General features: G+C 37.8%; 1 protein-coding gene and 1 pseudogene across 1 annotated transcript; one reads left to right on the top strand and one right to left on the bottom strand.

Moving 5' to 3' along the window:
* The window catches only part of LOC100766456, a 3,565-nt pseudogene extending 816 nt beyond the window's left edge, over positions 1 to 2,749 (top strand).
* A 30,430-nt stretch (positions 2,750 to 33,179) lies between these two features.
* Positions 33,180 to 58,147, bottom strand: LOC100766746 (vomeronasal type-2 receptor 116-like). Its single transcript, XM_027407936.1, has 6 exons — positions 57,951 to 58,147; positions 53,092 to 53,371; positions 51,873 to 52,679; positions 37,526 to 37,753; positions 36,281 to 36,404; positions 33,180 to 34,099 (listed from the first exon to the last, which is right to left on the bottom strand). Exons 1-6 carry the CDS (start codon positions 58,145 to 58,147, stop codon positions 33,180 to 33,182), a joined length of 2,556 nt encoding a protein of 851 aa, XP_027263737.1.
* Between the last annotated feature and the right edge of the window lie 13,942 nt (positions 58,148 to 72,089).

The following is a 72,089-nucleotide window of genomic DNA, read 5'->3' as shown; positions in this document are numbered from 1 at the left end:
TAAATATATCTATAACCCTTCTTGAAATACACATAGTCATCAAAAGTCTCCAAACCAAAAAAAAAAAAAAAAAAAAAAAAAAAAAAAAAAAAAAAGCCCAGGGCCAGATGGCTTCAGTAGAATTCTACCAGAAATTCAAGGAACAGCTAATAACACTTCTCTTCAAAGTGTTCCTCATGAAAGATGCAGAAGGGTCATTGCTGAACTCTTTTATTAGACTTTAAAAACCTTGGTACCCAGGCCACACAAAGACACAACCAAGAAAGAGAACTATAGACCAGTATCTCTCATAAATATTGATGCAAAAGTACACAATAAAATACTAGCAAATCGAATCCAAGAACACATCTGAGAAATCAGCATGATGAATTAGGCTTCATCCCATGGATGCAAAGATGATTGAACATATGACAATCCATCAATGTAGTCCACCATATAAACAGACTGAGAAAGAAAAACCACATAATCTTTACACTAGATTCTGAAAAAGCCTTTGAAAAAATCCAAACCCGTTCATGTTAAAGGTCTTGGAGAGATCAGGGATACCAAGAACATATCTAAACACAATAAACCAACTGCCAACATCAAACTAAATGGAGAGAAAATTATCATGATTCCCCTAAAATCATGAACAAGACAAGGCTGTCCACTCTCTCCATATCTTTTCAATATTGTCCTTGAAACTCTAGCTAGAGCAATAAGACAACCGAAGGAGAGCAAGGGGATAAAAATTGGAAAGGAAGAGGTCACACTTTCACTATTTGAGGATGATATGGAGGTCTATATAAGTGACACAAAAAAATATACCAGGGAACTCCTACAGCTGATAAACACCTTCAGCAAAGTGGCAGGATACAAGATTAACTAAAAAAAAAATTAGTAGCCCTACCATATACAGTTGATAAATGGGCTGAGAAAGAAATCAGAAAAACAACACCCTTTACAAGTGCCACAAACAACATAAAATACCTTGGGATAATGTCAACCAAAAAAAGTGAAAGACTTGTATAATAAGAATTTTATGTCTTTAAAGAAAGAAATTGAAGAAGATACCAGAAAATGGAAGTATCTTCCATGTTCTTGGATAGGTAGGATCAACATAGTAAAAATGGCAATCTTGCCAAAAGCCATCTATAGATTCAGTGCAATCCCCATCAAAATCCCAGCGCAATTCTTCACAGATATTAAAAGAATAATTCTCAACTTTATATGGAAAAACAGAAGACCCAGGATAGCCAAAACAACCCTGTACAATAAAGGAACATCTGGGGAAATCACCATCCCTGATTTCATGCTCTATTATTGAGCTATAGTCCTGAAAACAGCTTTGTATTGGCAAAAAATAGGCAGGTAGACCAAGGGAATAGAGTTGAAAAACCTGATATTAACCCACACATGTATGAACACCTGGTTTTTGACAAAGAAGCTAAAGTTATACAATGGAATAAAGAAAATATGTTCAACAAATCATGCTGGCATAGCTGGATGGTGGCATGTAGAGGACTGCAGATAGATCCATGCCTATCGCTATGCACAAAACTTAAGTCCAAATGAATCAAACACCTCAACATAATCCAGTCACACTGAACATATAAGAAGAGAAAGTGGGGAGTGGAGCCAGGACTTTCCAGGTGGAGCAGACCCCCAAGCCAGGTTAGACACGGAGTGCACCTACACAGCTCTGGGTACTTCATTGCACTGCTTACCTCTGGGTTCATCTGAACCGAGTTGGACTCGCTGCCAGGACCCCTCGCTATTGCTGCCTCCACCTCACCCATGGGGACCTGGAGACTTTAAAAGGATTTTGGGGTTTCGGGAGTAGGGAAACCAGAGATTTCAGTTCCTGGCCCTGGCCTCTCTGTGTCATTGTTGGCCAACCAAGTGGACCGCATCACCCACTCAACTACAGTGAGTTGCTCACTGGAGACCCATAGGGATTGAGAAGGACAAAGCTGCGGGTCGGGGTTGCCTACTTCTTGTTGGATGAGGAGGCGGACCTGGACTAACTCGGGCAGCCGGACAAGTTTGGTGTGAAGGTTCCCCCCACAGTTGCAGCCCCTGCCCAGAGAGCCCCAGCAGCCACCACCACCACCTGCTGCACCAGCTCGTCCTCAACTCAGTTCTCTGCCTTCCGGGCCAGGACTGTATCTTTTCCAAAGTAACCGGCCACCCTCATGTTGCCGACCTGGGTGTCTACGCGGTCACCGTTCTGCCCGCTATCTGCCAGCCAGGAGACCTGCTGGAGCTTCTGTGGTTATAGCCGGTGACCCAGCAGCCCTCGCCCGCCCCGCATTGGGCCGTCTAAGTGGGCGGTGGGCAGATCATCCACCTGCACCAAGGCGAGATCCTCCAGGACAGCCTGTGGCAGGCGGGCGTGGCCCACGTGGGCCGGGGGGCGAATAGCTGGTACCACTACTGCCCGCTGGTGGCCGAGCTGGTGGTACAGAATGCCTGCAGCCATCTGGGCCTCAAGAGCGAGAAGATATGCTGGAATAACTCTGAGAGCTTTGCCACCTGGTTCCGCTTTGGAAAGCGAGAGTTCAAGGCTGGAGGGAGGTTCCCGCAGGCATGCAAACTCCGCAGCAGCAGTATTACCTCAAGGTGCATCTGGAGTCTGGAGGAGAACAAAGTCCACAGGGCCCCCTTCTACAGCCTGGAGGACCTCATCTGCGAGAAGCGCCACATAGACGCCAGTGGCCGCCTGCAAGTGCTGCAGGAGCTTGAGGACTTCGTTGATGACAAGGAGTAGCCCCAGAGCAGCAGCCCTCTGCACCTGTTCTTATGCCCTGAGCTCCTTTCTTGTCCCTGCAGTTCTGCACCCAGGCCTCCTAGCGCGCCCTCCCAGGGTCAGGGGCTGGAAGCTTCAGGAACTCACACCGGCACTGGGTGGGCGCAGCTAAGCTCCCCTAAGACATCCCTGGTATTGGTGACTTTGCAGGGGTCACCCAGCCCGCACATTTCCCCTGGGTTGTTATGGGGAAACGGGGAGTGGACAAAGGGGAGCAAGGACACGACCTTTCCCGTGAGCCAATGGTCAGTGATTCTTCACCAGACAGGGCAAATACCCTTTAGTCACAGGGGACCATCACAACCCCCCAGATGAGCACACAGAGACCAGTGGGAGGCAAGAATTGTTTCTCAGAGCACAGTTCAACTCCTGAGTGGATGTGTCCCCGGATCTCTGAATTCCAATGAAATCGAGCCTGTCTTGTGTACTTGGCAGTGCTGGGGGACTCCAGGTTAACCCGGGGCTCCAGGAACTGTCTTGCAGCTCTCCAGGCCAGGGTCTCCTGACAATACATTCCAGGCTCTGGGCTGAGCTAGATAGGTTTGGCTTCCCTAATTTGCACAGCTGGAAGCAGATGCCACCCTGGGACTGACATAAGCTTGGCAGAAGAAAAGCCTTCTGGGTCCGCGACGAAAATGGCACAACACCTCTTAGAGTGAGGAGGGCCTGCCTGCTCCCGAAAAGGTGCTAATTCACCTGGTACGTGGCCGCTTGAATGTAGAAAGAGTAGGCTTTTTGCTCGGAACCCCTTGCTCTGAGTTTCAGAGAGTCCTGTTTTCCAATGGACTTAAGGAGAAGGCAGGAAGAATGCATGACATTCCAGAAAACTTTCCTGAGAGCCTAGCCAGTGTCTTTAGTTTGGCTTTCCCTAAACAGAAGATCTTAGAAGGCATGCGGGGAGGTGGAGGTTGTTTTTAAAACACAACAGCAGTTTTCCATCGATATTAGCAAAACCTAAGGTGTCGATGCTTCTCTTAATCATAATTACCAACATGCTAATGAAATTTCAAATTGAAATTTTTATTTTCATGGCTTTAATCCATGATAGCTTAACTACCGGGGCTATTAAGAGTTGAATTTAGCTAAGAGTTTAGCTGACCTTGCTTTTCACTCTGGTTTTTCTCAACTCTTATAAGAATTCTGTTTGGGGAATATTGTAATTATTTACTTAATTTTTTCCCTGGCTTTATGAAGTAGCCCTGTTAAGGTTGGAGCTGTTCATTAATGTGTATATTGTACTGAAGTTTTGTCAGTTCAAGGGTCTGCTGCTTTGGTGAAAACTGCTCGCAAGTTCCATGAGGGTTCTTTTCTCTATGTTTTATATCATCATCATTTCATCTTTGCATCTCTTCTCTCCTCACCTCTTGATTCCCTTCAAAAGAAATCTAGAGTTGGTGGGATTTGGTACCTGCTTCTGTAGCCTGGCCTGACCTTTCTTTCTAAGGACAGGGAAGCACTCTTACAGCCATGTTTCAAAACATGGTTCTGCGAAGCTTCTTCTTTGGGCAAGAGTTTGTGGATTTTGTCTAAAGGATACAGCTGCAGCATAACTGGTTGTTACTTGATTCTGTGAACTAGACACACCTGAGAGCATAGCATATACAGTCTCTCGAGGGAGTTTGTCAAATAATGGTATTTAGCTAATGGTTGTGAGCAATTGCATATTGACAGCTCAGAATTAGTTGAACAGCAAATACTATATCCAAAGTCAGTTTCTTGACATTTGAAAATAATTCAATAAAAACTAGTGGAAGCTAGATGACAGGGAAATGCCTTTTCCATGGTAAATGGTTTGTTTGTTTTTGTGGGCATTTTTCTTGTTTTATTTTGTTTTCATGCTGGGTTCACTCCCTGATCTTGAGTCAAAAGGTCAAATAAATGAAATATGAACTAAAGTTTTTTTCTGAAAAAATATAAAGAAGAGAAAGTGGGAAATACTCTTGAACGAATTGGTACAGGAGACTGCTTCCTAAACATTACACCAGTAGCATACACACTGAGATCGACAATAAATGGGACTTCCTGACACTGAGAAGCTTCTGAAAGGCAAATGACACAGTCAGAAAGACAGAAAGGGTAGCCCACAGACTGGGAAAAGATATTCACCAACCCCACATCCTACAGAGGGCTGTAATCCAAAATTTACAAAGAACACAAGAAGCTAGTGTCCAAAACATCAAGTAATCCAATGAAAAAGTGGGTTACAGAACTAAATAGACAGTTTTCAATAGAGGAATCTAAAAAGGCTGAAAGACACATAAGAAAGTGTTCAACATCCTTAGCCATCAGGGAAATGCAAATCAAAACAACTCTGAGATACCATCTTACACCTGTCAGAATGGCTATAATCAAAAACACCAATGACAGTCTATGCTGGAGAAGATGTAGAGAAAAAGGAACACTCCTCCACTGCTTGTGGGAGTGCCAACTCCTACGTCTCTTTAGAAATCAGTATGGCCATTCCTCAGGAAAATAGGAAATTAGTCTACCACAAGATCCTGCAATTCTACTCTTAGGCATATACAAAAAAGAAGCACATTCAAACAACAGTGACATCTGTTCAACTATGTTCATAGCAGCATTATTTGTAATAGCCAGAACCCTCACTCATGATCTACTTAGATTGCCAGTTGGTCTAATCCTTCACATGGGGGAGCAGGAAGGTTCAATCAGGGGAAGAATAGAGGAGAGTAAGATAAGAGATATCATAATGGAGCGAGCTATTATAGGCTTAAAGAGACATCTGGCACTAGGGAGATTTTCTGAGATGTAAAAGGATGACGCCATTATAGATTCAGTCAGAAATCTGGCACTAGGGAAATGTCCAGAGAGCAACAAGCATGACCCCAACTAAGAATCTGAACAATAGTGGAGAGTCTACCTTAAATACCTTTCTACGATAATGAGACTGAGGACTACCTTAAATGCCATAGTAGAGCCTTCATCCAGTAGCTCATGTAATAGAGCAGGCACCCACAGCTAAGCACTGAGCCATTATCCTGGAATCAAGTTTTACAAATGGAGGAGGGATGATCTAAGTGGTCAAGGCCATGCTAGAGAAGCCCACAGAAACAACTGACCTGACCAAGTGAGAACACACAGACCCCAGCTGTAAAGCTGGGGAGCCTGCATTGGACAGAACCAAGCCCTCTGAATGTGGGTTCCAGTAAGGAGGCCTTTACAGTCTGTGGATCCTCTGACAGTGGAACCGTTATTTATCCCTAGTGCACAATTGGACTTTGGGAGCCTATTCTCAATGGAGGGGTAATTTCTTAGCCCAGATACATGGAGGATTGCCTAGACCCTCTCCCAAATGATGTAACAGACTTTGATGATCCTAAATCAAAGACCTCACTCTCCGTTGTAGGGGACACCGTAACCACACCTGCTTGGGGCTAGCTACAGGTGAGCCTGACCACGCCTGTGAGGGTGTGGTCAGGGTGACTTGGGGAAGGTTTAAGAGTGAGGGGAGCACATGTGGAGGTCCCATCTTCCTTTTCATCATCGGCTTGCTGTACTTACTCTGAGCCTTGCCAACTGGCTAGGTTGCTCGGTAAGTAAGGAATCTCTCTAATAAATATCCTTATATCTTTGACTGCCTAATGGTAATTCTTTCATTGTCTGGTTGTCAGGAGTGGTACAGTGCAAGAATAGGCCCCATTTGGGATTGCTAGCGGGTCCCAACGGGACAGTGGACTAGCCTGCCAGGAAAGCCCACTTTCACCACAATTGCCCCCAGCTCTGCAGCCGACCTGCTAGCTGCACCTGTCTGCTGCCTGACACAAGCACTTTTTGCTGCCATGGCACTGCTGCTGGGCCTCTCAGAGAACAGTCTGCCCAGCTGGAAGAATTCTACAGACTTCCTCACGGTTTTAGTGATGTGGGCAGAAAAAACTATCACAGTTTGTAGCTGTGCCTGCACTGAACTGGATAGCACCACAGCCCGCCAGCACCCAGAAGCCCCCTGGGGAATATCTAGACCTGGGTGGTCTACATGGTAACACTCTGTGGTCTCTCATGGCCTTTCTTTCCCAAAATTCTCTTCTTCTCCTAGTCTCGCCTATCCCCTGCCTCTATTAACCAAATGGTGTTTTATTCATCAACCAATAAGAGAAACATATATACAGAAGGACATCCCCCATCATTGCCATTCATTTCATTTAACTTGCTAATGACATGTATTTAGAAAACCTTAAAAATGTAACATATTTATTACATTCAGTAATGATAAAATGGTTAGAAAAAAGGTCAAAAGGAAAAAAAAAAAACAGTGGTTGTCAACTTCCCTAATGCTGTAACTCTTTAGTAAAGTTTCTCATGTTGTGGTGACCTCCAAGCATAAAATCACTTTTGTTGCTACTTCATAACTGTAATTTTGCTATGAATCATAATGCAAATGTCTGTGTTGTCCAATAGTCTTAAGTGATCCCAGTGAAATGATTTGGGGTCATGACCCACAGGATGAGAACAACTGGAATAGTTTAGAAAATAAGATAAAACTTAATAGAAACAAATAATAATGTATTATTCTGATGGGAAGGCTGATATTAGAAAGACGGAATACAACTGGAAGTGGTTTTTACAATTCAATTGAAATTGTAAGATTCAAGGTATTGTAGTGGTAATTCCAAGGGTGGAAGAGTAATCTTGCAAACATCTAGTATTATATGTCATTATTAAGAAATGGAAAACATTCTTGCAGTAGTATTTTCTCAAAATTTTCTGTCATTTGGGTATATTAATGCTCAAATCTAATAAAAAGTATATTGAAAACATGAAGTACTCTAGCCTACTAAAATTCCACACTGAAACATAAAACCAAAAGGGTATTTTAAGATGTAGTGATATTAGGTATTAATTACTTCACAGAGTTTCTGTCTTCCTAAATAATATTTTTAGCACTTTTTAAACAACATTTGGGGGAATATGTATATCCAAGAGAGTGTATGAGAACATCCACATGTGGAATTTACTTTGAGCCTCAGAGGCAGTTCACAACATACATGGTGGCTATTGACTCTATGTCCCTATATTGTCCTTGCTACAGAACAGTGTAAGATATGTATATATGCTTCTGTGAATTACAAAAACCACATGTTTTATTGAGGAATCCTGAGTATTCTGTCAGAGTATATTTTTTGTTTTCATTCAAGATACTAAAAATAAATCATAAATATGTACTATGGATAATAATAATAGTTTTTAAATACGCATAAGTTTGATAAAGATTGGGTTTGTCAAAGAGAGACATAAATAATTTCTATATAACAACCTTATTTGAATTACTATCTACAATAAAAATAATGCCAATTTGGCTAAATATCTCCAATTCATGAATTTAACATATTTCTAAATGACAGAGAAAAATTCAAACTGATATTCCCCTTCATATACTAGACATGAACCAATGTGTGAAGTGTCCACATGACCAGTATGCCAACACAGAACAAACTCAATGCCTCAAAAATGTTGTCACCTTCTTGGCTTATGAAGACCCCCTTGGGAATGGTTCTGGCTTGTTTGGCTCTTTGCTTCTCTGCCCTCACAGCTGTTATACTTGGTGTCTTTTTGAAGCATCAAGATACTCCAATTGTCAAGTCCAATAACCGAGTTCTCAGCTATGTCCTGCTCATCTCCCTAATATTTTGTTTTCTCTGTTCCTTGCTCTTCATTGGCCATCCCCATATGGTCACCTGCATTCTGCAGCAGACCACATTTGCAGTTGTGTTCACTGAGGCTGTTTCTACTATTTTGGCCAAAACAATTACTGTGGTAATGGCCTTCAAGATCACTGATCCAAGAAAAAAGATGAGATGGCTGTTGCTATCAGGGGCACCTAAATATATCATTCTCATCTGCACCATGATACAACCGATTCTTTGTGGAATCTGGCTGGGAACATTTCCTCCATTTGTTGAAATGGATCCACACTTTGAATATGGTCACATCATCATTGTCTGCAACAAGGGTTCAGTTATTGTCTCTGGCTATGTCCTGGGATACTTGGGTTTACTAGCCCTAGGGAGTTTCACTGCAGCTTTCCTGGCCAGGAAACTGCCTGACACATTCAATGAAACCAAGTACCTGACATTCAGCATGCTGGTGTTCTGTAGTTTGTGGGTCACTTTTCTCCCTGTCTACCACAGCACCAAGGGAAAGGCAATGGTGGTTGTGTAGATCTTTTCTATCTTGGCCTCCAGTCCAGGGCTGCTTCTTTGTATCTTTGCCCCAAAGTACTTCACAATTTTGTTAAGACCAGAGATAAATTTTGTAAAGAAATTCAGGGACACACATTTTAAAACAAAGATATGTCTTAAATTTCATTAAGGTCTTAAGTCTACATAACTATGGAAACTTGCTGAAGATTATATTTACCTGTCTTATTGAACACAAAGAAGTCAAGGTCTTCCATAACTAGAGTCTTCACACTTACTAGTATTCATGATACCGAAACTCTATCGGCTAACAGAGGATAAAGTTACCACCAACCCAGCTACAAACCATGCTACCCATAATGGTGACATGATTGCATGATATGTCAATGAAATATTGCCACAAACATTTTGATATAATCAGATTGGATTCAATACCCATTCTATGTGGTGTTACCCATGCATGACACTGTAACGGACACTGTAACCATGCCTGCTAGGAAGGTTTAAGAGTGAGGGGTGAGCACTCCACCTAAGCATCATGACTACTCTTCTAAGGTTGTTCTGCATATACCATTAGTATTCCCAGCAACGATGGTAGAAAAGCCACCTTCTAAGAAATGCCCTCAGGGATAGATGGCTTATGTATGGCAACCTATAAAGCTGAAGGATCTTAATAATATTAAAGAATCAGTTGTCTCATATGGTCTCCATAGCCCATATGTGAAACAGCTATTACATTTGTGGGCAACTTTTAACAGGGTGACTGGGGACATTTGGTGGCAGCTGAACTTGAGAATTCATGCCAAATTCAATGAAGGGCCTTGGTTAGGGAAGGGGTGAAGCTCCTCGAGCATCAAGTCATAAAGGGCAGTTACCAAGCACCTCTAGATAAGATTCTTTTTGAGGATATTTATGCTAACCAACAGGTTAGGCTGAATATGATGAACATATACTGTCCCTATGCAGGAAAGCAGCATGAAATGCCTGGGCTAAGGTTCATGAGCCAGGAGAATGCCTAGAAGCCTATACCAGAATAGAACAGGGACCAACAGAACAGTTCCAGGATCTCTTACAAAGGTTAACTAGTGCAGTAGAATTACAGGTAACAGATATGGAAACAAGACAATAAATTATATATATAATAGCTTATGAAAATGCAAACCCAATATACAAAAGAATACTTTTGCCTTTTAAGATCAGATCAGCTCTGCTAGAAGAATGGGATTTGCATGCAGCCAACCTCTATTATAATGTACTAGATACTGAAACGTGGGTGGGAGAAGCAATATTGAAAGGTTTAAAAAGGCAACAGGAGATTAAAAGATCTAGAGATGAGGACACAAGGTCTTGGGAAGGAGAAGCAAGTTACAGAGGTCAACATAGGTACCAAGAGGTCAGAGGTTATCACTACTATGAACTAGAATCTTGGGCAGGAAAAGCCTTCCCCAGGAGACCACGAAGGCTCCAGGAACCTAGATATTTCAGCTGTGGCATAATGGGACATATTAAGAGAGACTGTATGCAAGGGAATTCTAACAATGCCTCATACAGAAGACCACACCCTTCTGGATTGTGTAGAAGATATGGTAAGGGTGGACAATGGACCAATGAATGTGGATCAACCAGGGATATGCAAGGTAAACTCTTGAGGTCAGAAATCTCTGAGGGGGCCCTCAAGAAGTCCCCACATCGAGAAAGGTCTAGTCATTCCAAGTAGCAGTAGAAGACAATCGCTCACAGGATGAATAGATACTTCTTTGCCTATTGTGAAAAATAATGCTGCTCTAAATGGTAGTTTGGCCAGCGATGAAGATTCAACTGTGACTGGACAAGATGAGAAAAGCATGTTTTGGCAGACCTCTATCAATGATAAAAGTCCCCATTTGAAGGTAAGAATTAATAATAAGATTATTAACAGGATCCTAGACACTGGAGTGGACGAAATGTTATTACACAAAAGTCCTGGCCTCAGAAATGACCTCTTATAGAGATGAATGTACAATTTTTAGGAATCGGAACTTTATCTAGAGTTCGGCAGAGTATTCACTCGGTGTTCTGCATTGGACTGGAAGGACAGAAAGGGAGACTGAAACCATACATGGCAGATATAGCTATAAATCTCTGAGGTCATGATCATTTACAGCAATAGAATACTCAGAATAATATTCCTCTGGTGTTGGATATGAATTATATTCAATCTTGAAAATAATAGAAAAGATCTGGTAAGGCAATAGGAAAAATGGTTATAAACCATCCAGGCTGTACAGAAACTAAGTACAAATTATGGGCCTTCAGAGGAGCCAAAGGCCCTACCGTTGAAGTGGCTTACAAATGAACCTGTTTGTGTAGCACAATGGCCTATGACCTCTGAGAAGCTAGAGGCTTTGGGAAGACTAGTTCAGGAACACCTAGATGCTGGACATATAAAGGATTCTACCAGCCCCTGGAATTCTCCTGTATTTGTTATTAAAAAACTCAGGGTAATGAAGATTGCTTACAGACCTGAGAGCCATTAATAAAGCCATTTAACCTATTGGCTTTCTACAGCCTGGAAAGCCGTTGCCTTCCTTGATTCTTAAGTGATGGCTGATCATAGTCATTGATCTGAAAGACTTTTTTTCACAATACCATTACTAGAAAATTATGGAGAAAAATTTGTACTGTACCAACTCTTAGTAATTCACAGTCAGTTAGGAGATATCAATGGAAGGTTTTGGCACTGTATACAGCAACTTTGGAGTAATTCCTAAGAAAGTTTTACAATCTCTTATTTATCATTGCATTGATGATATTCTTTTATCAGATTCTAATAAGGAAACTTTGGAACATATGTTTGAAATGGTAAAGGAAATTTCCCCTTGTTGGGGGTTACAGAATGCCCCAGAAAAGATACAAAGGGGAGATTCTATTAACTATTTAGGTTACAAGATAGACTTAAAAAGAATCAGGCCACATAAGGTACAAATTAGGAGACATAGTTATCAAACTCAAAATTCTCTTCAGAAATTATTAGGGGAGATCTCTCAATTACAGATGATTATTGGGGTAGAAAGACATGATTTAAAACATTGAAAATGCCCCTTAAAGGTGATAAGGACCTAAACAATCCGTGAATATTATCCACTGATTTGGAAAAAGAATTACAATGGGTAGAAAACAGAATATTGGATGTACATGTAGATTGGATAAACCTTAATTTATACTGTATTCTGGTTATCTTGCCATCCAGAGAATACCCTTCTGGGATTCTGTTTCAGAGGGAAAACACCATATTAGAGTGGATTTTCCACCACATATACAGAATAAAAAGCTAAAGACATATATAGAAAAGATTTCTTATTTGATTCTAAAGGGCAAATTAAGACTCCATCAACTGACTGAAAAACATCCAGCAGAAATTATAATACTTTTAACTAATGTGGAAATTTCCTTCTGTGGAAGGATAATGAATATTGGCAAATGTCTCTTAGTGACTTTTTTGGGAACAATTAGCAACAATTATCTCCAAACTGACAGAATTAAATTCATAAAAAAGACATTCTGGATTCTTCCACATATTGTAAGACAAACTCCCATTTCTGGAGTTCTTACCTTCTACACTGATGTCAGGTTGCTCGATAAGTAAGGCAATTCCCTAATAAATACCCTTATATCTTTACCTGACTCAGTATTGGTAATTCTCTCATTACTCTCTGGGGAGTATATGGGATTTGGGATGGGGGATTGGTGGAGGCATGGAAGGATGAGAGTTCAAGGGAACTGGGATTGATATGTAAAATAAGATTGTATCTATATTAAATAAATACTTTTTAAAAAATGAAAATAAAAAATAGAAAACGCCTTCCTTCCCGTACTACTGACCTGATCCATAACGAGGTGAGGGACACCCTGCTCTTACCCAACTCCTGTCCAATGCCCCATTCACCCCGATCTCTCTGGGCCTGCACCCATATGGAGTAAACCTGCCCAGGTAGGGAGGAACTCCCTGAGTCTGGAAACACCCCACTCCTCCTTCCTGTTCCATCAACCTGACCCCTATGGAGGCCTAACTCCTTCAGAGTGAGGAGACTAACAGGAGAGGCAAGACAATCCAGAGCTGCAGACATTGAATCCCTGGCCCACACATATCACTGGGTCACAAAAGGAGAGAGAGAGACCCCACTTGCACCCACTGGAAGAAGATATGGGAAGAAGACAGAATAAGAACCCACTCAACAACAGAAAGACCAATATGACACCACCAGAATCTAGGGATTCCTCACTAGAAAGATCTGAAAAGCCCAACACAGAGCATGAAGAAGAGATGGACCTCAAAAATTATCATGGCAAGATGATAGAGACCTTTAAAGAGGAAACCATAAAACCCCTTAAAGAAATAATAGAAAAAGCAAGCAAAAAATTACACGAAATGGAAGAAATGACAAAACAAAAAATTCAAGAAGTGAAGGAAGCTCTTGAAACAGTTCAAAGCATGAAAGCTGAATTAGACAAAATAAAGAAAACACAGAATGAGGTGATGCTGGAAATGGAAAGGCTGGATAAATGATCAGGAAATAAGATGTGAGTATAACTAACAGAATTCAAGAGATGGAAGAGAGAATCTCAGTTATTGAAAACTCTCTAGAGGATATGCATTCATCAACCAAAGAAAACCTCAAGTGCAAAAAATCCTTAAGACAAAATATCCAGGAAATATGGGACACCGGGAAAAGAACAAATCTAAGAATAATAGGTATAAAAGAAGGTGAAGAAACACTGCTCAAAGATACAGAAAATATATTCAACAAAATCATAGAAGAAAATTTTCCCAACCTATGGAAGGATATGCCTATGAAAGTACAAGAAGCTTACAGAACACCAAACAGACTGGACCACAAAAAGAAGTCCCCCATAACACATAATAATCAAAACACAAAATCTACAGAATAAAAAGAAAATATTAAGGGCAGAAAAGGAAAAAGGCCAAGTAACACATAAAGGCAAACCAGTCAGAATCACACCAACTTCACAATGGAAACTCTGAAAGCCAGTAGGTCTTGGATAGATACCCTCCAAGCACGAAGGGAGCATGGATGTCAACCCAGTCTACTGTACCCAGCAAAACTTTCATGGAGAAAACAAGATATTCCATGACACAAACAGATTTAAACAATACCTATCCACAAATCCAGCACTACAGAAAGTTCTGGAAGGAAAACTCCAACCAAAATGAACATAACTACACTCACAAATACACAGTCAATAGATAATCTAATTGTACCAAACACAAAAAGAAACAGGAGGGCGAAATCCACACACAATGACAACACCAACAATAAATTTAAAACAAACAAGAACCAACAAACAATGGACATTAACATCCCTAAATATCAATGTTCTTAACTTACCCATAAAAAGATACATGGTAACAGAATGGATACGAAGACAGAATCCATGCTTTTGCTGCTTACAAGAAACACACCTCATCTTCAAAGACAGGTGTTACCTCAGAGTAAAAGGATGGGAAAAGATTTTCCAATCAAATGGGCCCAAGAAACAAGCTGGTGTTGCAATCCTAATATCTAACAAATTACACTTCAAACTAAAATCAATCAAAAGAGATGAAGAAGGGTATCTCATACTCATCACAGTAAAAGTCCATCAAGATGAAGTCTCAAACCTGAACATCTATGCCCCAAATACGAAGGCACCCACATTTGTAAAAGAAACATTACTAAAGCTCAAACCACACATAAAACCACACACACTTATAGTAGATTTCAACACCCCCTTACACCACTGGACAGGACCGCCAGACAGAAACTTAACAAAGAAACAAAGATCCGACAGAAGTTATGACCCAACTGGGTTTAACAGATAGCTATAGAATGTTCCATCCAAACACAAAAGAATATACATTCTTCTCAGTGCCACATGGAACCCTCTCTAAAATTGACCACATAGAAGGCAGCAAAGCAAACCTCCACAGTTACAGAAGAATTGCAATAATCCCCTGTATGTTATCAGATCACCATACATTAAAGATAGAATTCAACAGCAATATGAATTGCAGAAAACCTACATATTCATGGAAATTGAATAACACCCAATTGTACCATTCCTGGGTTGAGGACAAAATAAAAAAGAAATTAAGGACTTCCTAGAATTTAATGAGAATGTAGACACAACATACCCAAACTTATGGGACACTGAAAGCAGTGCTAAGAAGAAATTTCACAGCACTAAGTGCCCACATGAAGAAACTGGAGAAAAGTTACATTAGAGAATCAAAAGAACAACTGAAAGCTTTAGAGCAAAAAGAAGCAAATTCACCAAGGAGGAGTAGATGCCAGGAAATAATCAACCTGAGGGCTGAAATCAATAAAGTAGAAACTAGGACAACAGTACAAAGAATCAATGAAACAAAGAATTGGTTCTTTGAGAAGATCAACAAGATAGACAAACCTCTATCCAAACTCACCAAAAGGCAGAGAGAGAGCATGCTAATTAGAAACGAAAAGGGGAATATAACAACAGAAACCCAAAGTTAAGCCACTGGACACGAAAATCCCCCTGCATTGACTGCTGACAGTATACTGTCCAAAATGGACAAACAGGACACAAAAGAGACTGACTGCAAAACCTTGCCAAGCAAGGCAGTATAGCCCTTCAGATAATCCTGCTTCACAGAAAAGTTTGTCATAAATTCTAGGCCTATAGGCTGAAGATAAAACCCCAATGTTGCAGAGGAGTCTTGGGTGACTGTCCAGGTAGACAGCTATTTTTGTCATTTCTCAAATTTTTTGGAAGTTGGTTGATCACACTTCCTATTATTACTTCCTTCTTGGGTCTCTGAGGGAGCTGAAGACTATATAGTACAGTTACAGTTTTCATTGTTTACTAAATTCAGAAATGTACCTCACTAAATGGTTTGAGAGACATTAAAACATAACTTGATAATGAAATTAGACTTGTAAGTAAATTAGGTCCAAGACTTCAGACTCTAAAAAGATAGGATAGATAATGAAACATTTTCTCTGAATGTATCAAATGCAAATGGACTAGACATTTTTTGAATTTTTCAGATGCAAATGGACTAGACATTTTTGACAAATTTATTGCCTGTTTATATTGTATGTATTTATTGTATATAATTTTTCTTATGTTAGTTGTAGCCTTCTTTTTGTATTAGACAAAAAGGAGGATTGTAATGATATATTATTTATGATTTATTGAATCTTGACTGAGGATTCAGATTTGTAAAGTCAGCCTCAATATATATAGTTCAGGCAATGGTGATACACACCTTTAATTCTAGTGGCAAGAAGGTAGGTCGTACACATTTTTAATCCTAGAATTCAGGATTAAGAGACAGAAGAATCTCTGTGAGTTAAAGACCACCCAGATCTACACAAGAGCGAATCAGTCTAAAAGATAACTATAGCTCACAACTTCAGTACCAGCACTATAGTTGTATGAAAACAGGAGCAAAGATTCAGCAGAGAAATTCTTTCTCCAGCCACACTGAGGAGAGGCAGCAGTTTGAGACATGGAGTAGAGCTCATGGGTGGATCATCCCTTTCAGCCAGAGCTAGAGGTGTGAGCTAGTGGCTGGCTGCTTTGTTTTCCTGATCTTCACATTGAACCCCAATATAAGTTTGTGGGTCACTTATTTATTTTTGTTACAGTACACACTTACAGAAATTTCATGGCTGGATCTATTACGTATTTGGGCTGTGAAATCCCACAGTTCACATATCCTGGTCACAATCCATTGTAGATCCTGAGAAGGAATGCTACTGATGATTTCACTGCATGGCAAAGTAAAAGCTGGAGAAAGGACATTCTGGGATTATGTAATGAACAGTGTACCAGAGGGAAAGTGGAACTTTTTCATCAGATACTGACTAGAACAAATTGTGGGAAATAAATAAGGATCCTAGAGAATTATGCTGTATTTTTGTCTTAAAAGTATTGAAAGCATGTCCAAATGCACTATGGGACACATATATTATGGAAGAGCTAGTTGTTTTGGCTGTCCATTTCACAGGACCATCCTCCTTGATATTGGAATTTCAAACAGTAATTTAAGGACATCACACTCCAATTAACACCTTTTTAGACAAATGTTAAGCACTTTAATAAGAAACTTATTACAGTAGATCTGCCAGAAACTTCCTGGCAATGAATCCTGCAGAGGGATCTAGAGACGGCCATTCCTGCCTTGCCCATCCACCCTCCAGTAGAGCTGTGAGAGTCAGGGTCTCCTCCAGCTGAACTCTACACTTTGAAGTCCCCTGTCCTGTGGCTACCAGACCCTTCCTGCCACTGAATCTGCAGAGGGATATGGAGACAGTCCAAAGCAGCCAGCATCAGCTGCCATTCATTCCTTGCACCTCCTCCCCTAGAGTGAGAGAGCTAGAGAGAGAGAAAGCAAGTGAGCAAGACAGAGAGGGGGGGACCTGAAGGCAGAACAAAACATCCAACACACTCCACCATTCCTGTCTTGCCCTTTACCATCTGGGAGAGAGGAGAGAATAGAGCCTTGAACCCATGAACCCATACCCACAAGAAGATGGAGAGACCCCATCTATACCTACTGGAAGAAGCGATGGGAAGACAACAGTGTATGAACACATGCAGCAACAGAAAGACTTATATGACACTACCATAGTCTAGTGAATCTACAACACCATGACCTGAACATCCCATTGCAGATGAAACTAAAGAGAATGACCATAAAATTAACTTCATGAAAATGATAGAGGCCCTCAAAGAGGATATGAGAAAATCCATTAAATGGAAGAAAAAACAAACAAAAAATTCAAGAAATCAACAGACATCTTAAAGAAAGCCAAGAAAAACAATCAGATGGAGGAAACAATTCAAACAGTTCAAGATGTGAAAACTGAATTAGAGACAATAAAGAAAATACAAACTGAGGTAATTTACCCAGAAAATCTGGGTAAAAATTAGGAACTACAGATACAAGTGTAACCAACAGAATACAAGAGATGGAAGAGAGTATCTCAGGCACTAGACGAAATAGATTCATCGACCAAAGAAAATCTTAAATCTAACAAATCCTCAACATAAAATATCCAGGAATATGAGACACTATGAAAAGACTAAACCTAAGAATAATAGGTATAGAAGAATGCAAAGAACCCTAGCTTAAAGGTGCAGAGAAAATTCTCAAAAAATAATATAAAAAACTTTCCAAACATGAATAATGACATGTCTATTAACATGAAATAAGCTTGTTAAATACCAAATAGAATGGACCAAAAATAAAGTCACTCCCACCTAATAGTCAAAACACCAACATACACAATAAAGAAAGAATATTAAGCCATGAGGACCCTGGGATCCTGTCTCTGCTGAGATCACTGGGCCATTCCAGCTCCCACAGGATGAAGAGAGTCCAGAGATGAGCTGATTCAGGCCCCTAAATTGGGCCCAGCTTCCATCTGCCTGCCCTGGCAAATCCCACCCCAAGATCTGCAGGCAGACTGAATTGGTCCCTGAGGGCACTGGGATCCTGACTCTGCTGAGTTCCCTGGGCTATTCCGGCCCCCACAGAGTGCAGAGAGTGCAGAGGGTAGGTGCTTCAGCCCTTGCCTTGGGCCCAACTTCCATCTGCCCACCCTGGCAAACGTTCCCCAGGGATCTTTAACAGGACGACTCGACCCCTGAGGACCAAGCAACCCAGAGTCTGCTGGCATCTCTGCACAAGTGCTGCTCTCACCCACCTGGAGAACGGGTGCCTCAGACCTGCCTGCACCCAACTTGAAACCCACCAGAGTATCAAAGTCAATTGCACACACCTGAGGAGAACACTGCACCCATACAAACCAGGAAAGGAAGTGACACCAACTGTACCCACTGGAACAAGAGATGGGAAGACGACAATATAAGAACACATCCAATAACAGGAAAATCAATATGAGACCACCAAAGCCTAGGGACTCTACACCAGCAAGACATGAACATCCGAACACAGAAGAAGCAGAAGAGAGCAACCTTAAAAACAACTTCATGGAAATGATAGAGAATCTAAGAGAGGAAATCAGAAAATCCTTCAGAGAAATGGAAGAAAAGACAAACCAAAAGATGCAAGAAATCAAGGAAAGCCAAGAAAATACAATTAAACAGCTGAAGGAAACAGTTCAGGATCTGAATGTTGGGAGCTGCAAAGTACCGCGCCCAAAAGATGGCGCCAGTTTCCGCCTTCTGCCAGCCCAACGGTGAGTGCTCTCTGTGGTAAACAACTCCTAATTTGGTAAAGGTCATATATCCTCTTAATTCTGCTTGGAGACAATCAATCCTGGCGCACCACATAGGGTTAGGTGATTGGTAGATCTAGACTATATCAGGCTCCGTCTTCCTCTACCCGGGGCCGCCATTTCACTGTAAATCAAGAAGTTCCTGAATTAAACTGTGTTGAAGAAGATTCTGTGGTGTTGTGTCATTCTTGCTGGTCAAGGGTGGACGAGACACCTGAAAACTGAATTAGAGACAATAAAGAAAACACAAACTGAGGGAATGCTGGAAGTGGAGAAGCTTAGTAAACAATCAGGAACCATAGATGCAAGCATAACCAATAGAAGACAGAATCTCAGATGCTAAAGACAAACTAGAGGAAATAAACTCGTCAAGCAAAGAAAATCTGAAGTCTTACAAAACCATAACACAAAATATTCAGGAAATTTGGGACACAGTGAAAAGACCAAACCTAAGGATAATAGGTATAGAAGGTGAAGAAACCCAACTCAAAGATGCAGAAAGCATATTCAACAAAATCATAGAAGAAAACTTTCCCAACCTAAAGAAAGACATGCCAATGAAAGTACAAGAAGCCTACAAAATGCCAAATAGAGTGGACCACAAAAGAAAGTCCCCTCATCACATAATAATTAAAATGCCAAATGTACAGAATAAAGAAAAAATATTAAGAGCAGCAAAGGAAAAAGGCCAAGTAACATATAAAGGCAAACCTATCAGAATTACACCAGACTTCTCCATGGAAACTCTGAAAGCCAGAAGGACCTGGATAGATATTCTACCAACTCTGAGAGAACATGGATGCCAGCCCAGACTACTATACCCAACAAAGCTTTCAATCACTATAAATGGAGAAAACAAGATATTCCACGACAAAACCAGATTTAAACAATATGTAACCACTAATCCAGCCCTACAGAAAGTACTGGAAGGAAAACTCCAACCTAAGGAAATTAACTACACTTGCATAAACATAGGCAATAGATAATCCCACTCTACAAGAACACAAAATAAAAGGCAGGGTAAATCCACATACAATACCAGTACCAACAACAAACCAAAAACAAACAAGAATAAACACTGAATGGAACTTAATTTCTCTCAATATTAATGGTCTTAACTCGCCTATAAAAAAGACACAGGCTAACAGATGGGATACAAAGACAGAATCCATCCTTCTGCTGCATACAAGAAACACACCGCAAATTCAAAGACAGACATTACCTCAGAGTAAAGGGTTGGGATAAGATACTCCAATCAAATGCACCCAAGAAACTAGCTTGGGTAGTTATCCTTGTATCTAACAAGATAGACTTCAAACTCAAATCAATCACAAGAGATGAAGAAGGTCATTTCATATTCATCACAGGAAAACTCCATCCGGAAGAAGTCTCAATTCTAAACATCTATTCCCCAAATACAAAGGCATCAACATTCGTAAAAGAAACATTATTAAAACTCAAATCACAAATAAGGCCTCACACAGTTATAGAGGGAGACTTCAACACCCCACTCTCACCACTGGACAGGACCACCAGACAGAAACTTAACAAAGAGACAAAGGAACTAACAGAAGTTATGATGCAATTGGGATTAACAGACATTAATAGAATTTTCTATCCAAACACAAAAGAATATACCTTCTTTTCAGCATCACATGGAACCTTCTCAAAAATCGACCACATTCTTGGCAACATAGCAAACCTCAACAGGTACAAAAATTTGGAATAATCCCCTGTGTCATATCAGACCACCATGGTTTAAAGATAGAAATCAAAAACAAATCAAAATGCAAAAAAACTACCAGCTCATAGAAATGGAACAACTCACATTTGCAACATTCCTGGGTTAAAGAAGAAATAGAGAAAGAAATTAAAGACTTTCTATAATTCAATGAAAATATTGACACAACATACCCAAACTTATGGGACACTTTAAAAGAAGTACTAAGAGGAAAGTTCATAGCTCTAAGTGCTCACATGAAGAAACTAGAGAATAGCCACACCAGAGATCTGACATCACAGCTGAAATCTCTAGAAAAAAATGGAAGCAAATTCACCCCGGAGGAGCAGACACCAGGAAATAATCAAACTGAGGGCAGAAATCAATAAATCAATAAAGTCAAAACAAAGAAAACAAAGAATCAATATAACAAAGAGTTGGGTCTTTGAGAAAATAAACAAAATAGACAAACCGTTATCCAAATTAACCAAAAGGCAGAGAGAGATCATGCAAATTAACAAAATCAGAAGTGAAAAGGGGGACATAACAACTGACAATGAGAAAATCCAGAGAATCTTCAGGTCATACTTTGAAAACCTGTACTCCACAAAATTGGAAAATTCAAAGGAAATGGACAATTTTTTTGACAGTTATCACTTACCAAAATGAATCAAGAACAGATAAGCAACTTAAACAGACCTATAACCTCTGTGGAAATAGAAGCAGTCATCAAAATTCTCCCAACCAAAAAAAGCCCAGGGCCAGATGGATTCGCTGCAAAATTCTACCAGAAATTCAAAGAAGTGCTAATACCAATACTCATCAAATGGTTCCACAAAATAGAAGCAGAAGGGACACTGCCAAACTCTTTTTACAGGGTACAAAAACCTTGATACCCAAGCCACACAAAGACACAACTAAGAAAGAGAACTACAGACCAAAATCTGTCATGAACATTGATGCAAAAATTCTCAATAAAATCCTAGCAAATCGAATACAAGGTCATATCAGAGAAATCATCCAAGATGATCAATTAGGCTTCATCCCAGGGATGCAAGCATGGTTCAACATATGAAAATCCATCGATGTAATCCACCATATAAACAGACTGAGGAAAAAGAATCACAGGATCATCTCACTAGATGCCTGAAAAAGCCTTTGACATAATCCAACATCCCTTCATGATAAAGGTCTTGGAGAAATCAGGGATAGCAGGAACATACATCAACATAATAAAAGCAATATACAGCAAGCCAACATCAACATCAAATTAAATGGAGAGAAACTTGATCCAATTCCTCTAAAATCGGGGACAAGACAAGGCTGTCCACTGTCTCCATATCTCTTCAGTGTTGTCCTTGAAGTCCTAGCTAGAGCAATAAGGCAACAAAAGGAGATCAAGGGAATACAAATCGGAAAGAAAGAAATCAAACTCTCACTATTTGCAGACAATATGATAGTCTACATTAGTGACCAGAAAAACTCTACCAGGGAAATCCTACAGCTGATAAACACCTTCAGCAAAGTGGCAGGATACAAGATTAACTCTAAAAAATCTGTAGCCCTAATATACACCAATGACACATTGGTTGAGAAAGAAATCAGAGAAACATTACCCTTTACAATTGCCACAAACAACATAAAATACATTGGTGTAACACTAACCAAAATGTCAAAGACCTGTACCATAACAATTTTGAGTCTCTAAAGAAAGAAATTAAAGAAGATACCAGAAAATGGAAAGATCTCCCATGCTCTTGCATAGGTAGGATCAACATAGTAAAAATGGCAATCTTGCCAAAAGCAATCTACAGATTCAATGCAATCCCCATCAAAATCCCAACACAATTCTTCACAGACCTTGAAAGAACAATTTCAACTTTATATGGAGAAATAAAAGACCCAGGATACCCAAAACATCTCTGTACAATAAAGGAACTTCTGGAGGCATTACCGTCCCTAACTTTAAGCTCTATTACAGAACTATAGTCCTGAAAACAGCTTGGTACTGGCACAAAAATAGACTGGTAGACCAATGGACTAGAATTGAAAACCCTGATATTACCTCACACACCTATGAACACCTGATTTTTAACAAACAATCCAAATTTATATGATGGAATAAAGAGAACATCTTCAATAAATGGTGCTGGCATAACTGGTTGCTGACATGTAGAAAACTGCAGTTAGACCCAAGCCTTTTGCCTTGCACAAAACTTAAATCAAAATGGATCAAAGATCTCAACATAAATCCAGCTACATTGAACCTATTAGAAGACAAAGTGGGAAATACCCTTGATTTAATCGGTACAGGAGCCTGCTTCCTGAACATTATATCAGTAGCACAGACACTGAGGTCAACAATTGATAAATGCAACCTCCTGAAACTGAGAAGCTTCTGTAAGGCAAAGGAGACAGTCAGCAAGACAAAATGGCAGCCCATAGACTGGGAAAAGATATTCACCAACTCCATATCTGACAGAAGGCTGAGCTCCAAAATATACAAAGAACTCAAGAAGCTAGTCTCCAAAACACCAAACAATCCAATTTAAAAGTGGGGCAGAGAACTAAATAGACAATTCGCAATAGAGGAATCTAAAATGGCTGAAAGACACATGAGAAAGTGTTCAACATCCTTAGCCATCAGGGAAATGCAAATCAAAATAACTCTGAGATACCATCTTACTCCTGTCAGAATGGCCAAAATTAAAAACACCAATGACAGCTAATGTTGGAGAGGATATGGAGAAAGGGGAACACTTCTCCACTGCTGGTGGGAGTGCCAACTTTACAGCCACTTTGGAAATCAGTATGGCTACTCATCAAAAAAATGGGAATTAGTCTACCACAAGATTCAGCAATTCCACTCTTAGGCATATAACCAAAAGAAGCACATTCATACAACAAGGACATATGTTCAATGATGTTCATAGCAGCATTATTTGTAATAGCCAGAAACTGGAACGACACTAGATACCCCTCAACAAAATAATGGATAGAGAAAATGTGGCACATTTACACAATGGAGTACTACTCAGTGGGAAAAAATAATGGAATCATGAAACTTGCAGGAAAATCGATGGATCTAGAAGAAACTATTCTGAGCTAGGTAACCCAATTGCAAAAAGACAAACATGGTATGCTCTCACTCATATGCAGATTTTAGCCATAGAGTAAGGATTAACAGCCTACAATCCACACTGCCAAAGAAGCTAATAAACATGGAGGTCCCTAAGAGAGACATATATGGTCCCCTGGAGAAGGGGAGAGGTGCAAGATCTGCTGAGCCAATTGGGAGCACGGGACAAGGGGGATGGGAGCTAGGAGAATGAGCAGGAGAGAGGAATAGTGATGGTGAGGACATGAGGGAGCAGAAAATATGAGTCAGGGGAAGAATACACGATAACAAGAATGGAGATATCATAATAGAGGGAGACATTTTCGGTTTACAGAGAAATCTGGCACTAGGGAAATGTCTGGAGATCTACAAAGATGAGACCAGCTAACTATCTCAGGAATGGAGGAGAGGCTACCTGAAATGCTCTCCCTTGATTATGAGATTGATGACTGACTTATATGCCTTCATCCAGCAGCTGGTGGAAGTAAAAGCAGACACCCATAACTAATCACTGATCTGAACTGGAACCCAAACTTAGAGATGGACCAGTGAAGAGCACAGAGTTCTAGACCATGCTGGTGAAACACACAGAAACAGCTGAGCCAGACATCTGGGAACTCTTGCTCCCCAGTCTGATAGCTGGAATACCAGCATGGGACTGATCCAGACCCAAGGAACATGGCTTTCTATGAGGAAATCTCAGACATCTATGGGACCTCCTGTAGAAGCCCAGTATTTATCCCTAGCATAGGTGTGGACTTTGGGAGTCCATTCCATATAGAGGAATACTCCCTGAACCAAGAAACATGGGGGTGGGCCTAGGCCCTACCTCAAAGGAAACAAAAGACTCTGATGACACCCTATGGAAGGCTTCACCATCCAGGGGAGCAGAAAAGATATGTGACAGATAAGGTTTTAGTTGGGCGTTGGGTAGGGTAGGATGGGTGGGAGAAGGGAAATGGGATTGTCATGTAAAACAATCTTGTTTCTAATTGAAATTTAAAAAGTTGGAAAAAAAGAAAGAATATTAAGAGCAGCAAAGGAAAATGGCCAAGTAACATATGAAGGAAGACCTATCAGAGTTTCACCGAACTTCTCTATGGAAACCCTGAAAACCAGAAGGTACTGGATAGATGTTCTACCAACACTAAGAGACCACGTTTGTTAGCCCTGACTACTATTCCCAGCAAAACTCTCAATCACTATAGATGGAGAACTCAATATATAACATGAAAAAACTAGATTTACACAATACATTTACACAAATCCAGCCCTGCAGATAGTTCTGGAAGGAAAACTCTAGCCTAAGGAATTTAACTACACTCAGAAGAACATAGGCAATAGATAATGTCACTTTACTAAAAGGCAGAAATAGGGGAAAACTCACACACAATACCACCCTCAAAAATAAATCCAATGCAAACAACAATCAACAATCAATGTTCATTAATATCCCTCATATCAATGGTCCTGAATCACCTATAAAAAGACGAGGCCAATAGAATGGATATGAAGATAGAAGCCATCCTTATGCTGCATACAAGTAACACACCTCATCTTCAAAGACAGACATTACCCCAGAGTAAAGGATTGGGAAAAGATTTTCCAATCAAATGGCACTAATTAGCAAGATGCTGTAGTTATCTTAATATCTAAGTAATTAGACTTTAAACTAAAATTAGGCAAAAGATTTGAAGAAGGTCATTTCATATTCAACACAGGAAAAATGCATCAAAATGAAGGCTCAATTCTGAACATCTGTGCACCAAATAAAAAGGCACCCACATTCATAAAGGAAATATTACTAAAACTCAAATTATACATAAAACACCACACACATATAGTGGGAGAAGGATATAACACTTTATTCTCCCCAGACAGAAACTTCACAAAGAAGCAAAGGAAATAACAGAAGTTATGACCCAATTGGGATTTACAGACATCTGTAGAACATTCCATCCAAACACAAAAGAATATATTTTCTTCTAAGCACCACATGAAATCTTCTCTAATGTTGACCACAAATTAAGCAACATAGCAAGCATCAACAGATACAAAAAAATGGAATAACCCCCTGTATCATATTGGACAACCATACTTTAAAGTTAGAATTCAACAACAACACAAATTTCAGGAACCCTGAAAATTCATGGAAATTGAACTATGTGCAATTGCACAATTCCTCAGTCAAGGAAGAAATAAAAAAATGAAATTAAAGACTTCCTAGAATTAAATGAGAATGAACACACAACATACCCCAAATCATGAAAGCAGTGCTAAGAAGAAAGTTCATAGCACTAGGTGCCTACATGAAGAAACTGGTGAATAGTCACACCGTAGAATTTACAGCACAACTGAAAGCTCTAGAAAAAAAGAAGCAAACTCACCCTGGAGGGGTAGATGCCAGGAAATAATCAAATTAAGGCCTGAAATCAATAAATTAGAAACAAAAAATGCAAAGAATCAATGTAAAATAGAGTTCAAGAATATAAATAAGATAGACAAACCTTCATCCAACCTAACCAAAAGGCAGTGAGAGACAGCATGCTCATCAAAATCAGAAATGAAAAAGTGACATAACAATGGACACTGAGGAAATCCAGAGAATCATCATGTCCTTTGAAAACCTGTACTCCACGAAATTTGAAAATTTAAGGGAAATGGACAATTTCCTGGATAGATACCACTTACCAAAATTAAATCAAGAACAGGTAAGCAATTTAATTAGACCTATAATCCCTAATGAAATTGGGATCCCAACCAAAAGTCTCCCAACCTAAAGAAGGCCAGGGCCAGATGTCAACAGTGCAGAATTCTACCAGGAATTCAAAGAAAAGCTGATACCAGTACTCCTCAAAGTGTTCCACACAATACAAACAGAAGGGTCATTGCCAAACACTCCTTAAAAGCCTACAATTACCTTGGTGCCAATGCACACAAAGACACAACTAAGAAACAGAACTATAGACCAACATCCCTCATGAACATTGATGCAAAAATACTCAACAAAATACTGGCAAATCATTCCCAAGAACACATCAGAAAAATCATCCACCATGATCAAGTAGCCTTCATCCAAGGAATGCAGGGGTGTTTCTACATATGAAAATCTATCAATGTAATACACCATATTAAAAATGCAAAAGAAAAACCACATGATCATCTCACTAGAGTCTGAAAAAAACCTTGACAAAATCCAACACCCCTTCATGATAAAGGTCCTGGAGAGATCAGGGTTACACGAACATACCTGACTATAATAAAAGCAATATACAGTAAACCAACAGCCAAAATAAAACTCAAGGCAATTCCTTTAAAATCAGCAACAAGAAAATCAGGACAAGGCTGTCCAATCTCTCCATATCTCATCAATATTGTCCTTGAAGTTCTAGCTAGAGCAATAAGACAACAAAAGGAGATCAAGGGGATACGAATTGGAAAGGAAGAATTGAAACTTTCCCTATTTGCAGAAGATATGGTAGTTTATATAAGTTATCCAAAAAAGTCTGCCATGTAACACCTACAGCTGATAAACACCTTCAGCAAAATGGCAGAATATAAGGTGAACTAAAAAAAAATCAGTAACCTTACTATATAATGATGAGAAATGGGGTGAGAAAGAAATCAGAGAAACATTACCCTGTACAATAGACATAAACAACATAAAATATCTTGGGATAGTGCTAACCAAACAAGTGAAAGACTAGAATAGCAAGAACATTGAGTCCTTAAAGAAAGAAAGTAAAGAAGATTAAAGAAAATGGAAAGAACTCCCTTGCTCTTGAATAGGAAGGATCAATATAGCAAAAATGGCAATATTTTCAAAAGCAATCTACAGATTCAATGCAATTCCCATCAAAATATAGGCACACTTCTTTACAGACCTTGAAAAAACAATAATCAACTTCAAATGGAAAAATAAAAGGAACTAGGATACCCAAAACAACCCTGAACAATAAATGAACTTCCCGAGTCATCACCATCCCTGTCTTCAAGTTCTATTATAGAGCTGTAACCCTGAAAACAGCTTGATATTGGCACAAAAATAGACAGTAGACCAATGGAATCAAATTGAAAACCCTGATATTATACCACACACCTATGAACACCTGGTTTTTGACAAAGAAGATGAAATTAAGCATTGGAAAAAAGAAGGTATCTTCAACAAATGTGTTTGCATAACTATATGGTGGCATGTAGAAGACTACAGATAGATCCGTATCTATCATCATGCACGAAACTTAAGTCCAAATAGATCACAGACTTCAATATAAATTTAACCACACTGAGCCTCTTAGAAGAGAAAGTGGGAACTACCCTGAATGAATTGGTAACAGGGAAACATCCCGAACATAACATCAGTAACACAGAAACTGAAATCGACAATTAATAAATGTGCCCTCCTGAAATAGAGAAGCTTCTTTAAGGCAAAGGATGCAGTCAAGAAGACAAAATGACAGTACACAGAATTGGAAAAGATATTCACCAAACCCAATTCTGACAGAGGGCTGAGCTACAAAATTTACAAAGAACTCAAGAAGCTAGTCTCCAAAACACCAAATAATCCAAATAAAATGGGATACAGAAGTAAATAGAGAATTCTCAACAGAGCAATTTAAATGGCTGATAGACATTTAAGAACATGGTCATCATTCTTAGCCATCAGGGTAATGCAAATTAAAACAGCTCTGACATATCATATTTCCTGTCACTACGGTTAAAATCAGAAACACCAGTGACAGTTTATGCTGGAGAGGATGTGGAAAAAGTGGAATACTCCTCCACTGCAGGTGGGAAGGTAAACTTGTGCAGACACTCTGGGAATCAGAATGGAGATTCCTAAGGAAAATGGGAAGCAGTCTATCATGAGATCCAGAAATTCCACTCTTAGGCATATCCCCAAAAGATGCACCTTCATACAAGGACATCTGTTCAACTATGTTCATAGAGGCATTATTTGTAATAGCCAGAATGTGGAAACAATCTAGATGCCCCTCAACTGAAGAATAGATGGAGAAAATGTTCTACATTTATACAATGGCATATTATTCAGTGGAAAAAAAGTGGCGTCTTGAAATTTGCAGGAAAATGGGTGGCAACAGAAGAAACCATCCTTTTTGAGGTAACCCTGTCACAAAACACATACATGGTATGTACTCACTAATATGTGGATTTTATACATAGAGCCCTGGCTTGCCATCCTGCAATCCACACCATCAGAGAGGCTGGGAAACAGGGAGGAACCTAAGAGAGATTTGCATGGTACCCCAGAGAAGGGGAAGGGGAGAGAATCTCCAGAGTGTGTTGGGAGCATGAGGGGAGTAGAGGGAGTTTGGAGAAAGAGAGGGGGAGAATAGGAGTGGAAAGGAGGACAGAGGGAGAAGGAAGTTTGAGTTTGGGGAAGAATAGAGGAGAGCAGGATGAGAGATACCATAATAATGGGTCCCATTATAGGCATGAGGATATATCTTCCACTAGGCAGATTTCCAGAGATTTGCAAGGATGACACCAACTGACAATCTAAGCAACAGTGGAGATGCTATGTTAAATGCCCTTCCCTGATAATGTGATTGATACCTACCTTATATGCCACACTAGATCCCTTATTCCATCCCGCTGATGGAATCAGAGGCAGACACCCACAGCTGAACACTGAACTGAACTCCTGTAACCCAGTTGTATAGAGGCAGGAGTGATGAGCAAAGGAGTCAAGACCAGGCTGGTGAAACCCACAGCAACAGCTTACCTGAACAAGTAGGAGCTGATGAAACCCACACTGATGTCTAGGAGGACAGCATGGAACTGATACAGATTCCCTAAATGTGAGTGTCAGTGAGGAGGCCTCAGCAATCTATGGGGCACATGGTAGTTAATCAGTATTCATCCCTGGCATGTGAAAGGGCTTTGGAAGCCCAGTCCATGTGGGTGGATGCTTTGTCAACCTGGAAATAAGGGTAGGGCCTAGTCCCTTCCCTGGATGATATGACAGACTTTAGGGATCCCCCATGGGGGTCTCAACCTTAATTGGGAGCAGAGAGGGATGAGGTCTGGGGTTGGTGAGTGAGGGTGAGGAGGGGAGGGAGAGACAGCTGGGATTGACATGTGAAACAGGCTTGTTTCTAATTTAAATAAAAACATGGTAAAAAAAAAACTTGAGCGCTTGTGTCAAAAGAAAGTATGGATGATTATAAGTGCTCACAGTGTAGCTAAAGCAATTGTCAAATTCCTGCACATTTCATGAAATTCTAGAACTCTATGTAGTTGACATCTTTTTCTCTGTAAGGAAATTAATCCATTCTCAAAATGAGTGACACATTCCTATGATCTTTGATCTTACCCAAAACATAACAGTCAGTATGTAGTATCTTCTGGGCCCAAGTTCAGTCTTCAAAGTGGATATCCCATTTAACAAAAAGTGTCTTGATTTTGGAGTAGAGGTAAAGTATAAACTGAAATTAAAATCATGTTAACTCCTGAAAATGGATAAATATAACTGACTCTTCCTATAATATGAAAAGAAAAAGAACAAGGTTCTTTTCACTATGAAGGGTTATAGGAAATTCAGGCTCCAACATACTCCAGCATTTTGCCTGGGAGTGTTATAGTTACATATCTGAGAGGATGCACAGTTGCATTTGATACCATAATGAGAAAAAAATTCTATATTAACTTCTTGTTTTGGTTCAAAGGCACTTCAGATGGGTGCCTGAAACAACCATATTTTTCCCTCTCTTACCATTCATGATTGATATTGATAGTTTTGCTCATTCGTTTTTGGTAATATCATCAAATCTATTCTCTTCCTGGGTAGGACATTTAGACAATGGGAAGAATAAAATATGCTATATGTTAGACTGAATATTCCCTATGTACTTTTTACATATCTCATCTCAATTTCTTTACTTTGTGTTTTGATAATGCCTTATTTTCATTTATTGATGCTATTATATCAGTGATTGTAGAAAGGTTCAGTGGAGTGTTGGAATACCACCAGTTTTCAAGAAAGAAATTAGTTACTTCATAGTGTCATCATTTGCACCATATCAAATTTTAGTATCCATCTACTCTCAGATAAAAGGATTTGATTAAAAAAGCCCTCAACTACTAGCTATAACATACACACAGATGACATGTTGCATACATTGCAGACCCTGTGCTTGCTGCTTCACTTCAATCTATCTGAAACCATATATACCTTGTTTATTTGATTATGAGGACATTTTTTTTCTTTGTATCTCCTCCTAACCCTCTGGCTCTTAGAATCTTTCTACCTCCTATGGTGTGATATTCCTTGTGCTCTGAGGGGAAGGACTTGATGCATATCTCCCATTTATAATTTCACTCCACAAAATGTCCACAGGGTCTCTGAATGTTTTCACATCTGCTACTGGAGGAAGCCTTTCTGATGATGACTGAGTCATTCACTCATTTCTGATGATAGATTATCTGTAGGAACCATTTTATTTGTTTCCTTCTTAGACCTTCAGTGTTTTGTTTTACTCTCATTTCTGGGCTATCTGTCTTCAGCTTCTTGGTTATGCATTCAGTGATGGTTGTAGGTTCTGTCCCATGGGGAGAGCCTTGGTCAAATCAGACATTGGTTTGCTATTTATAAAATTTGCCTGCCACCATTGCCCTAGCATATTTTGCAGGCAGAACACATTGCAGGTCAAAGGACTCTTTATTGTAGGAATGAATGTGTAACTGAGTCTTTTTTTTTTTTTTTTTGGTTTTTCGAGACAGGGTTTCGCTGTGGAGCTTTGAAGCCTATCCTGGCACTCGCTCTGGAGACCAGGCTGGCCTCAAACTCACAGAGATCCGCCTGCCTCTGCCTCCCAAATGCTGGGATTAAAGGCGTGTGCCAACAACTCCCGGATGTGTAACTGAGTCTTATGCATGTTGTTGGGATTCCCTTCCTCTGGTTGGGCTGCATCTCCCAAGTTAAATACGATAATATTTCTTCACTTTAATATACCGTATTTTTTGATATTTGATTGCTTAGAAGTCCGTTTTATTTTTCTATTAAGAGATATAAGGGGAGTCTTTCTGGAAGGGAGGGTAGGTGGGAGACACCAGGTGGAGCACAGTGAGGGGAAATTATAGTCAGGATATATTGTATGAAAAAGGACTCTATTTTAAATGAAGGAAAAAAAACAGACCAGGAATAACTATTAAATAATTTGTGCATCTAATGTAGGTTCTACATTATCCTATGAAAAATAGTGTAAGTAATGGAACACAGCCTCTGTTTTCTCATTATTTCTGAATTTCATTTGTTACTGTTGTGGACAGTAGGACAAGTTGACTCTTCTTTAATTATCAGGTTGTTACAGAAGAATGATTTTTGAAAACTAAGAGAATTTCAAGTTTATACAGCAATGCACGCATGCACGTGTGTGTGTGTGTGTGTGTGTGTGTGTGTGTGTGTGTGTGTGCGTGTGTGTGTGTGTATGTGCATTCTTGTGCATGGGTATATGTAGTATATGCAGGACATGAAAATACAGAAATGGGAAAATTTTCATTTTCTTTGAATTGAGTATTTAGGGAAATAGGATAATATCTCTTGCCAGTCTCCCTACCTTCCTCCAGTCCTTTCACTCTTCTCAGGACCTAATTTTAAAGTTTAGAGCCTCTTAGGTTTTTATTATTTTTGTTGCATATGGGTGTTTGTACGTCATGTAAATACAAGATATTTGGTACAAAAATAAATGAATGAATTTTATATAAAGTCCTCTTTATCTCATGTCAAATTAAACAGAATTCTCATATATATATATATATATATATATATGCAGATATATGCAAATATACTCTCCTACTGTAATGATTTAGTACAGAACACAACCTTAATAATTTATAGCACAAAAGTTACATTAGATGTCAATACATAAGATACAGACTAATGCATAGCTGTTACCCAATTCTAGTACAAACATGGCTATAATGAAGGAAGCCAGCATTACCTGTATCACAAAGAGAGATAAGATTGTTAGATCCAAGAGAACTGAGGTCTGCGCCAAGTTTTACAGCTCTAACGTGTAGCTTATGTTCTATATTTACTTTAAAATTTGAGGGAAAATATGTCAGTTTACTCTTTTTGGAAAGTACATTAAAATAAATATGACAGGAAAATTTAATGAGTATTTTCAATTTTATAATGCATATTCCTGAAATTTTGAAAAGAATTTCTCTCAGGTCTTAACAAAATAATAAAGCACTTTGGAGCAAAGATGCAAAGAAGCAGCCCTGCACTGGAGGCCAAGATACAGAAAACCTCCACACCAACCATAGCCTTGCCCTTGGTACTATGATAGACAGGGAGGAATGTAATCCAGACACTACAGAACACCAGCATGCTGAATGTCAGGTACTTGGCTTCATTGAATGTGTCCGGCAGATTCCTGGCCAAGAAAGCTAAGGTGAAGCTTCCTAGGGCAATGGATCCCAAGTATCCCAGAACACAATAAAAGGCAGTAATTGAACCTTTGTTACAGATAATCAAAATGTGTCCTTTTTCAACATAGACATCAGCCTCAACAAATGGAGGAGAAATTCCCAGCCAGATCCCACACAGAATCAGTTGAATCATGGTGCAGATTGGAATGATGAAGTTAGGTGCCCCTGACAGCAGCAGCCTCCTTATCCTTCTACCTGGAGTAGTAACCTTGAAGGCCAGTACTACTGTAATTGTCTTGGCCAACACTGTAGAAGCAGCCACAGTGAACACTACTGCAAATATGGTCTGTTGCATCAAGCATGTGATTATATTTGGTTTGCCAATGAAGAGCAAGCAACAGAGAAAGCAAAAAATGAGGGAGATAAGCAGAACATAGCTAAGATCTCGATTATTGGCCTTGACTGTGGGAGTGTCCTTGTATTTCAAAAAGACACCTAGTACACCAGCTGTGAGTATAGAAAAGCACACAGCGAAGCAGGCTAGAGACATTCCCAAGAGGTCTTCATATCCCAGGAATGTCACAACTTTTTTGAGACAGTGATTTCCTCCAGGGTTGGCATAATAATCATCAGGGCACTTTACACACTGATCCATGCCTGGTACAGGAAGAAATGTATCATCAGGTTAATATTTTTTAGTATGTCACATTACATGTTATAATAATAATGCATTAAAAATCTGTTTTCACATTTGCCTTATTTTTGAGTTAGATATAAAGTTAAATTTTATGTGCTTAATTTTTATGGCCTTAATAGCAAGGCCTGACGATGGTGGCACACTCTTTTCATCCCAGCATTTGGGAAGCAGAGTCACGTGGATCTTTGAGTTTGAGACCAGCCTGGTCTACAAAGTTACACAGAGAAACCCTGTCACAAAAAAACCTTAAGTTAAAATCTTTTTTCTTTATTCAGTTTTTAAATCTGTTGTTTATATTTATCATTCATAGCCACGTCATTTTTATTTAGTGTTGAAAATTTTCAGCAGTTGACAGAGTATTCATGTTTACTAAATAAAACACCTTAGTGAGACCAGCAGACATATTGAAAGACATTTATTAGGAAAAATTCTGTAGGCTATAAAGTATGAGATCATAGAACCACATTCTTTCATATGTGTTTTGTTCTCTGAACTACAAGGTAGGTACCAATTACCAATTCCTTTTCGTAACCTCTTGTGTAAAGAAGCAAAGTCAACCCCACATATAGCTTTAAAGACTGTATAGTGTCACAGAAAGGATAAGGTTCATCACGTTTTTACCACCTAAAGTCTCTACATGTTAAAGTATCACATTTATTATTAGGTTTCTTATGAGTGTTGGCAAGAAACAGAGCCTACCAGTTTACTAATTTATGTAAGATTTGACTGTCACCATTCTCAATAGAAAATATTTATTGAGAAAACAACATGAAGGTGATGTTCTCCCTCTTTTTATTTTTTGTATTTGGGGGGATTTTTTAATTGATTAACTTTCTCCCTCCTGTCCTCCTCTTGGCCCCACCAAGCTCTCACCCCACCCTCCATCAATTCCTCAGGGAGGATGAGGCCTCCGATGGGGGATCATAAAAATCTTCACATCATTTAGGGACAGGACCTAGGCCCTCCCCCAGTATCCCATTGGATGATTTGTTTTAATTCAATAATAACATTTTTTTGGTTTTATGAGACAGGGGTTCTCTGTGCAGGTTTGGACCCTATCCTGTCACTTGCTCTGGAGACCAGGCTGGCCTCGAACTCAGAGAGATTCACCTGCCTCTGCCTCCCGAGTGCTGGGATTAAAGGTGTACACCACCATCACCCAGCCCATTTAGATATTTTATGTACAAATCGTATGTAACTATTATAATCTTTCTGTTTCCCCTTTATTATCCTTATTTATTAGATTATAAATTCATTAATTAGTAACAAAATTCAGTGTTTATTTTTGCCAGCCATACTAATCCTTGATACCTTGCATGCACCATCAAGTGTTGGTGAAATTCAAGAGAGCAGGGAGGAAGTGAATACATGGATGTCCATGGGATATAAGAGGAAAGTTATGCTCTCTTTCACACCTAAATCATTTAGGATATATTCATCGAATCACATTGCAGACTATGTATTTTATCTGATAGTTGGTGTCATAGAATGTAAAAGATGATAGATTTCTAGGTTTTTGAGATGCTCTCATGAATTTCTGTCTAAACCATATGAGTAGTAGTGAAGTGTGTACTGAGTTGTCAAAGTAAGGAACATGATCCTCACCCTGATATTTGTGAGGAGTTGATATGTATATGCAATCCAAAGTTGGAGGCCCCAGTGATACAGAAATGCTTTGAGTGACTGTCCAGGTAGACTGATATCTCCATTGTTAGGTAACATTACACCCTTCAGGGGTCTTTGATGGTGTTAAAGACTAAAAAGCTAAACTTATTTTTACTTACTTTTTTGATGAAAGGTAAATTAAGTATACAGCTTTAGACTTACAAAGATATCATAAAAAATAGAGCAATTTTCTCTAATTTTGCCAAATGCAAATAGACTGGATATTGTAACTTAAAGCCTTCCTAAATTTATTACCTCATTTTACATCCAGCCTAGAGTTTATGTAAAAAATTTCTAGAATCATTCAAAGAAGTGGTTCAGGACACAGGTTGTGATGCTTGAGGAGTAGAATTGCTATTCATTTGATTTTGTGATGAGATTTATCTTTTTAATTCCTCATAGATGCCCCTGAGAATTATGTAAAAAAGGCAGAATTTAACTAATATAATGAATCTTGTGTTATGTTATGTATTTACCTGTCATATTGGAAATTTCATTCTCTGGGCAAGGGGTACAATCAAAACAGCAAACCGCCTTTCCCTGATGAGGGGATTTTCTGAACCCTGGATTGCAAGGCACACTGCATATTGACGGTTGAATCTTAGGAAAAGAAGAATATAAAGAAAATGTTTTATCTACTAGGTAATAGTGTTAGACATTTTGAACATAAACAACTGAAAACATCCTTTTACAAATATAAATTAAATTAAAAAGTAATGTCTGTTTTTATTGTATTTTTTTTGGTTTTCGGGACAGGGTTTCTCTGTGTAGCTTTGGGGCCTATCCTGGCACTCACTCTGGAGACCAGGCTGGCCTCAAACTCACAGAGATCCGCTTGCCTCTGTCTCCTGAGTGCTGGGGTTAAAAGCATGTGCCACCAATGCCTGGCTGTATTTTATATATTATAGATGTATTGTGATTTATGTTATAAAATACTTGTATGCATATGTATGTATGTATAGCTAATCCATATTTATCTATCATCTACATAGTTACATAGACATATGAATGTGTAGATACGATTAGAAGTCATTGCTGGATGGTAAAAGTCACAACCTCCTCATGGCCTGTTGGCTTATCTCAATACCTCAACAACATGTGTCTCCCTGGCAGCAGCAGAACTTTCTTTTTTCCATGTCCTTATCTGGAGAATGACTCTGTGCCTTTAGTACTAATTTTCTCTGAAAGCTGATTCTATAGCAGCTTTCTTAGCAAAAACCTTCTAGCGGAAATTTGTGGCAAATTGCATGTGAAAGATGAAATATCCATCATCTGCTAGAAAACTTTTATCTGCTATAAAAGTGCCACATACTAAGCCTTGAGATAGGAGTGTTCCACTTAAGGCAACTTAGGGTTTGTAACCATGTTTCCCAACCTTATATATTCCTTATATTCTGGAATAAATTTGAGCTAGTTCACCAAAGTGTGTCTCCTTGGAGCTTTTTCCACTCATGCTCATGGGATATGTACAAAGGATTCTGTCACTGATAATGATTCTTGCCCTCTTGCCCTTGTGGCCAATAGGTCAGGAGGAAAAGAGAACCATCCATGGTGTATGAATTTTCATACTACTGAAGTAAAATGTAGTGAAAGAAAATCTAGAAATGTGAGAAGTTAGTGACTATATTTGAAATACTCTGTCTCATGAAGATGCTAAAGTCAATCTTGATATTTGGGGTACTTATGTTGCATGTAGAATTGTACAATTAAGTCAAACAAACCTGTCTAAGGTCTATGTTCCACTTTATGATCTCTTCAGACACATAAAACTGTTGAGTATGGAGCAAATGTTTGGAAAATATTCCTACTTCAACCTTAAATCCAATATGTGACAAAAAATCCATAGTGTAGTGAATGTCATACTTCATATCCTGGTTTTCTTTCTGATTCATGTTCACTTGATTTCCAACAGGGTTCATAAATTGTATGTTCTTCAGAAACTGGACCATCTGAAACATTTATTATTTTAGTTTTAAGTATTCCTATGCATTAGAACAAATAATTTAGTAGTATATTGTCTTAATTTTTCTTAATCTGCCTAGAAATATGACCTTATATCAAATCTCATATAGAAAATGGCAAGAAAATCCACATAGGTATAACAATAACATTATGCTTTGGAAATACTATTTTCTTATTGCGGTTAACTCTTTAACTCTTGCACACCTGAATGATATATTCTTAGAGAGTAGAGAGATATCATTCAAAATATTTCCTCTAAATGTTACCTGATAATCAGTTAAGAATTCTCAGTCCTTAGTATGTTAAAAATGTGGAAGAATCACTTGCTGTTTTTTAGCATCTATTCACTTAATTGCTCACCAACTGTTTGATCACTGAAAAGGTTATTCATCTTCTTTATGGTTTCAAAATTTTAAAGAGAAAGAACTTCCATGACCTACATACACAGGAGAGATGAGTGTGCCCCCTGCTTGGGCTAATCTTTCCTGTCCTCCTTGGAGTTTTCTGGGTATGCTAAGTGTGTAGTAGACCAGCCCTGGCAGGCCAAACCACCCAGAATCTGATGACTTCTAAGTCCTAGCACACCTACACCTATCTGGAGAGGAAAGGATGACAGTCCACCTGTTCCCACTGGAAGAAGTTGTGGATAGACAACAGTATAAGAACAAATTCAACAACAGACTACCAATAAGATGCCACCAGATTTGAGGAACTTTACACCAGCAAGACCTGAACATCCCAGCAGAGATGATGCGGAAGAGAATGACCTTAAAACAACTTAATGAAGATGATAGACTTAATTAAAGAGGAAATGAGAAAATCTCTTTAATAATGGAAGATAAAACAAACAAAATTTACAAGAAATGGAGGGAAAAAGCCAAACCAAAAAATGCAAGGAGTTAACAAATCACTTTAAGAAAGCAAGGAATTCCAAGGAAAAACAACCAACCAAGTAAATGAAATAATTCAAACAGTTCATGGTTTGAAAGCTGAAATAGAAACAACAAAGAAAACACAGCATGAGGAAATGCTGTAAAAGGAAAAGCTGTGTAAAAACATCAGGAACTACAGAAATAAGAATAACCAAAAACTACAAGTGATTTTGTCTCTTTATTTTGCTCTTGGAAATATCAACAAGGACCCTGATATTCTACATTTCTCTGCTAGTTAAATTTGAATGTAAGTTACTGGATGACTGGAGAATGAATAGTTTATACACAAGAATTGGTGAATTTCTTCCTAACTACTACTGTATAAATCACAGAAGATATTTAATTGTACTTATAGGTTCGATATGGTTATCATCTGCAATGCTTGGACCACTCCTGTACATCACTAATAGACCAGAGGTAAGGATGAGTGAATAAGTTTTAAAGAAATGTTGGCTTCTTTCATTCTGATATTCAGATACCAAGGCTGACAGACCAAGTGTGTATATGTTTATTTGAGGCAGAATATTCAAAGCATATATTCTCAGAATGTATTGTGACATACAATAGTACTTTAGCATACATACACCCAAAAGAAACTGAGAAATTTGAAGTATTTTAGAAGCAGTCTTAGTTCATTTATGCTTTTAAAGATATTTAAAAGAAATCACATTTCATATAATGAGATGAAAATCTACATGACATAATATTCCAAGCACACTAATAATGGTAATTTATTTTATTCTACTTTTTCCATTGCTATGGTGACATAAGCCCTGTTATAGTGTAGATTGAGAATATGAGATTTCTGGAATTATGTAAGGATTCACAAGAGGTTTTCTGGTAGAACTCATGTGGCATTCTTTGATTTTGAACTTTCATAGTTTTATTCCTTTGCATGTGAGTACACTGAGAAGAAGGTCCTAGAGGACATTTATTTATATTCATTATTTTATTCTAGAATTCTAATAAAAATCACACATGTAAAAATAGGTGGATATAATCTTCTACCCAGATTGTGATACATTTTACAAAGAAGCTAATGTTGACAAAGCCATGACTTAGTTATGAATAAAAGGAATGAGTAACCACATATATTCATTTGTTTCACCATCTCTGAGAATCTTTAAATTCATAAATAGATATAGCTTAATTACTTTTACTTTTTCTCTGTAGTTCATGTTCCTTTTCCTTTTCCATTCAATTTGATGCTGATTAATTTTCAGTGATTTGTTATTGATTATAACAATGACTGTATATTATAAGGAATAAGCCATCTTCAAATGTTCCCTCGGGTTAATGATGACCCATTTCATTTTTATATATTCATCTGAACATTCTAATCCTATCTCTAGATTTGGTTGCTTTTTGTTGATTATCAAAATGTTTTCCTTCTCTAATATCTTTACTTTTTATATCTGTGTATATCCTCTGATGGAAGAGAGAATCTGAGGTGTCGAAGATAGACTAGAGGAAATAGAGTCATCAAGCAAAGAAAATCTTAAATCCAACAAATCATTAACATAAAATTTCTAGGAAACATGGGATAGTGCAAAAAGGCAAAACCCAAGATTAATTGGTATAATCATATACTATGTGAAGAAATTCAGCTCAAGGACACAGAAAACATATTCAACAGAATTATAGAAGAATACTTTCCCAACATGAAATATATGTCTATGAAAGAACACGAATCTTTGAGAACACTAATAGACTGGACCACAAAAATATCCCCTTGTGACATATTAATCAAAACATCAAACATACAAAATAAAGAAAGAATATTAAATGCAACAAAGGAAAAAGGCCAAGTAACATATAAAGACCGACCTAATAGAATTATACCTAAATTCTCACAGGAAACTCTGAAATCCAGAAGTCCTGGATAGATATTGTACAAATGCTAAGGGACCATAGATGCCAATCCAGACTACTATACTCAGCAAAACTCTCAATCACTATAGATGGAGAAAACAAGATATTCCATGAAAAAAAAAAACAGATTACAACCAATACATATCCAGAAACCCTGCCCTACAGAAAAATATTGGAAGGAAAACTCTAATGCAAGGAAGTTAATTAACTCTCAAAAATATACACAATGTATAATTCCAATTTACCAAAACCCCAAAGTCAAAAAGCAAGGGAAATCCACACACAAAACCACCAACACCACCAAATCCAAAACAATCAAGAATGAAAAATCAATGGTTATCAATATTCCTCATTATCAATGGTCTTAACTTGCCTATAAAAACACACAGGCTAACAAAATGGATATGAAAAAAAACCATCCTTCTGCTGCATACATGAAACACATCTCAACTCAGAGACAGATGTTTCCTCAGAATAAGGTTTGGGAAAATATTTTCCAATCAAATGGACTAAGAAACAAGCTGCTATACCTTTCCTAATATGTAAAAAATTAGGCTTCAAACTAAAATTAATGAAACAAAATGAAGAATGGCATTTCATATTCATCACAGGAAAAATCCATCAGGATGAAGTCTCAATTGTGAACATCTATGCCCCAAATACAAAGGCACCTAAATTAGTTAAAGAAACATTACTAAAACTAAAGCCACACATTAAAAATCCCACACACTTGTAGTGGGAGACTTCAACCCCCCTCTGTTACCAGACACACTTAACAAAGAAACAAAAGAACTAACAGAAGTTATGACCCAATGGGTTTTAACAGATATCTATAGATTATTCCACCCAAACACAAAAGAATATACTTTTTCACAGCACTACACAGAGCCTTCTTTAAAATTTGCCACATACTTAGCAACAAAGCAAACCTCAGTAGATACAAAAAGTTGGAATACCCCCTCTATCCTATCAGATCATCATGGTTTTCAGTTAGAACACAAAAACAACACAAATTCCAGAAAACCTACAAACCCATGGAAACTGAACAATGTTCAGTCACATCACTCCAGGGTCAAGGAAAAAAAAGAAAGAAATGAAAGACTTTCTAGCATTCAATGAAAATGAAGATACAACATACCCAAACTTATGGGAAACTTTCAAAGCTGGGCTGAGTAAAGTTCAGAGAACTTAGCACGCACATGAAGAAACTGGAGAATAATCACACTAGAGAATCAACAGCATACCTGAAAGCTCTAGAACAAAAAGTCGAAAACTCACCCCAGAGGAGTAGACACCAGGATAAAACCAAACTGACTGCTGAAATCAATAAATTAGAAACAAAAACAACACAAAGATCCAATGTTCCAAAGAGTTGGTTCTTCAAGAAAACCAACCAAATAGACAACCTTTATCCAAACTAATCAAAAGGCAGAGAGAGAGAATGCACAAATTAACAAAAGCAAAAATGAAAAGGGGGGCATAACAATAGACACTGAGGAAAATCAAGAACAGATAAACAATTTAAATGACCTATATAACCTATTGCAAAAGAAGCAATTATCAAAAGACCCCAAACCAGAAAATGCCCTGGTTTCAATGTAGTTCTACCATAAATTCAAATAACAGCTAATACCAATACTCCTGAAAGTGTTACACAAAACCGAAGCAGAGGGGTCATTGCCAAAATCTTTTTATGTGGTGTCAATTATGTTGGTACACAAACAACACAAAGACACAACTAATAAAAAACTGCACACCAATATCCCTCATGAACATTGATGCAAAATTACTCAACAAAATACTGTCAAATTGAATCCAAGAAAACATCACAAAAGTCATCCACCATGATCAAGTAGGCTTCATCCCAGGGATGCAGGGATTGTTCAACATATGAAAATTTATCAATGTAAATCCTCCATATAAAAAAACCACAAAAGAAAAACCACATGATTATCTCACTAGATGCTGAAGAAGCCTTTGACAAAATCCTTCACCCCTTCCTGATAAATATCTTGGAGAGATCAGTGATAACAGGAATGAACCTAAATATAACAAAGGCAATATGCAGTAACCCACAGTCAACATAAAACTAAATGAAGAGAAACTCATAGTGATTCCTCTAAAAATCAGTTAACAATACAACATTGCCCAGTTTCTCCATATCTCTTCAATATTGTACTTGAAATTCTAGCTACAGCAATAAGACAACCGAAGGACATCAAGGGTATACAAATTGGAATGGAAGAAGTCAAACTTTCACTATTTGCAGATATGATAGTTTACATAAGTAACCCATAATATCCTGCCAGGCAACTCCTACAGCTGAAAAAAAACACCTTCAGAAAGGGCAAGGAAACAAGATTAACACAAAAAATCAGTAGACCTACTATGTATAGATGGTAAATTGGATGAGAAAGAAATCAATGTAGCCTCACCAAATTCAGCAGCCACAAACAACATAAAATATCATGGGGTAATTCTAGCCAAACATGTGAAAGAACTGTAAGGCAATCACTTTGAATCTTTAAAGAGAGAAATTAAAAAAGATAACAGAAAAAGGAAAGATCTCCCATGTTCTTAGATAGGTAGGATCAAGAAAGTAAGAATGGCAATCTTGACAAAAGCAATCAACAGATTCAATGCAATCCCTATTAAGATCTCAGCAAAATTCTTCACAGACATACATATATATTTGGAAAAACAAAAATCCCAGGATAGCTGAAACAACCCTGTACAATAAAGGAACTTACAAATGCATCATCATTCCTGACTTCAAGCACTAGTATAGCACTTTAGTAATGAAAACAGCTTGGTCCTGGCACAAATACAGACAAGTAGATCAATGAAATCCAATTGAAAACCCTGATATTAATTCACACACCTGCAAACATCTGATATATTTTTTAAAACAAACTTAACTTGTAAAACGGAAAAAAGAAAACATCTTTAGAGAGTCATCTGACACAATTGACCAATGTGCCAGACCCAGTTTGGTGGTGGCAGGTTCCGAACACCGAAAACCTAGAGGCAGCCCAGCCTCCATCTGCCAGCCCAGGTAGGCCAGGAACTGTTTCCAGTTCCGATTCATCATCGCTGCTCAGAGTCATCTGAGGAAAGCAACCTGCATGCCATTCAGAGTTCGGCAGCAGGATCCAACACCCCGATGCCCGGTGACAGGTCTGCCTCCAACTGCTGACCCTGCAGGACCTTGCACGCCCAAACACTGCTGACACTCTGGTAACAGGGACACCTCCATCCACGAGAAGAGGACCGACATCAGAATATTGGATCTGTTTGCATCTACCAGAAGGGAAACATGGTCCCACACCCACCAGGAGAACAAGAAACACTTGCTACACCAACCAGAAGAAAGGATGAGAAGAGGACAAGGAAAAAGCACATCCAACAACAGAAAACCCAATGTGACACCACCGGAGACTAGGAATCGTAAACCAGTTAGAACTCAACATCACAATGCAGATGCACCAGAAGAGAATGTCCTTAAAAACATCGTCAGGCAAATGATAGAGGACCTCAAAGAGGACCTCAAAGAGGACATGAGAGAATCCCTTAAAGAAATTGAAGACAAAACAAACCAAAAAATAGAAGAAACAGTTCAAGACCTAAAAATTGAAATAAAGACAATAAAGAAAGCACAATCTGAGAGGATGCTGGAAATAGAAAAGCTGGGTAAACAATCAGGAACTATGCTTACTATGTAAGCATAACCAACAGACTACAAGAGATGGAAGAGAGAATCTCAGGAGTTGAAGACACACTACCAGAAATAGATTCATCAACCAAAGAAAATCTTAAGTCCAACAAATCCCTAACACCAAATATCCGGGAAATATGGATATTTGAATGTGAAAAGAGCAAACCTAAGAATAATAGGTATAGAAGAAGGTGAAGAAATCCAACTCAAAGGCGCAGAAAACATATTTAACAAAACCATAGAAGAAAACTTTCCCAACCTAAAGAAAGGCATGCCAATGAAAATACAAGAAGCCTACAGAACACCAAATAGACTGAAGCAATAAAAAGTCACCTTGCCACGTGATAATCAAAACACAAAACATACACATCAAAGAGAAAACACTAACAGCAGTAAAGGAATAAGGTCAAGTAACCTATAAAGGCAAACCTATCAGAATTACACCTGACTTTTCCTTGGAAAGTCTGAAAGCCAGAAGGTCCTGGATAGATATTCTACCTACACTATGAGACCATGGATGCCAGCCCAGACTGCTATACCCAGCAAAGCTTTCAATCATTATAGATGGAGAAAACAAGAAATTCCATGACAAAACCAGATTCAAACAATACATATCCACCAATCCAGCCATACAGAAAGTACTGGAAGGAAAACTGCAACCAAGGGAATTTAATCACAACCAGAAAACATAGGCAATAAATAATCCCAATTTACCAACAGTCAAAAGAAAAAAGGGACAGAATCTCACACATAATCTCGCCACCATCACCAAATCAAAAACAAACAAGAATGAACAATAATCAATGGTCATTAATATCCATCAACATTAATGGTCTTAACTCCCCTATAAAAGACACAGAGTAGCAGAATGGATAAGAAGAGAGAATCTTCCTTCTGCTGAATACAAGAAACTCACCTCAACCTCAAAGACAGACAGTACCTAAGAATTAAAGGTTGGGGAAAGAGTGTCCATTCAAATGGACCCAAGAAACAAGCAGGGGTAGCAATCCTAATATCCAATAAATTGGACTTTAAACTAAAATCAGTCAAAAGAAATGATAAAGGTCATTTCCTACTCATCACAGGAGAAATGCATCAGGATGAATTCTCAATTCTGAACATTTATGGCCCAAATACAAAGGCATCCACATTTGTAAAAGAAACTTTACTAAAACTCAAATCACACATATAACTGCATACACGTATAGTGGGAGATTTCAACGCCCCACTCTGACCACTGGACAGGAACACCAGACAGAAACTTAACAAAGAAACAAAAGAAAAATTAGAAGTGTTGGCGCAATTGACTTAACAGATATCTATAGAACATTCCACCCAAATACAAAACAATTTACCTTCTTCTCAGCTCCACATGGAACTTTCTCTAAAATCTGCCACATACTTGGCAACATAGCAAACCTCAGCAAGTACAAAAAACTTGAAATAACCCCCTGTGTCTTATCAGACCACCATTAAAATTAGAATTCAACAACAACAAGAACTATAGAAAACCTCCAAACTCATGGAAATTAAGTAACACCCAATTGCACAATTCATGGGTCCAGGAAGAAATAAAAAATGAAATTAAAGATTTCCTAGAATTCAATGAGAATGTGGACACAACATATCAAAACCTATGGGATACTCAGAAAGCAGTGCTAAGAGGAAATTTCACAGCGCTAAATGCCCACATGAAGAAACAGTAGAATAATCACATGAGAGAATTAACAGCACAACTGAATGCTTTAGAAAACAAAGAAGCCAATACACCCTGAAGGAGAAGTCACCAGGAAATAATCAAATTGAGGGCTGAAGTCAATACAATGGAAATTAGGAGAACAATACTAAGAATCAATATAACACAAAGATGGTTCTTCAAGAAAATCAACAAGATAGACAAACCTTTATCCAAACTTACCAAACAACAGAGAGTGAACATGAAAATTAATAAAATCAGGAATGAAAAGGGGGACATAACAACAGACACAGAGGAAATCCAGAGAATCATCAGGTCAGACTTTGAAAACCTATATTCCTCAAAATTTGAAAATCTAAAGGAAATGGACAAATTTCTGGACAGATTACATTTTCCAAAATTAAATCAAGAACAGATAAGCAACCTAAATATACCTATAGCCTCTAATGAAATTGAAGCAGTCATTAGAAGTCTCCCAACCAAAAAAAGCACAGGGCCAGATGGCTTCAGTGCATAATTCTACCAGAAATTCAAAGTACAGCTAATACAAATTTTTCTCAAAGTATTCCACACAATAGAAATAGAAGGGTCATTGCCAAACTCTTTTTATGAGGCCACAATAACTTTGATACCCAAGCCACACAAAGACACAACTAAGAAAGAGAACTACCAATATCCCTCATGAACATTGATGCAAAAATTCTCAATAAAATATTGGCAAATCAAATCCAAGAACACACCATAAATATCATCCATCCCGATCAAGTAGGCTTAATCCCAGGGATGCAAGGATGATTCAACATATGAAAATCCATCAATGTAATCCACCATATAAACAAACTGAGGAAAAAGAATCACAGGATCATCTCACTAGATGCCTGAAAAAGCCTTTGACATGATCCAACATCCCTTCATGATAAAGGTCCTGAAGAAATCAGGGATAACTGAAACATACCTCAACATAATAAAAGTAATATACAGCAAACCAACAGCCAACATCAAATTAAATGGAGAGAAACTCAATGCAATTCCTCTAAAATCAGGTACAAGACAAGATTGTCCACTCTCTCCATACCTCTTCAATATTGTCCTTGAAGTTCTAGCTAGAGCAATAAGACAACAAAAAGAGATCAAGGAAATACAAATTGGAAAGGAAGAAGTCAAACTCTCACTATTTGCAGATAATATGGTAGTCTACATTAGTGACCCAAAAAACTCTACCAGGGAACTGCTTCAGCTGAGAAATACCTTCAGCAAAGTGGCAGGATACAAGATTAACTCAAAAAAATCTGTAGCCCTACTATATACCAATGACACATTGGTGGAGAAAGAAATCAGAGAAACATCACCCTTTAAAATTGCCCCACACAACATAAAATACATTGGAGTAACACTAACAAAAAAGTGAAAGACCTGTACCATAAAAATTTTGAGTCTCTAAAGAAAGAAATTAAAGAAGATACACAAAAATGGAAAGATCTCCCATGTTCTTGGATAGGCAGGATCAACATTGCAAAAACGGCAATCTTGCCAAAAGCAATCTACAGATTCAATGCAATTCCCATCAAAATCCCAATACATTTCTTCACTGAGGTTGAAAGAACAATTCTCAAATTTATATGAAAAAAAAAGACCCAGGATAGCCAAAACAGCCCTGTACAATAGAGGAATTTCTGGAGGCATTACTAGCCCTAACTTTCAGCTCTATTACAGAGCTATAGTCATGAAAATGGCTTGGCGTTGGCACAAAAATAGACAGGTAGACCAATGGAATAGAGTTGAAAACCCTGAAATTAACCCACACACCTACAAACATCTGATTTTTGACAAACAATCCAAATATACATGATGGAACAAAGAGAACATCTTCAACAAATGGTGCTGGCATAACTGGGTGCAGACATGTAGAAGACTGCAGTTAGACCCAAGCCTTTTGCCTTGCACAAAACTTAAGTCAAAATGGATCAAAGATCTCAGCATAAACCCAACCACACTGCACCTACAAGAAGATAAAGTGGGAAATACCCTTGAATTAATTGGTTCAGGAGACTGCTTCCTGAACATAACACCAGTAGCACAGACCCTGAGATCAACAATTAAAAAATGGGACCTCCTGAAACTGAGAAGCTTCTGTAAGGCAAAGTACATAGTCAGCAAGACAAAATGACATCCCACACACTGGGAAAAGTTATTCACCAACCCCACATCTGACAGAAGGCTGATCTCCAAAATATACAAAAAACTCAAGAAGCTATTCTCAAAAACACCAAACCATCCAATTAAAAAATGGGGTACAGAACTAAATAGACAGTTCTCAATAGAGGAATCTAAAGTGGCTGAACGACCTATGAGAAAGTGTTCAACATCCTTAGCCATCAGGGAAATGCAAGTGAAAACAACTCTGAAATACCATCTTACTCCTGTCAGTATGGCTAAAATAAAAAATACCAATAACAGTTTATGCTGGAGAAGATGCGGAGAAAGAGGAACACTCCTCCGCTGCTGGTGGTTGTGCGAACTTTACAGCCACTTTGGAAATCAGCATGGTGACTCCTCAAGAAAATGGGAATGAGTCTACCACAAAATCCAGCAATTCCAATGCTAGGCATATACCCAAAAGAAGCACATTCATATAACAAGGACATCTGTTCAACCATGTTCATAGCAGCATTATTTGTAATAGCCAGAAACTGGAAGCATCCTAGATGCCCCTCAACTGAAGAATGGATAGAGAAAATGTGATACATTTACACAATGAAGTACTACTCAACAGAAAAAAAAACAATGGAATCTTGAAATTTGCAGGAAAATGGATGGAACTCAAAGAAACCATTCTGAGTGAGGTAACCCAATCAGAAAAAGACAAACATAGTATGTACTCACTCATATGTGGACCTGCTTTATGATACATTGTAGTCACCATGCTTTATCAGATCTCTTTTTAATGATGTTGCTCAGAATGGCTTCCTTCCAGATGATGATTGAGAAGCATATTAAAAAACATGGTGTCAGGTACCACAAGAGTAATAGAACAGTGCTGTTTTTCTGGGATTTTGTGTTTTACTTTTTTTTTTTTTTAATGGAGAGTGCTGGATGTCTCTACAATTTTGTTCAAATGACTGCAGAACCTGGAAAAACTCTTGCTGCTATTGATGCATAACACATTGCCATTATTGATATATATATATATATATATATATATATTATATAATATATATATTGAACTTTTATAAACTTTTGCTGTGCTGTCAACTTTGGAAAAAAGTACCCCAGTTTACCATGTTGAGTTGGCATTGCATAAAACTTAACAGCCATATTGGTCTGGAAATGTTGAACTTAATTTTTTCCCATTTGTACAGGGGTAACACACTGTATTAAATATGTAAGGTCTTATAAAAAAGAAGGGATTTTGAGAGCCCATCCCTTGTGAAGGGATTCTCTCTTGATGTGGACACATGGGGAAGGGCCCAGGCCTGGCCCATGATTATTGGTAGACTTTGGGGAGCCCCTTTTGAGAGCTTTACCCTGCCTGAGGACTGGAGGGGAGATGGCTAGCACCAGGTGGGATGTTGGTGGGGAGGGCAGGGAGAGGTAGAAGGGACTGACATCTGAAGCAAGCTTGTTCCTAATTTGAACTAATAAAATAAAAAAATAAAAAATAAAGCATCTTTAGCAAATGGTGCTGGCATAACCGGATGCTTATATGTAGAAGATTGCAGAGAGATCCTTATCTATTTCCATGCAAAAACTTAAGTCCAAATTGAACAAAGACCTCAACATAAATCAGCCTCATTGAAACACTTAGAAGAGAAAGTTGGAGGTACCCTTGAATTAATTGGTATAGGAGACCAATTTCTGTATAAAACACCAGCAGCAGAAACACTGAGATCAATGATTAATAAATGGGATCTCCTGAAACTGAGAATTTTCTGTAAACAAAGGACACAGTCAACAAGACAAAATGGCAGCCCACAGAATGGGAAAAGTTCTTCACCAACTCCACATCTGACAGAAGCCTGATTTCCAAAATATAGAAAGAATTTAATAAGCTACTCACCAAAACACCAAATAATTCAATTAAAAAGAGGGATGCAGAACTAAATAGACAATTCTCAATAGAGGATCTAAAATATCTGAAAGAAACATAAGAAATTGCTTAACATCCTTAACCTTCAGGGAAATGCAAATTAAAACAAGTCTGAGGCACCATCTTACACTGCCCAGAATCGGTAAAATATAAAACATCAATGACACTCTATGCTGGACAGCATGTGGAGAAAGGGGAACACTCCTCCAGTTCTGGTGGGAGTGTAAACTTGTATAAACTTTGGAAATCATTATGTCAATTTTTTCTGAATAGTTCAATCAGTCTACCTCAAGATGTAGCAATTCCACTCTCGTGTATATACCCAAAGGATGCACACTGACACAACAACAACATCTGTTCAAATATGTTCATAGCAGCATTATTTGTAATAGCAAGCACCTGGAAGCAACCTAGAATCCACTCAATCATAGAATGGATGGAGAAAATGTGGTTCATTTATACAATGTAGTATTACTCAGCAGAAAAAAACCCCACATATTGCAATTCACAGGCAAATAGATGGAACTGGAAGAAAACATCGTGACTGAGGTAACCATTCACAGAAAGAGAACATGGTATTTCCTCACTCATAAGTGAATAGCAGACATAGAGGAAAGGATAACCATTCTACAATCCACACTACCAGAGAAGCTTGGAAACTTGGATGAGCCTAAGCGAGGCATACATGGTCCCTTGCAGAAGGGGATGGAGACAAGATCTCCTGAGAAAATTGGGAGCATGACAGGAAGGGGGAGGGAGGCAGGAGAAAGAGAATGGCAGTAGATTAAGGGCAGGAAAACATGAGGGGTCAGGAAGAATGAGTTGGCAAAAGAATAGAGGAGAGCAAGAAAAGAGATAACATGATAGAGGAGCCATTATACATTTAAAGAGAAATCTAGCACTAGGGACTTCCAGAGTTTCACAAGGATGAACCCAACTGAGAGTGTAAGCAATAGTGGAGAGCTTACCTTAAATGCCCTTCCCTTATAATGAGAGTGATGACTACCTTAAAAACCATTCTAGAGCCTTCATACAGTAGGTGATGGAAGTATAAGCAGACACTCACAGCTAAGCAATGAGCCATACTACTTGAATCCATTTGTAGACAGGTAGTAGTGATGATCAAAGGCATCAAGACCATGCTGGCAAAACCCACAGAAACAGGTGACCTGAGCATGTAAGAGCACACAATTCCTAGTTGTAAAGTTGGGTACCAGCATTGTAGTGAACCAAGCCCTCTGAATGTTAAGTGCAAGTTAGGTGGCCTGGGTAGTGTATGGGACCTCTGACTTTGGAACCAGTGTTTATACCTAGTGCACAAATGGACTTTGGAAGCCCATTCCCTATGGAGGGATACTCGCAGCCCAGGTACATTGATGTAACAGAATTTTATGACCCCCCCATGGAAGGCCTCACCCTCCCAGCAGAGTGGCTTGGGATGGGGGGTTAAGGGGGACATGAGAGGATGAGAGTGAGGAGAGGGATTGTCTCTAAATTAAATCAATAAATTAAAAATAAAAAGAACTAAAAAAATAAAATTCTGTATTTTATTTCAAATATTAAAAACATGCACATGTGGAAGAAATGTTATGGAATATGCTATTGGCACAGATCATGAAAATCTGTCTGTTATTTTTTCTGTAGTAGAGTTTTTAATCAATAAGGGTCGTGTGATATTTGTTAACCTGTTTATAAATTCTGTGAATGCTAGAAATTATCCTGGAGTTTTTGTATAGAACTCACATTATCTATTAGGAAAATTATATTTAGATTCTACATTGCATTCATTTAGAATACTTATTACCTGCCAAGAGTCAAATTCCAGTATTTCCCCAGGATACTTTGGCCATGTATGTACTTCTTGTAGCAGCATCTCATGGAGTGCATGGGCCACAGCATGCACAGTATTGTATAGGACATAACCAGTACTGCTCACAGACATTTCCATCTTTTGCATGAATAACCAATTATATAGTTTTCCTTTTGAGTAATTCTTAATTTTCATTGAATTAAATGAATTTGGGGAACAATTAAAATAAATCCACCACAATTCAGAAAGAATCCATGTACTAATATACTTGGAAGGATCTGGTGCTAGGATAAATGCTGTAAAACCAGATAATTCAGAAAAATGAAGTAAAAAAGTAAAGGTTCCATAGAAGGAATTAAAAAGTAACCTGTCATCGTGTGTGATCATATCCCACTGTGAGGTAGTGACCCAGATCCTCTGAACATTTACTAATCTGTAGAGTCTAAGGTTGAGCTGAAGATGAGAGTCTTTGTCTCCATAAATGATAACAACTTTTGCTGATGATGTTATGATCTCATTATAAAAGGTATTTACATTTTTCTGGAATAATATTTTATCTTCCACAATAATGTGTACAAAGGCCAAGCATACACTGTTTCTTTGTGTCTCTCTCCTCAATTCAAAGAGAAACTGAAGTCCTAGGTCATCATCTGAGATGATTGCTCCAACCCAGTTCCATCTGAAATATACCACCAAAGACACCATTGCCAAGGCCAGAGCTGTGTCCTTAGGAGCCATCTGGTAGAGATGTGGAAACTGTTCACGACTGCCCAGAATAGGATGAAATGGCCCATAGTAAAGCTGAATGCCATAGACATAAAAAATAACTTGAAGAAGGTAGAATACATAATGATCACTCTAAAATAATTGTGCACATCAAATGCTTGGAATATTATGGCATGTAGATCTTCATCTCATTAAATCAAATGTGATACCTTTTGAATATCTTAAAAAGTATAAATGAACTAAATCTGCTCCTAAAACACTTCAAATTTCTCATTTTCTTTTTTAGTGTATGTACAATAAAAAGTATTGTTTTTTATTGTTTTTTTGTGTATGTAAAGTATTGTACATCACAATAATTCTGAGTATATATGACTTGAATTTGTGCATCAAAATGAACATATACACCCTTGTTTTTGGCAGCCTCAGTATCTGAAAATCAGAATGAAAGAAGCCAATGTTTCTTTAAAACCTATTCACTCATCCTTACCTCTGGTCTATTAGTGATGTACAGGAGTGGTCCCAGCATTGCAGATGATAACCATGTTGGACCTGTAAGTACGATTAAATATCTTCTCTGATTTATACAGTAGTAGTTAGGAAGAAATTCATCAATTCTTGAGAATAAACTATTCATTCGCCAATCATCCAGTAAATTACATTCAATTTTAACTAGCAGAGAAATATTTGGTAGAATATGAGGGTCCTTGTTGATATTTTCAAGAGCAAAATAAAGAGACAAAATCAAGTGGATATCCTTATTAGTCAACCTGAAAAGATAGCAAAGAGATCATTAGGGATTGGCTACAAATATTATAATATTAAATCACACCAATAGTGTTAATTTATTTAATGTCTATTTTTCCATTCCTATGGTGATAAGAGCCCTATTATAATGCAGATTGAGAATATGAGATCTCTGCAATTAAGCAAGGATTCTTAAGAGATTTTGTGGTAGAATTCATGTGGGATTCTTTGAACTTTCATAGTTTTATTCCTTTGTCTGTGAGCATGCTGAGAAGATCAAAGAGGACATTGAGTCTACTCATTACTTTATTCAAGAAATCTAATAAATAACTCACGTGTAAAATAGGTGGATATAATCTTCTACTCAGATTGTGATACGGTTTTACAAAGAAGCTGCCATTGACAAGGCCATGACTTAGTTATGAATAAAAGGAATGGGTAACCACACATATCCATTTCCATTTGCATCACCATGTCTAAGAATCTTTAAATTCATAAAAACATATAGCTTAATTACTTTTACTTTTTCTCTGTAGTTCATTTGCTGATTACTGTTAAGAGATATGTTATTGATTATAACTTACTCTATATTATGAGGAATAAGCCATCTTCAAATGGGCCCTTAGATTGACAATGACCTCTTTCATTTTTATTTATTCACCTGAACATGCTAGTCCTGTGTCTAGATTCTGATTGCTTTGTGTTGATTATCAAAATGATTTCCTTTCCAATATCTTTTTTATATCTCTGTATATCCTCTGATATATTTTTCTTATTCATTTGAAAATCAAAACCAAATTTTGTTAATAACTTGTCTTATTTTTCTGTTTTCCTTATGAGCGTTTCATCTTTTATTTGCTCTCATGTATATTCTATTGCTTTGTGGTGGGGTCCCACATCTGAGTACACTAGCCTATTTTGTTATTCTATAGCTAGTATCCAATTGAATCAACAGAATATTTGCTCCAAAATTTGTGGTTTTTTGCTTGAATAATTTTACTGTGAACTTCACTATTTTCTTTATTTCTTGAACTTTTCTATCTGATATAGAAATAACAATAGCTGAATTGTTTATTTAGTTACCTTTAATTTCAGTTGGATATTTTCATTTATGGTATTTCTAGTCTTATATGTGTATATGTATGGGTATGTGTATATGTATGCATATTTACATGTTGGAGAGAGGGAAGGCCTAAAGCATTATTTCATGTTTTAAATGAACAAGAAGGAATGTTAAAAAGGGGATTCTAAAATTCCAACATAATAACTTATCCCCATATCAAATGTGCCACATATACACCATGTCAAAATGAAGCTTGGCTCATCAGTTTGCAGGAAGTTTAGTGACCTCAAATCCAATCACTGACAAAGATATAAACTATATACAATATGATACCTTTTCTGTCTTCAAACAATCAAATCACAAGTTCTAGTGAATAAATGAAACCACAAAATAAAAGCCTTGGTTAGTCACAGATATTCTTGTTAGGTATGTCATCAAAAGATTGGTGTATGTGAAATCTGATTCATTATATTATAGACCAAAAAATGCTTATTCAACTCAGAAGTTAAATCCTTTTTAGGGATTGCATTTGTGAAAACTGTGGCCTCATAAAGTGGTGTGGTATAATGAAGGATGAGTTTAAATTGAATTCATATCAAACATTTAATTTTAATACTCCAGTTTGACACATTAGTTTCTAATGATTTGTTTCCATGAAAACAAATATTGACTAGGATTGTCACATATTGACATATGCTGCACTTAAATTTGTTGATTACAAATAATTATCACAGAAACATTTCTTCCGGGACCTAATACAAATCATATTCAAGTGACATGTACCCAATTTGTAGGCAGTCTTTCAAATGAAAGATGTAAAATAAAACATAGAGAATATTAGAGAATAATTCATTTAGTGATAGATTTTAAAATTAATTGATAACCACACTAATTTTAATGGTTCAGCTAAACACAGTTATTAAAAGTTTGAAGTTGTTTACCAACAACAAAGGGTGAAAATGTTTTAAATCAAGTGTGTAGGATATAGGGTTCTCTGACAATATCAAACATCATAAAATATTATTAGTAAGTATTTAGGCAGAATGCCTATTCATAATACACAAAAATTTAAACAGATATATACATTTATACACACATTTGTATATATGTATGTATATAATTGCCAGTATTTTATTTGTGTTTTAGAAAGGCATAATTTATTACCTCAATCTTAATTCAACTTGCCAAAAGTGAATATGCATAATCTTGCTCAAATATTTTATTTTTCCAGCAACATTTTCTTTATCAACTACTGTATTATGTTGTTTTTCATGACCTAAACATCCCAATAGTAGCAAGAAAATGTCTTGTGTTGGCATAGCCTACTATCAAAGATAACACACATTTAGAAACATGCTTCTATGTTTTATGTAACAAATAGTTACTTCAAAGCCTATTCGATAATTCAGTCACAATTTGAATGAATGTTTATTCAGATGTATAAAATCAAGGATGTGATCAGTACCATTAAACAACTTTTGTTTCCAAATAATCCATTTCTTACATTAACAAGTATACCATCAATCTTACCTAGAAATATTATATCACTGTGGAGTGCTTAACCATAAACTGGTGAGATTTAAGAACCAATAAAAAGAGGAATTACAGGTTCTCTTATGTCTACTTACAAGAAGAGTGGTTCAATTTCACATCAAGAACTCTAGTAAGTAAAAGAGATATAGCAAAACTTTGCCTAATTTGAGTGAAGATTTTCTCATTCAAGGTCTAATGAATCTTCCCTATATTTTTTAATATTTGTTTGATGTTTTGGACTCCTGAGCCATCAGTCTCATGTTCCATTTCACTGTGAAAGTTGGTCTGTCAGTGTAAAAACATATGATGCCACTTTGTGTTATTCCTTATTTCCTTCATCACTGTGGTTATGTTTCACACCTCAGCCAATTTTATTGCTGGTCCCCATTATTTCCTTAATCTTGAAAATTTCTCTCTTCTACACCATGATACCAAGCATCCTTTTCTGCTATGAATTTCATTCATCCACATGTTATTAAAAATGAATACAACTTTTGTTTCAATGATAAAACACTGTTGTGTTTTTCACAGAGAGTGCAATGCCCATATTGTACAATACTGATTACAAGATATGTAGACTGTTACTTGTGATAATTTGCTTAGTATGGCATAGCAGACATTGTTATAATTATCCAAACAAACTATCATTAATAAAGTTAGATTATGGACAAATATATAAATCTATAGTGTTATTACATAGTCCTACAATATATAAACACACTCTTGATAATGGGGAAAATGGTAAAGAGAAACAAGTATGAAATAAGTGCCAGAGATTAATGTTATGGACCATAGAATCAAGACATGAAAATATTAAATCAATAGCAAGTAAAATGATCATATTTATGACTTTAATAGACTTCTTTATAATTGTGGCATGTGCTTCCCATAACAGCTTTCATTCTGGTACTTGACAAGGGAAATATAGTCAATATTTACAGTGACAAATCAGTAGTAGTTGGGTTTTCATTTGGCTTCCAGCTCAAAAAATGACATGGAGACATTGACTATGAAAATTCATCCTTGGCTTAGAGTTGTTTCTAACTAGCTCTTATAACTTAAATTCACCTCTTTCTATTAATTTATTTCATTCCTTGTGGCTGTATTACCCCATTTCTGTGAAACCCATTCTGCTTGCATTTCATCTCCTGGCATCTCTGTCTGCTTATTTCCAGCTTCCTGTCACCACAATCTTGCCTAATTATTGGTTATTCAGATTTTATTCAACCACAGTGGCACATCTTAACAATGTACCCTCTTTAACAAGTACACAAAATGTCTCCTACAATTGAAAAGATGGATGTTATAAATGAATAACACATAATTTAACAGAAAAAATCCTGCTGTCATTGCCACTGAAAAGGAATCTGATTGCACATGTGCTCAACAGAAACAAAATTAAATAAAAGCATAAAGTTAGCATAGTAAAAGATCTTTATGTTTCTGTGCTTGATTTCAGCTGCAAGAGTCATGCAGCACAGCAGGTTTAAAATGATGATATAAACAACATTTGAATAAAATTGCAGTATTCTCTTAATCAATGTGCCCATGATGCAGAGAAGAAATATCAAAGACCACTTTTTACAGCATTTGGGCATTCCATCATATGGGAAGAAACACTAACACAACTCTGATAGAGGAATTTACTTAGGCTCAAAGAAATGGACTCATCTCACTGCTTTGTGTTATGGTTCTCAGGAATATCATTTGGCAACATGCAATGGGAATTGCAACTTTTAAGGAAATCCCTTTAGAAAAAGTATACACAGTGTGTATCTCTCAGCTTCCAGCCTGAAATATCTAACTCTAAAACTATGAGCCTAATAAACATTAAATCACCTGAAACAGAGAAATAATCAGCATAAAACAGAAGAAATTTTGGTTATGTCCTAGATAGTAAGGTAGGAAAAAACAGACAGAAGTGAAGGACAATGACATTTTGCTTATTTGTCTTTTTTGTGTTTGCATTGATGGTAAATAAAAAACAAATAAATGAAGGCACTTACTTCTTATCTAGATTCCTGGGGAAATATTCATTCTTCATGTGACCATACTTTGTATAAATAGAAAACAAACAATCATTATCTTTATCTTGACCCATGCTATCTATGTCATTTCTTCTCAGAAAGCACCTGGTACCTGTCAAACTCCAAAATAGAAAGGAAAGCCTCAGGACCAAGAAGACAAATGTCAAAAATAACATCTTCATAATGTCCCCAAGATAGAAACCAAGGTAAATTTGCACTAAGCAAAGTTTCACAGAAAACCACGTTTCAAATGTTCCTGTACACATGTATGTGTCTCTTTTATTGCTCTAGATTTCAGAAGGGTATTTATGTTTCCCAATATTTTTCTTCTCAGCTTATTGCTCTCCGGAGTACTTCTGAAGCATTCTCAGTCTTCAGGGTGTGTATCAGAGTTATTATGCTCAGCTGCAAGAAAATTTCAGTAATTTTGTTTAAGTAATTATCTTCATTTCCACATTCCTGTGATTCTGTCCACATCAGTGGATGTAAAGGTCCCAGGGTTATTACTCCTGAGATAGCTACATAACCACCCCAATACAAAAAAGTCTCTTTTCTTGTCAACAGGTGAAATACTTGAGGCACATTTCCTTAGCCATTCCAATCCATGTTTTATATGGAATTATCAGATACAACCCATTCTAGACAGAGTTTACCATAGACATACAAGTAGATTTCTTGTCATGTTAACGGTATGGAATGCATTCTCACCTATTTTATTTCCTAACATACACATGACATGCAATTTGACACACACACACACACACACACACACACACACACACACACACACACTGATGCATGCAAGCACATGCACACACACACACACACACACACACACACACACACACACACACACACACAGGCAGCACAAAATCTCCGACAGTTGCAGGGATTAGAGAATACGTCATCATCATGAAAGTGTAAATGCCTATTCGTATCTCAATATCAATACAGAAACTAAAAAGATATTTATCGTTCTATTCAGGGCCTTGGCTTCAGTTCCCACTAATTGATATCTTATCTTATTTATTCTTTGAATAGTCTACTACCCCTAATGAAGCCATGTTTTTAGTAACTTCTATGTGATTAAAATTGTACAGAGCTGGGTTTCTTTTCCTTATTTATTTCATTGGTTTGTTCATTGGAATATACTTTGTTTTAATTTTCTTTTTATTGAAAATAAATCATTTCTCACAAAATATATCCTGATTATGGTTTTGCCACCATCTACTCCTCGAATTAATCCCCCCAAACCTTGTAGCCAGGTGTGCTCTGTTTCTGTTTCTCATTGGAAAAGTTTTTAAGCATTATAATATAAGAAAATATAACTTAATAAGATTAAACTAAAACCAACACATAGAAACAAAATAAAATGTAATAAAGGAAGAAAAATAGCACAAGAGAAGGCACATTATTAGAAATTCACTCCTTCAAGCTCACAGAATCTCATAAAACTACTAAATTGTAATCCATAATATATACAAAGAAAATGTAGGATAAATATAGAGAAAATCAAATAAATAGTTAATATAAAAGAAAGAGAAAAATATGATAAACTTTGAAAAAGTATAAAACCCTGACATCACATTGTAAGACCAGGAACTTCTGAGGATGATGTGGAGTTTGTTTTCTGTTGGACATCTACTGGTGTGTATGTAGCCTAACATTAAAAGTAGTTTGTTTTCCCAATGATATTCCCTTGTAAATGGTTATCAATTACAGACTGTTTTTGTCTTATGGATGGGGGCATATGTCTCAATCTTCTTTTAGATTGAGGTCCCCGTTTGATGAAGAATCATGAAAAACGATCCCATAATATGTCAGTCTTATGAGTACACATGTACATCGAAGAACATTTTGAAATAAAGTGTCTTGTTTTCTTAGTTTCCTCAAATTCCTTTAGCTTTTATAATTCCTCCTACTTTTCTTCTGCAGAGTTACCTGAACTGTGAAGATAGACATTTGATAGAATTAACTCATTTAGGGTCAAGTGTTTTGAAGTTTCTCACTCTCTGCATAATGTCTTTCTTTGGGAATGTGTATGAGTTCCAATCTGCTGCAGGAGGAAGCTTCTCTGACTATTTCAGAGAAAGGCACTGAACACTTACTATACCAGATGTCATTGAGAATCATTTTATTAGAATAGCTTTTAGAACAGTTGCATTTAGCTTTGCCCTAGGTCCCTTAGCTATGTAGTCTCAGATGTGTGGTTATGCAAGCATTATTTAGTATGTGTGCATCTTGTGGAGATTTCTGTCAATCTAAGTAGGTACTGGTGGCTTACTACCACAGGATTTGCTCCTCCAGTTAACTAGCAAACATTACAGGCTGAGTAACAGTGTAGAATAAAGTAGTTGAAGTTGTGTTGTTTGCATTTGTTTTTGATGGTATATAGAATACTTTCCTGTACTAAAGTATCTAACATATAGGTGTGAATGTACGATGTAGGCATTTTTTCTTTAATTTTATTTTTTCTCTTTTCTTTAAAAATTAGAAACAAGCTTCTTTTACATGTCAATCCCACTTCCCTCTCTCTACCCTCCTCCCCTGGCCTCCACCGACCCCATATCCTATTCCCTTTTTACTCCCCAGAGAGGGTGAGTGCTTCCATGGGAGATCTTCAAAGTCTGTCATTTCATTTGGAGCAGGGCCTTGACCCTCCCCCAGGTTTCTAGGGATAAATACGGATCCACTACTGAGGCCCCATAGATTGCCCAGACCTCCAAACTGACATCCACGTTCACAGGCTTTGGAACAGTCCTATGCTGGTTTCCCAGCTATCAGTCTTGGGTTCATGAGCTCCCACTTGTTCAAGTCAGCTATTTCTGTGGGTCTCTCCAACCTGGTCTTGACCCCTTTGCTCACCACCCTTCCCTGTCTGCAACTGGATTCTGGGAGTTCACCTCAGTGATTAACTGTGGGTATCTGCCTCTGCTTCCATCAGCTATTGCATGAAGGCTTTAATATGGCATAAGACTGTGCACTGGGGAACCTGTCCCAGTCCAGAGACTTCCAGTATCATGTTCCTGCCTCCACCCACAGGAGGAAGTAAACTTGGGCCTATGTCTAGCCTGCCTTCTGGTGCCCAGCTCGGAGCCTCCTGAGGCCTGGGACTGGGCACAGAGAAACCCTTCCCAGAGGAACACCAATCCAGGGTCTGCCAATGTCCCGGTACTAGACCCACCTCCACCCATGGGAAAAGGAGAGCCATGGGAGCATTTGGCCTGCTTGTACCCACAGGAAGAGAACCTTAGACCTGAACCCACCAGAAGAGGAAGAAACTCCACCTGTACCCACTGGAAGATGGAATGGGAAGAAGACATATAAAACCACATTCAACAACAGAAAAACCAATATGAAACCACTAGTGTCTAGGAACTCTTCACAAGCAAGACCTGAACACCCCAACACAGATGAAGCAGAAGTGCATGACCTTCAAAACAGTTTCATAAACATGATAGAGATCCTCAAGGAGGATATGAGAAAATCCCTTAAATAAATGGAAGGAAAAAAACAAACTAAAAATTACGAGAAATCAACATGTCTCCATTTTCAATAAATTACATAGGTATTGTCTTCAGCAATGAACCGTTGCTATCAGTGTGTGAAGTACAAATTTTGATGATGTAATGGGTTGTTATTTGTTTGCTGTTCATCTAATCCAATTAGATGTAACCTAATAATGGGATTGGAATCTTCATTTAGTGAACAAGTTATGTCCAGTTGGAGTTATTTCTCCCCCATTATTAGGTGATTTCTTTTAGATCAACTTCATGTGTATCTCTATTTTAGGAAGCTGTTATTTTATTAAATTTCTATATAGCATCAAATTACTTCAAATTTAGTTGTCTCTCTGTTATTCCCTCCTAATCCCACATTCTGCTCCCCTTGACATTTTATCTTCCCATCCAAGCACCTGCATTCACCTGTACCTATATGTTCTCTATCCATTTTCTAGGAAAATATATCTGACCTTCCTAGTCCTTTATTTTGTAAATTAACCCCTCTATGTCTGTGGATTCTAGCTTTCTTAAAATTTCCCCAAAAGGTAATATCCACAGATAAGCTAATATATACCATATTTGTTTTTTGTTTCTTGGCTACCTACTGAAAACAATGATCCATTTATTTATCTGTGAATTTTGAAATGTTTTTATTTAAATGGATGGGTAATGTTATATTGTACAGATGTAACACATTTTATTTATTCAAATAGTTGTTATGGACCAGCAAGGTTATTCTCAAATTTTGTATATTATAAACAGAACAGCAATGTTCATGGTTGAGCCAGTGTCACATTTGTAGGATGAAGCAACTTTTGGACATGAGCTTAAAAGTGCTATAGCTGCATCTTGAGGTAGACCAATTGCCAACTTCCTGAGGAACTACCAAAATGCTCTCTCTAGTGTTTATACAAGCTTATACGCCAACATATGATGGATTGGTCTTTTTTTAATGTACATTCTCACCAATGTGAGATTTCACTTGTTTTTTTTTTTTTTTTTTACCAAAATTAGCCTTTCTGAGTGCAATAATTGGAAATCTCAAAGCACTTTTTATTTGCATTCACCTGATGGCCAAGTGTGTCACACATACCATTAAGTGTTTCTCTTCAATTTGAGTTTCCTCTTTTGAGAACTCTCTTGATTTGCACCCCTTTATTTCTTAGATTTATTTTTTCTTGATATCTATTTTTGAAATATATTTTGTCTCCCCATTATTGGGTAACTTCATTTAGGTCTTCTTCATTCATGTATCAATTATCAAAGTACCCAGTAGCTTGTTGGTATATAGTGTCTCCAAAGAATATTAGAAGACACACCCACATATCAACATAAACACCTAAACATGAGCCAAATAAGAATAATAACATAGACATGCTAAAGTGTTTTAGCAAATCCCACAAGGCCTCAACCACATTTAAAAAACTATAGTCAACTAAGGTATCCCGAGAGCAGGAGAAAGATTCTTTCCGAGGGAAGAGTATTACATTTATGCAATACTTTATTTTCAGCCATAAAACATACATGCAACTAACACTAAATCGACGGAATGTTTTATTTAGGAATATATATGTATATATGTATGTATTTATGCATGTAACAACTACTAATGCAAAAAGAGACTATGTATTTGTGAGAGAGTTTTTACTCCCTAAAAACTCATATATATATATGAGTTTTTAGGGAGTAAGACTGGTAGACATAATATAAATATAAAATAATATAAAAAGGAAAAAACTTTTAAAACTAAGGTTTCAATAAGTGATGTCACTACCTAGCTTAAAATAGTTCATTAAGCTGATAATGTTTTGGAAGATTAGGATAGGAGGACAAAATATCTTTCTGTGAAAAATGTTCTTAAGTCATATGGAATGGTTGTTGCTATAATTATTCAGTATATTAAGAGACCCTTAATGTAATAAATAAATGAGATTTTACTGGAAACTTAGAAATCAGAAAAAAGACTCATGAAGGGCATATTGAATATTCTCATTCAGTGGTACTCAGCCTGTGGGTTGTGACCATTTTGGAGTTCTAAACACCCTTTCACAGGGGTCACATATCAGATACCCTGAATATCAGATATTTATTTCATATTGCATAAGTGTAGAACAATTATAGTTTTGAAGAAACAACAGAAATGATTTTATAGCAGGGTCAACAAAACATAAGGAATTATTTTAAGTCTTTCAATATTAAGAAGTGATTAAACGAATTTTTCGCTGGAAAAATTATTTCTGAATATCACATGCAAAATTTACCCATAGAATATTGTTGAAGAAACTAAATTAACAGCAAATTTAAAATAAAATTTGCATTGCTTATTTTTGAAGAGAATTTGGAAATAAGAAAGGCATGAATGGTTTTCTGGTTCCGGTTTGTCATTGTCGCTGCTCAGAGTCATCTGACACAAGCTACCTGTGTGCCAGACCGAGTTCAGCTGTGGGATCTGAAACACCGAGGCCCGGTGACAGCTCTGCCTCCAACTGCCAGCCCAGTGGTACCGGGCATGCCCAAACACTGCCAAGGCCCGGGTAAAATTGGCACCTCCATCCACGAGAAGAGGACTGACATCAGAGTATTGGATTTGTTTGCATCAACCAGAAGAGAACCTTGGTCCCACACCCACCAGGAGAAAAAAAAAACTGTTGCTACACCCACCCACCAGAAGAAAGGATGAGAAGAGGACAAGGTAAAAAAAACATCCAACAACAGAAAACCCAATATGACACTACCGGAGACTAGGAACCATACACTAGTAAGACCTGAACATCACAATGCAGATGAACCAGAAGAGAATGATGTTAAAAGCATCATCATGAAAATGATAGAGGACCTCAAAGAGGACATGAGAAAATCCCTTAAAGAAAAGGAAGGAAAAACAAACCTAAATATACAACATGTCAACAAATCTCTCAAGGAAACAGTTGAATACCTAAAAACTGAAATAGAGACAATAAAGAAATCACAATATGAGGGAATTCTGGAAATAGAAAAGCTGGGTAAATGATCAGGATCTACAGATGTAAGCATAACCAACAGACTACAAGAGATGGAAGAGAGAATCTCAGGAGTTGAAGACACATTAGCAGAAATAGATTCATCAACCAAAGAAAATCTTATATCCAACAAATTCCTATCAAAAATTATCCAGGAAATAGGGGATACCATGAAAAGACCAAACCTAAGAATAATAGGTATAGAAGAAGGTGAAGAAATCCCACTCAAAGGCAGAGAAGACATATTCCCCAAAATCTTAGAAGAAAACTTTCCCAATCTAAAGAAAGGAATGTGAATGAAAATACAAGAAGCCTACAGAACACCAAATAGACTGAACCAAAAAAAGGTCTCCTTGCCACATAATAATCAAAACACCAAACATACACAACAAAGAGAAAATATTAAGAGCAGCAAAGGAAAAAGGTCAAGTAACCTATAAAGACAAACCTATCAGAATCACACCTGACTTTTCTTTGGAAACTCTGAAATCCAGAAGGACCTGGATAGATATTCTACCTACACTATGAGACCTCCATCAACATTAATGGTCTTAACTCCCTATAAAAAGACAGATTAGCAGAATGGATAAGAGGACAGAATCCTTCCTTCTTCTGCATACAAGAAACTCACCTCAACTTCAAAGACAGATTGTACCTAAGAATAAAAGGTTGGGGAAAGATCTTCCAATCAAATGGACCTAAGAAACAAGTGGGGGTAGCAATCCTAACATCCAACAAATTGGGCTTTAAACTAAAATAAGTCAAAAGAGATGAAGAAGGTCATTTCCTATTCATCACAGGAGAAATCCATCAAGATGAAGTCTCAATTCTGAACATTTATGCCCGAAATAGAAAGGCATTCACATTTGGAAAAGAAACTTTACTAAAACTCAAATCACACATAAAATCGCACACACTTATAGTGGGAGATTTCAACACCCCACTCTCACCACTGGACAGGAACACCAGACAGAAACTTAACAAAGAAACAAAAGAAAAAATAGAAGTTATGGCGCAATTGGACTTAACAGATATCTATACAACATTCCATCCAAACACAAAAGAATATACCTTCTTTTCAGCACCACATGGAACCTTCTCTAAAATCGACTACATACTTGGCAACATAATAAACCTCAACAGGTATAAAAAAAGTTAAATAACCCCCTGTACCATGCTTTAAAGTTAGAATTCAATAACAACACGAACTACAGAACACCTACAAACCCATGGAAATTAAGTAACACCCAATTGCACAATTCATGGGTCCAGGAAGAAATAAAAATTGAAATTAAAGATTTCCTAGAATTAAATGAGAATGTGGACACAACATACCCAAACCTATGGGATACTTTGAAAGCAGTGGTAAGAGGAAAGTTCATAGCACTAAATGCCCACATGAAGAAACAGTAGAATAATCACATTAGAGAATTTATAGCACAACTGAAACCTTTAGAAAACAAAGAAGCCAATACAACCTAGAGGAGACGATGCCAGGAAATAATCAAATTGAGGGCTGAAATCAATAGAATGGAAACCAGGGGAGCAATACAAAGAATCAATATAACAAAAAGTTGGTTCTTCAAGAAAATCAACAAGATAGAGAAACCTTTATCCAAACTTATCAAACAACAAAGAGTGAACATGAAAATTAATAAAATCAGGAATGAAAAGGGGGACATAACAACAGACACAGAGGAAATCCAGAGAATCATAAGGTCAGATTTTGAAAACCTATAACCCTCAAAATTTGAAAATCTGAAGGAAAAGGACAATTTTCTGGACAGATTTCACTTATCAAAATTAGATCAAGAACAGATAAACAACTTAAATAGACCTATAAGCTCTAATGAAATTGAAGCAGTCATTAGAAGTCTCCCAACCATAAAAAGCACAGGGCCAGATGGCTTCAGTGCATAATTCTACCAGAAATTCAAAGTACAGCTAATACAAATTCTTCTCAGAGTATTCCACACAATAGAAGCAGAAGGGTCATTGCCAAACTCTTTTTATGAGGCCACAATAACTTTGATACCCAAGTCACACAAAGACACAACTAAGAAAGAGAACTACAGACCAATATCCCTCATGAACATTGATGCAAAAATTCTCAATAAAATATTGGCAAATCGAATCCAAGAACACACCATAAATATCATCCATCCCGATCAAGTAGGCTTAATCCCAGGGATGCAAGGATGGTTCAACATATGAAAATCTATCAATGTAATCCACCATATAAACAGACTGAGGAAAGAGAATCACATGATAATCTCACTAGATGCCTGAAAAAGCCTTTGACATAATCCAACATCCCTTCATGATAAAGGTCCTGAAGAAATCAGGTATAACAGGAACATACCTCAACATAATAAAAGTAATATACAGCAAGCCAACAACCAACATCAAATTAAATGGAGAGAAACTCAATGCAATTCCTCTAAAATCAGGAATAAGACAAGGCTGTCCACTCTCTCCATAACTCTTCAATATTGCCCTTGCAGTTCTAGCTAGAGCAATAAGACAACAAAAGGAGATCAAGGAAATACAAATCGGAAAGGAAGAAGTCAAACTGTCACTATTTGCAGATGATATGATAGTCTACATAAGTGACCTGAAAAGCTTAACCAGGTAACTCCTACAGCTGATAAACACCTTCAGCAAAGTGGCAAGATACAAGATTAACTCAAAAAAATCTGTAGCCCTACTATATACCAATGACACATTGGTGGAGAAAGAAATCAGAGAAACATCACCCTTTAAAATTGCCACAAACAATATAAAATACCTTGGGGTAACATTTACCACAAAAGTGAAATACGTGTACCATAAGAATTTTGAATCTCTAAAGAAAGAAATTAAAGAAGATACACAAAAATGGAAAGATCTCCCATGTTCTTGGATACGCAGGATCAACATAGTAAAAATGGCAATCTTGCCAAAAGCAATCTATGGATTCAATGCAATCCCCATGAAAATCTAAACCCATTTCTTCACTGACCTTGAAAGAACAATTCTCAACTTTATATGGAGAAACCAAAGACCCAGGATAGCCAAAACAGCCCTGTACAATAGAGGAACTTCTGGAGGCATCACCATACCTGACTTCAAGCTCTATTACAGAGCTATAGTCCTGAAAAAAGCTTGGAATTGGCACAAAAATAGAAAGGTAGACAAATGGAATAGAATTGAAAACCCTGACATTAACCTACACACCTACGAACACCTGATTTTTGACAAACTATCCAAATACATATGCTGGAACAAAGAGAACATCTTCAACAAATGGTGCTGGCATAACTCGAGGCAAACATGTGGAAGACTACAGATAAATCCAAGCCTTTTGCCCTGCACAAAACTTAAGTGAAAATGGATCAAAGACCTCAACATGAACCCAGTCACACTGAACCTACGAGAAGATAAAGTGGGAAATACCCTGGAAGTAATCGGTACAGGAGACCCCTTCCTGAACATAATGCCAGTAGCATAGACACTGAGATCAACAATTAATAAATGGGACCTCCTGAAACTGAGAAGCTTCTGTAAAGCCAAGGACATAGTCAGCAAGACAAAATGTTAGCCCACAGACTGGGAAAAGTTATTCACCAACCCCACATCTGACAGTGGGCTGATCTCCAAAATATACAAAAAACTCAAGAAGCTATTCTCAAAAACACCAAACCATCCAATTAAAAAATGGGGTACAAAACTAAATAGATAATTCTCAATAGAGGAATCTAAAATGGCTGAAAGACACATAAGAAAGTGTTCAACATCCTTAGCCATCAGGGAAATGCAAGTGAAAACAACTCTGAAATACCATCTTACTCCTGTCAGAATGGCTAAAATGAAAAATAGCAATGACAGTTTATGCTGGAGACGGTGTGGAGAAAGGGGAACACTCCTCCACTGCTGGTGGGATTGCCAATTTGTACAGCCACTTTGGAAATCAGTATGGCCACTCCTCAAGAAAATGGGAATGGAGCTGGAGAGATGGCTCAGCGTTTCAGAGCACTTACTGCTCTCCCAGAGATCCTGAGTTCGATTCCCAGCAACCACATGGTGGCTCACAACCACCTTGAATGAGATCTGGTGCCCTCTGCTGGAACTAGGGAGATCTCTAAAGACCTACAAGGATAACATGATCTGACACCCCAGGCAAGGGTGGAGAGGATAACCTAAAAGTCCTTCCCCTAAAATGAGATTGATGACTACTCTTTATGCTATCCTAGATCCCTCATCAAGTGGCTGATGAAAGCAGAGACAGACATCCACAGATATACACTGAGCTGAAATCTGGAATTTAGTTGAATAGAGGGAAGAATCAAGAGCAAAGGGGTCTGTACCAGGTTTAAAAAACCCATAGGAATAGTTGGCCTGAACAAGGGAGGGTACATCAACCCCAGATGCTGTCTGGGAGGCCATTACAAGACTGATCCAGACCCCTGAACATGGATGTCAATAAGGAGGCCTCTGCACTCCATGGAGCCTCTGGTAGTCAATTAGTAATTTTCCCTGGTGCAAGAAGGGACTTTGAGAGCTCATTCCACATGAAGAGATACACTCTACCACTCGACACATGGGGAAGAGACCAGGCCCAGCACAGGAAGATTTTGTGGACACTGTAGAGCCCCCATTGAGGGCCTTTCACTGCTTGGGGAGTGGTGGATGGATGGGGTGTGGGGCAGGTTGGGGGTTGGGGAAGAGATGGGGGTGAGGTGACAGAGATGGAGAAGGGTCTTACATGTGAAACAAGCTTGAAAATTATAATAAATATTAATTAAAAAAGAATTTTGAGTCTCTAAAGAAAGAAATTAAAGAAGATACCCCAAAACGGAAAGATCTCACATGCTCTATGATAGGCAGGATCAATATGGTGTAAATGGCAATCTTGCCAAAAGCAATCTACAGATTCAATGTAATCCTCATCAAAATCCCAATACAATTCTTCACTGACCTTGAAAGAACAATTCTGAACTTTATTTGGAGAAACAAAAGACCCAGGATAGCCAAAACAACCCTGAACAACAGAGCAATTTCTGTAGGCATCACCATCCCTGACATCAAGCTCTATTACAGAGGTATAGTCTTGAAAACAGCTTGGTATTGGCACAGAAATATACCGGTAGACCAATGGAATAGAGTTGAAACCCCTGATATTAACCCACACACCTATGAGCCCATGATTTTTGACAAACAATCCAAATTTATACTCTGGAACAAAGAGAACATCTTCAACAAATGGTTCTGGCATAACTGGATGCAAACATGTAGAAGACAAAAGATAGACCCAAGCCTTTCATGCTGCACAAAATTTAAGTCAAAATGGATAAAAACTTCAACATAAACTCAGATACACTGAACTTATTAGAAGATAAAGTGGGAAATAGCCTTGAATGAATTGGTACAGGAGACTATTTCCTGAACATAATACCAGTAGCATAGACACTGAGATCAAAAATTTATAAATGGGACCTCCTGAAACTGAGAAGCTTCTGTAAGGCAAAGGACACACTCATCAAGACAAAATCACAGCCCACAGACTGGGAAAAGATATTCACCAACCCCACATCTGACAGAAGGCTGCTCTCTAAAATATACAAAGAACTCAAGAAGCTATTCTCGGAAACACCAAACAATCCAATTAATAAATGGGGTACAGAATTAAATAGACAATTCTCAATGGAGGAATCAAAAATTGGCTGATTCTGCACCCCACTTTTTAATTTCATTGTTTGGTGTTTTGGTGGCTAGCTTCTTGAGATCCATATATATTTTGGAAATCAGTCCTCTGTCAGATGTGGGATCGGTGAAGATCTTTTCCCATTCTGTGGGTGGCCGTTTTGTCCTACTGACTGTTACAGAAGCCTTTGCCTTACAGAAGCTTCTCAGTTTCAGGAGGTCCCATTTATTAATTGCAGACCTCAGTGTCTGTGCTACTGGTGTAATGTTCAGGAAGTGGTCTCCTGTGCCAATTTGTTCAAGGGTAATTCCCACTTTCTCTTCTAGAAGATTCAGTGTGGCTGGATTTATGGAGAGATCTTTTATCCATTTGCACTTAAGTTTTGTGCATGGTGATAGGTATGGATCTATCTGAACTTTTGTGCATGTCCAAATCCAATTGTACCAGCACCATTTGTTGAAGATGCTATCTTTTTTCCGTTGTATAGATTTAGCACCTTTGTCAAAAATAAGGTATCTATAGTTTCGTGGGTCAATATCAGGGTTTTCAATTAGATTCCATTGCTCTATCAGTCTATTTTTGTGCCAATACCAAGCTGTTTTCAGAACTATGGCTCTATAGTAGTGCTTGAAGTCGGGGATGGTGATGCCTCCAGAAGATCCTTTATTGTAAAGAGTTGTTTTGGCTATCCTGGGCTTTTTATTTTTCCATATAAAGTTGAGTATTGTTCTTTCAATGTCTGTGAAAAACTGTGTTGGGATTTTGATGGGGATTGCATTGAATCTGTAGATTGCTTTTGGCAGGATTGCCATTTTTACTATGTTAATTCTACCTATCCAAGAGCATGGGAGATCTTTCCATTTTCTGGTATCTTCTTTAATTTCTTTCTTTAAAGTCTCAAAGTTCTTATTGTACAGATCTTTCACTATTTTGGTTAGTGTTACCCCAAAATATTTTATGTTTCTTGTGGATATTGTGAAAGGTGATGTTTCCCTGATTTCTTTCTCATTGGATTTATCATCTGTATATAGTAGGGCTACTGATTTTTTTGAGTTAATTTTGTATCCTGCTACCTTGCTGAAGGTGTTTATCAGCCATAGGAGTTCCCTGGTAGAGTTTTTCCTGTCACTAATGTAGACTATCCTGTCGTCTGCAAATAGTGAAAGTTTTACTTCATCCTTTCCAATTTGTATCCCTTTGATCCCCTTTTCTTGTCTTATTGCTCTAGCCAGAACTTCAAGTACAATTTTGAAGAGATATGGAGAGACTGGACAGTCTTCCCTAAATAGGGAATTCCCAACAGAGGAATCTGTAATGGCTGAAAGGCACTTAAGAAAGTGCTCAAAATCATTGACCATCAGAGAAATGCAACTCAAAACAACTCTGAGATACCACCTCACACCTGTCAGAATAGCTAAAATCAAAAATACCAATGACAATCTATGCTGGAGAGGATGTGGAGAAAAAGGAACACTCCTCCATTACTGGTGGGAGTGTGAAATTGTAAGACCACTCTGGAAATCAGTATGGCTGTTGCTCAGAAAAATGGGAATCAGTCTACTTCAAGATCCAGCCATTCCTCTCTTGGGTATATACCCAAATAGGGCATGTACATACAACAAGGACATATGTTCAACCATGTTCATAGCAGCATTGTTTGTAATAGCCAGAACCTGGAAGCAACCTAGATGCCCCTCAACTGAAGAATGGATTGAGAAAATGTGGTACATCTATACAATGGAGTACTACTCAGCAGAAAAAAGCAATGGAATCTTGAAATTCGCAGGCAAATGGATGGAACTAGAAGAAACCATCCTGAATGAGGTAACCCAGTCACAAAAAACAAACAGGGTATGTACTCACTGATATATAAATTTTAGACATAGAGCAAAGGATTACCAGTCTATAATGCTCTTCACCAAAGAAACTAGGA

The sequence above is a fragment of the Cricetulus griseus genome, chromosome 3 (assembly GCF_003668045.3).
Source record: "Cricetulus griseus strain 17A/GY chromosome 3, alternate assembly CriGri-PICRH-1.0, whole genome shotgun sequence".
Classification (NCBI taxonomy): Eukaryota; Metazoa; Chordata; class Mammalia; order Rodentia; family Cricetidae; genus Cricetulus; species Cricetulus griseus.
Note: the sequence above shows the minus strand (reverse complement) of the source record. Positions and strands in the feature narration are given on the sequence as shown.

What these genes read in the sequence shown, in the direction of transcription:
- LOC100766746 (XM_027407936.1), bottom strand. Translation starts at nt 58,147, where the DNA reads ATGTTATTTTTGACATTTGTCTTCTTGGTCCTGAGGCTTTCCTTTCTA. An exon ending in CCCAGGAATCTAGATAAGAA is followed by an intron (nt 53,372 to 57,950) that starts GTAAGTGCCTTC and finishes CTATCTTTTCAG; the next exon opens with GTTGACTAATAAGGATATCC. An exon ending in TGGAATTTGACTCTTGGCAG is followed by an intron (nt 37,754 to 51,872) that starts GTAATAAGTATT and finishes TAAATGTTTCAG; the next exon opens with ATGGTCCAGTTTCTGAAGAA.